We start from the raw sequence: 72,089 nt of genomic DNA, 5'->3' as shown, positions 1-72,089 counted from the left end.
GACGAATGGTAAGGTTCGTTGACGAATTTTCTTAAGGACACGTCAATGAGATGATGTGGCTCGTCGACGAATCCCGCAGTATAAATAGCCCTAAACTGATTTTAATCGCAAAATTTCACCTGAAACCCTCTCTCTCTCTCTCTCTCTCTCCCCTATGGCTCCTCCACCTTCTTCCTTCAATTTCAGCCCCGCCAGATGCTGGATCGACGATCTGAAGCCACCACGACACTCCTGGCGAAGTTTTTTATAAGTTTGCTAGGGCGGATCATCGGTGGGATCGAATTGGAATTCATCCCAAATCCAAGGAAATTTCTTTTATTCAATTTTTGGCTTCCTGACAGTTGTAGGAAATGATGTAGGCCAAGAAATATTGATGTTTTGTTATGAAATTTATGGTTTTCAAGGTGTTAAGTGGAGAACCATGTGAGTGTTGGACCCGTTATAATAGGGGATTTTTAGCAGAAAATAGGAAAGGGAAATATGCTATGCTAGGTTATATGAATATGTTTTCAGTATGAAATTATAAATGTTCCACCAAAGTATTGTTTACAGTAGAGATTTATACAGTTTATCAAATGTGATTAATATGTTCTAAAATTACTATGTGGCTTGAGAATATAGATATAGTATAAAAGCATGCTTAACAATATTTTTTCAAAGATGTATTTTACAGAATATATAGATAGTGAATGTATTTTACAGCAATTACAAAAATACCATGATTATATAGTTTTACAGTACCATGACATACAGATTCATAGTTAATTACAGAAACACAGTTGATATAGAGATACAGTTTTCCACAGTGTCATGGTTTATACAGTTATTACAAAATCATGGTAAAACAGATAGTTATATATAGAAGTGTATTACATAGTATCAGACCCTGTTGGACCATACAGTTATAGAGCACGGTACCGTAGCTACATACAGTTTATAGAGTGCAACCAGCTATTCAGATAATACGTGGTATAAAGGTCGATCGCATAGAGCCCATGAGTGGACAAGCTCCCCATCGGATATGGGTTGAGAAGGGCTGATCAGACTATGTAGTATAGTGATTTATTCCTAGTTGGCCAGTCTGGGTAACTCCCGCCTACGAACCACACAACCCTGTCATGAGGGGTTAAATCATGACACACAATTATCCACAAGGAAGTTTACAGTTATTATTATGTTTATACAGCTTTGTAGAAACAGAAAATATATACATATATTAGCATTATTTTGAATAGAAACCTAAAGTACAGAAATGTTAAGCAACAGGAAAAAGATAAAGACTATATTTCTAGTATTGTGCTTTACAGATTGAGTGATACATGATTATATGAAAACAGATTTGCATAATATTGTAGCTCATTTGTCACACACTATTAATAGCATATTTCTTCTTACTGAGCTGTGGCTCATCCCAGTGTTGAATTATTTTTTCAAATGAGCCAGTTGGGCAAGCGGACCAGGCTCGCAGATAGAAAGGTCACAGTACTGCCCTGTCAAAAAGAGTGAGTATATTTTTGAGAGTATTTTTGTATAGCCCTCGCCGGTTGAGGATATTGGAGGAACAGTCAAATATGTGTATTTTGGGAAACCTATTAGCACTCTGGTATTGTATATAATTATATATGGATATGTTTATTTGATTTCCGCTTCTTGCTGCTTAGGTTAATGATTGGGTTCAATCCAATATGGTATCAAAGCATGTTAAATATCATAGTAGTATAAAAAAAATAAAAAAATAAACCCAGTTAAATAGCAAGTTGTTACATGTTATGTAGATAGAGTCCTCGGACTATGCTTATTTCCTTTTTAGAATGGATCCTGGTTGCAGCAACATGAATGTTGGAGGTAGTGGCAACATAAGGGCTGTCAGCATAAGTGGTAGTGATTTTAAACAGATGTTGCATAGTACAGGTCAACAGGTCATGGCAGGTAATGTAAGGAACTTTAGGGGACCAGTTGAATTGGGCTACTCTATCGAGCAATTTACCCGTATGACTCCCTCGACTTTTACTAGAAGAGTCAATGCAATCGGTGCAAAGGAATGGATCCAAGAGATGGGCGGTATTTTTGGAATTCTTCGCTGTGCAAACGAATAGAAGGTTTTTTATGCTATTTTAAAGATGACTAGGGAAGCCAAGCATTGGTGGATGTCAGTGAAGTTACTCGAGGAACGAAAGTGAGTTTCGACAACCCTTACATGGAATCGTTTTAAAGAAATTTTCTATAAGCAATACATTTCCTCTTCTACCTAGGATGCTCAGGTGGAGAAGTTTATGGAATTGAATCATAGGAAGAGGCCTATGCCTCCTGGGTTTCAGGCGGGGCCCGGCCGAGGCCTATGGAGGGGAGGTGGACCTTGTGGTGGTCAGAGACAAGAGACAAGGAAATGTGAGGTCCAGGGCGACCAGACCTATCCTATTTTCCTGACATGTTGGAGAAGACATAGGGGAGAATGTCGAGCAGAAAATAAGGTCTGCTACCGATGTGGTAGACTGGGTCATATAGCACGAATCTATCGTGTGTAGTATAATACAGCTTCCATTTCCAAACAGCTTCGGGGTAATACCCAGACGCCCCATGGAGGTCAGAAGCGAAATACTGAGCAGACGTTGGTTTACCCCTCAACATCAGAAGGAGCTAAGGCTTTCAGAGACGTTGTGATAGGTACTCTTATTATTTTATCATATAAGCTATTGTTTTTAATTTGACTCTGGTACTACCCATTCGTTCGTATTATTGTGATATATTTAATTATTTAGGATTGAGACAAGGTTGTTAGATGTTGAGTTGTTAGTAATTACGCCGACTGGACTAGCAATAAGTTGTAGAAGGGTACTTATTATTATTATCATTATTATTTAGTGGGCATTTAGGAGGAAATATCACTAGCCGACCTTGTAGTGTTAGACATATGGGGGTTCGATGTGATATTGAGCATGAACTAGCTGGCAGCTAATTATGCTAGCATTGACTGCTATTAAAGAGAAGTAATCTTCAAACCCCTAAGTGAGTAGGAATTCAGATTCGTAAGATCACGTGTGTGTACCCCACCACAGTTGGTGTTGGTTATTTAAGAGGGAAGGCTGCTACAAAGTGGTGGCCAAAGGTATGTCATATATATTCAGAAGATGCTGAAGGACGAATTGAAATAAGCTGATATTTTGATAGTCAGAGAATTACCAGATGTTTTTAGAGGAATTACTCGATGTACCACAAGATTGAGAAATTAATTTGATGTGGATTTACTGTTAGGATCAGCACCAATATCTATAGTGCCCTACAGAATGGCCCCAGATGAGCTAAAAGAGTTGAAGGATCAGTTGTAAGATCTGTTGGTTAAAAAGGTTTATCAGACCTAGTGTATCACCTTGGGGAGCTCCAGCTTTATTTGTGAAAAGAAAGATGGGTTTATAAAGATGTGCATAGATTTCAAGCAAATGAATAATGTAACAATTAAGAACAAGTATCCTCTACCCCATATAGATGATTTATTTGATCAACTCCAGGGGGCTCAGGTCTATTCCAAGATCGACCTCAGATCAGGTTATCACCAGGTGAAAGTTAAAGCAGAAGACGTTCCAAAAACAGCTTTCAGGATCAGATATGGACATTATGAATTTCTAGTTATGCCATTTGGTCTAACGAATGCTCCTACTTTATTCATGGATTTGATAAATAGAATCTTTCACCAGTTTTTGGACTAGTTGGTTATGGTTTTCATTGATGACATACTAGTCTACTCGAGGAGTTTTGAGGAGCCTGAGACGCACTTAAGGTTGGTACTTTAGATGCTTAGGGAAAAGAAATTATATGTCAAGTTTAGTAAATATGAATTTTGGTTAGAGAAAGTTGTGTTTCTAGGGTATCTTATATCAGTAGATGGAATCTTAGTAGATCCTAGCAAGATTGAGGCAGTGATGAATTGGGTCAGGCTGAGGAATGTTCAGAAAATCAGGAGTTTCTTGGGACTGGCAAGATATTACCATTGATTTGTAGAAGGCTTCTCAGCAATATCAGGCCTCTGATACGACTAACAGAAAGAAGGCTAGTTTTAAATAGGAAACTTAATTTAATTCTTTCAATGAATTCTTGATTTCTTGTTGATTTAGCAATCACACAATAAAAGCTTAATTCTCTTTATCTAATCCACAACCACAAAACAAGGTTCAATCAAACAACCAATTGAGTTAACTGCAGCACTATTTAGATTGATGAATGCTTGCAAGATTCAGCATTTTTTAAGCAAAGAATTAGAATGTAAGCTTTAACCACAACTTAGAAATATAAACACACTCCAGTTAATATCAAACTTTAAACCATTTAACCACAATATATTTAATCAATATATTAGATTCAATTTTCAACTTTTGTTGTCAGCCCCGACTATAAATTTGAATAAAGCCCAGTATATATGAAATTGTTTCTTCAATGCAATCCACAACTGAAATCCCAAACAACTCAGAATTTAAATAACCTCTTAGTTAATTTTTCTTCGAGTGTTAACCAACCAACGTACTTCCTTTTGAAGTTTCCGCAAAAATTTCATCAACCAACGTACTCCCTTTCAGTTTTCGCTATCCCAAACCAAAATTGAACCTTAAGTTTATTTAACTTCCAAATTATGTAGTTTGTATGATTACCAATTAAACCATCCACGGAATTTAAATGTGCTGAAAATAAAGATAGTGGGAAAGAGAGAGTGAGACCGGGACTTTTATGAGGTTCGGCTTATACCCAGCCTACATCCTCACCTTTGGCAAACCACCAAAGGATTACTAAACCTATTCCTTTATCGGGCGGAACAACACCTTTACACACTCCTTCAGTAGGTTAGAGCTCGCTTCTCCAAACGATGTACCCTCATTCGGTCACTCCTTCAAATAGGCTAGAGCCCGCCTCTCTAAGTAATATCCCTTTGCTTAACCAATTATCCAAACAATCCTTGAAACCGTCAATCTACAAGATACAATTCAAAAATATGTACAAAGAATGCTCTCACAAAGAACTAGTTAGTACAACTTCAGCACAATATACTTGAATGTAGAAATATCAAAATGAAATAGAAGGAAGCTCAAGTGTAGAATTTACCAATATCCTTCTTAGATGAGGATTAGCAATAGGAATTCAGAGGAGAAAGGATTAACACTTTAGAATATCTTAACAAAAGAGTTTTGCAATGAGTGAGCAAGAGAACTTTGTAAGAAAAAAAGTGCTTTCAGCTTCTCAATCAAAATTTCAATTCTTTGTGTATGTTGATTTGCAAAACTATGTATTTATAAGCTTTCAAAAGGGTTTTCATGTTGCCCAAGTTTACTTGGAGTATTTCTCAAGTTTTTAGAAAATTTGGAGCACAAACAACAGATATTTAAAAATTAAAACTTTTAAAAATTTTGCCTTAACAGTGTTCAAATGACTGAACCTTTGAGTTCATTTTTCTGAAGTTCCTTAGCCCTCGAAAAATTTGAACTGGATACAAGGTCATACGACCTAGGTTGAGGGTCAGACGTCTAAAGTCTTAGGTTCAGACGACTAAGGTTAGACTTTGGTCTTCTGAGGTGCTTCTGCCAGTTTTCGTCTTTCACCAAAAATTCTTCAAACAACTGAACATATTCTTCAGACATCTGAAGTAATTCTTCAGACGACCGAACTTGAAGTTCAGTCTTTCGAAGTTGCGACTTCAGGCTTCTGAACAGAACTTCAGTCTTTTGAACAGATTGTTTTTTTATTTTTAATTTGACTCTTTTAAGCTTCATTGGATTCTTATGAGCACTTTGACTTTACTTTTACATATGTGATCCTTGTGAGTTCTGAAATATCACTACTGAACCAAAAATGTTAAGTTTCACTTGTTTGTTAACATCAAAATAAGATTTTAAGGCTTATAAGGCCAACAGTCACTAATATTCTGAAACAAAAATTTTTATTTAATTTTAAATAAGGGAAGTATTAATGACGATTCTCAAATCCGTCACTAATAATGGACCAATAGTGACGAATTTATAAATTCGTCACTAATACTTTGAAACAAAAATTTTTATTTATTTTTAAATATATGATGTATCTGTGACGGTTCTCAAATCCATCACTAATAATGGGTCAATAGTGACGAATGTATAAATTCGTCACTAATATTCTGAAACAAAAATTTTTATTTATTTTTAAATAAGGGAAGTATTAATGACGGTTCTCAAATCCGTCACTAATAATGGGTCAATAGTGACGAATTTATATATTCGTCACTAATACTGTGAAACAAAAAATTTTTATTTATTTTTAAAATAATAGTAGTGACGGTTATTTAATTGTCACTATTGAATATCTTTTAGTGATAGATTTAATTCGTCACTAATAGCATAGAAATTGTTGCAAATATTTTCCTAGGATAATTTCTGCGTGAAAAATGATTTCGAGTGATTTTTTTTCGATTTTTAGTGACGGATTCAATTTCGTCACTAATAGTTTCGTATTAGTGATGATTACTAAAACCGTCACTAATAGTTCCATATTAGTGACGATTGCTAAAACCGTCACTAATACCCACTTTTAGTGACGAAATTGAATATGTCCCTAAAAACCAATTTTTTTGTAATGGCTGTCATTTCTCTCCATCAGTAAGCATATTCTTCTCTATATTTTGCAAAGTAAATTTTTTGAGAGTCATCTCAATTACATACCTATACTGTAGACATACATTTGTCCATTATCTCACTATCGCAACATCCCAGAGAAAATGTCCAGAATGGTAAGTAATAATAATATTGAAAATTTGAGGGAGTCGCTACTAATCTGTTATTTATCTTGATGTGGTTAGTTCACCTAATTACTACTTGTTGATTAATCCAAGGAACCGGTAGTCTCAAATTATTTTTACCAGAGTTAAGATTGAGAGTTCAATTATGCAAGGGCAATATACTAGCACCCCTTACACACCCATTCTACAAACGGTACCTAATTAATCATGAATTATCCATAAATTGAATCTAATGGTATTTTATTCACTCATTTTAAAATAACAAACAAACAAATAAATAAATAAAATATAAAGGAAGATGGAAATCATGATAGTGCGATTTAGGAATGTCTAATAAAGACCTCTAAACAAGGAGATCTTATTAAATAAACCCCCTTCGGAACTAATATAAAATTTTAAGAAAAAGAGTTCTAAAACATTTCCAGATTTTTTCAAATTTTTTTAAGAAATTTTTTGAAAATTTCTAACATTTTTCTAAAATTTTCTGGGATTTTTAAAAAAAAAAAATTCTCATTTTTGGTATTTTATTTTTTCCATTTTTTTAAAATTTGCGTCAAAATGACTCAAATAATTTTTATTTATTTTTCCTGATTTGAAATTTTCTTTTTTATAATATTTCTAATTTGTTATTATTATTATTTTCTAATTTTCAAAAAGTTAAAAATCAATTAAAAATTAAAAAAAAAAACAAAACAAAACTAGTGGTTTAGAAATCAGAACGGTTCTATCGGTCTGAATTAGACCGATCTGAATTAGAGTCAACTCAGTTGGGCTTAGTTACTGATTCTGGCCTTTGTTCCTTGAGTAACTTCGCATAAATTTACTAGTGTTTGGCCTCCCCGGTTATGTTAAAAACGGCATATAGAACCTTGTGCTCATCTGTGCAGCGAAGGACTCCTAGTAGCTCTTCCATCTCCTACATCGAATTTTTTGCCATGATTGGATCAACTTATCTCTCAAAAGTTGGGGGGTTCATGCGGGTGAACTGATCAATGGTGCAACTCGAGTTAGTGGGTTGGCAGTTCTGTCTCCTAGAGCTCTGCATAATCACTGCCATCACCTGCTGGGCTAACTCACGTAACACTGGAGTAGAGTTAATGTCTTCTTCATTGGAAGCCCCCATATTACTACTTCCTCCAACATTCATATTGTTATCTTTGGGATTTATTCTGAAGAAAAAACAAAAAAAATTTAGAATTTTAAATTAAGACGTATCAAATAATAGGCTAAAAATATCCTAACCTACCCATTCCTACCCTCATCACAATTCATACCTATACTTTGATAAAATTATTTGCTAAAGTCTATAAAATCTATCGTCCTAAACTTTGATACCACAACTGTGGTAACCCAAAAATTTGCTCTAATACTAACTATAGTAACCTAAATTTTATACAACGGAAGACTTCAAATATATTTCTACTAGAGTACTAAATAACCTTATTAAAATAATAACTCCAATATCAAATTTGATTTATCCTTAGAAATTCAAATATATAAAGAATAAAAAATTTAATATTTAATCTAAATTGCGTTTTCTAACTCCACCTACGCTTCCGCTATGCTACTTTGATTTCAACTATGCTCCTCAAGATATCTGAAATATAAGATAATAATGGGCTGAGACACCTCTCAGTAAGGACTAGATTATTATCAGTGTGTGGTTGTCATGAGCTTTACAATATAAAAATATATTCAATAATTCTACCTTAATAAAAATCACATTTGTAAACCGTAGGTCACATATATAAATAAATGTACGTACTTTTCTCAAAAACAACATTTAGGCCTATTAAATGGTCAAAGTCACATAAACAAACAAATATGTATAAAAGAACAACTTCTGGTCGATGCGTATCCTGTTTAACCCCCATGACGGGTTGTGTGGTCCAAAGACTGGACTTGACATTGGTTGGCCGACCAAAGTTAAGTCAAAAGTTTATGTCTGTAAGATCAATTTGTCTACCACATCCTGGTCCAAAAACAGGCGGGTACAACCTACTCATGCCAAACTGACTATCCACCACCAACACTTCCATAAAGGTGTGGTTGCACTAATATTCCTTTGTAACTATGGTACCAAGCATCCACCACATTCGACCCATCAAAATTCTCAAAACATATAATTGAAATTTACGCAATATCATAGTATAATACTCAGCAATTTCCCAACAAAAATTCAAAATAAAAAAAAAAAACTCATCACTTTTCCCAATGTAAAATTTGTACATAATATCATCATTATTCCTAATTAATCAGGTAATAGACTTAACATCGAAAAAATCATAAATTTGCTCAATTATGCAATAAAACAACATAACTCATGTCACACGATTTATATAATAATTATAATTTCATAAATTACCTAAGGAATTCTCATAAGTATATACTTGGTAAATTTAAATAAAAGTGCAGGTATGATTAATTCCTCATATTTAAATTTAATCCTCAATATATTTAAAAATCTATATATGATCAAATTATCGCAGTATAATTTAATTCGGACATATGAATATAATTAAATTTACGTAATCAACTAAAATCAGTCATATTTCTAAAATAAAATCTGAACGTGGATTTATTTATTTCATGTACTCAATTTAAATCGGACATATTTTAAATAATATAAATCTAATTAAATTCTCATACTCAAATTTAATCGGAAATATTTTTAAAATAAATTTAACATAATCTAATCCACTTACCCAAACCCTGGAGTAGTGCCTACGGTGTGTGGATGACGAAATCTTTCCGGTTAAATCCTTGGAGAGCGGAGTTGAGATTTGGGAATGATGTTCGTTTTTCAATTCAGCCAAGAAATGTAAGAAAAATTAAAATAGGGAAAGAGAGTGAAGAGAGAGATTGATGAGAGAGAGAGAGAGAGACAAAAAGAATTCAACCAAAAGGGGGGTTTTGAATTTGAAGATTAGTTTTAGGAATGTTTAACATATATATATATATATATATATATATATCATATTAATTAATTAATTAAATTTATTTATTTTAGGATCTATTTCAAAGATTGACGCCGTACTTATTTGGTCTCTCTCTCTCGTGGAAGATGACTCATTGGGACCTAGTCTAACTTTGTGGGATGACAATGACAATAATATTGACTTTAAAAGAGGTGGAGTATATCGGCAACAATAATATTGACTTAAATTAAAATAAAAAACTAAGTCAGCCGACCAACTTGTGAAGAAATGGGAGGAGGAATTTTTTGTTGTTGCTCCAATAATTTTAATGTATTGTCCTATCCTCATCTCTGTGTTTCTACCCCATTTTTCTATTGCTCTGCACCAATCATCTAGATGGAGCCACAAATGTTTTCGATCTTAATGAGTTCATAAATAAAAATTTTAAAAAATAATTATGAAGATATCATATGTATATATATATATATATATATATATATGATTCAAATTTAAAAATATATTATTATTTTTTAAGTTTTCAAATGTAAATTTTAAAAATTTTAAAAATTATATTTTATTTTTAATTATTTAGAACAAGCATAAAAAATGAAAGTTATTTTTAACAACTAAATATATTATCCTTAACTTCTTTGTTTAAAATAAATATTACTTTTTTTTATTTCGAATTAAGTTTAGGTTTCCAACAAAAGCGTTAGATCGGTTTGAGAAATATTTAACCTAAAATTGGATATAGTTTGGATTAGTTTGATGCTTGAGAAGATTGGGTTATTAAGTTTGACAAATTAATTTATTTTATCATGCGAAGCAAATAACATAAAGTGATATTGAAATTTTGCAGAACATATGCAAATAACTTAACCCTTCATTTGATCTAAAGATTAACCCTCAATCTTCTCTCCCTTTATTTTTATTATTTTTTTCACCATTATATTGAAGTTGAGTTGGGTTGGTTGGTTTGCACTCTCAACCCATCATTCGACTCTGACATATTTGCCTTGTGTGGAATTACAATCCACAACTTAACCTAAACATTTTTATAACTATTCTTTGTATGCAACTCCAATCTGGTATGTTAGGTTGAATGGCTCACCCCTAGGGATTGTTATCATTCCCCCCCCCCCCCTTAGATTTTCGTTCATTTGAAAGATCGCCTAATTTGGGTCATGCAATGGGCAAAGAAAGACTTTAAGAACGTTTCATTCATGTAAGATTTAAAATTTATTTCTTGTATGTATTAAATGTTATATTAGTGTTTGCATTGGTTAAAATGATTTAAGAACCACATCCATACATAATTCTTATTCGGGTCATGCTAAATGTTTGTATTTATAATTAGCTGGCTTCAAATCTACTGTGGAAGGGTTGTTCCTTACAAATGTTTTTCATTGTCAATATTTTTGGCACACACAACTTCTAATTTTTTTTATAGTAAAAATGACTTAAAAATTATATATTATTAGATTGATTATTATTTTTCTTTTAATTTTTATTATTATGTTATTTTAATCAAATAATAAAAATGAATAGTTATAAAGATATTTTAAGAATTCAATTAACCATTATGAAATAAAACTATCAAGCAGTTAGGGAAATCCCTTTACATTCATTGTAGCTATCAATATCACACTCAGCATTAAATTGGAACTTAGAAATAAGTGCAAAATATATATTTGTAAACTTTGAAAATCCCACTCTACATAATGTGTGGAAATAAAAATGTTATGATTTTTTTTGCGGTATTTAGGTATTGTTTGGAGCTTGAGAAATGCAAATAAAAAGGAAAGAAAATATATATAAAAAAATCAACTTTTCTACACTTAAAAAAATGAAAAGGTACACAAAACATATACCCTATGAGAGAACATAATATCATTAATCATGTTTTTATTTTAATGTCATTAATTGTTGATTTTAAAACTTTTTAATCATATTTAAATGAATTTTTATTCCTAATTAGATTCGAGATGAAGGAAAAATACAAAGGAAAGTCAATTTTTTTATTTAATTTTTTTTTCTTTATTTTTATTAACCTTTAGTGTCACACCCCGAACCTGTCAACTGGGGCTCGGGGCATGACAAAGTGGTATTAGAGCCTTAAGTTATAGATTCTGCACTCTTTAGGATGACTATTACCAGAGTACATGTATGAATGGTGATAAGGACAAGAACGAATAGATTAGGATACTCGTAAGAAATTTTGAGTTTTGTTTCGTAACTTGGAGGCAGAAATCTCTTGACGGACTTCTGTGATTTTATGAATCAATCAATGATTTCAGAAAACCACAGTATGTCCATTGAAGGTGATGTTTCCGAGTAGAATGATTGGAACTTGAAAGTAGAACTCGAAAGTTTGGATGGTTGATGTATAGGAATAAGTCTCTGGAAGAGAAGTTTGATAATTTGAGAGTTATGATTTGATGATTAAGGCTAATTGGGTGCTTGATGATTAATTGAGGATTTGAATATTAAACTGGTTTCCTTGTTTTATAGTTGTGCCAGTTGTATTAAGATGTGAAAATTCTAAATTTGCCTCTGTCCTATATATAGAATGGATTCTAGAGGTAAAAATGTGGATGCTGGAAGGGAGAACGTGTTAGGGGCTTCCCGTGGGAATTATATTGAAATCTCCAAAATGCTGCGAGGTTTAGCTCGGCAAGTCAAAGAAGAGATTAGGCAGGACCCCGAGGGATCGAGCTGCCCACCTGTGAATCAGGGTTGTCCGATTGATCAATTCACGTGCCTGAAACCTTCTGCTTTTTCGGGTGGCGCTAACCCAATCATGGCTGAGACACAGGTGCAGGAGATGGAGAAAATACTGACAATGCTAGATTGCACTGAGAAACAAAAGGTTCTTTTCACCACCTTCAAGCTGAGAGGAGAGGCCGAGTGATGGTGGTAAGCAGTGAAGCTACTAGAAGAGGAGCGGGCAACACCCACAGTGATGACCTGGGGACATTTCCAGGAGATCTTCTATGGCAGGTATTTTCCCGCCACCACCAAGAATGCAAAGGCAGAGGAAATTTTCCACTTGACTCAGCAGCATCTCACCGTCCAGCAGTACACTGCTAGGTTCATGGAGCTTTCTCACTTCACCCCCTTCATGGTCCCAGATGAATATTAGAAGGCAAGAAGGTTTGAAAGAGGGCTGAAACAAAGAATCCATAAGCATGTGGCATGTTTGCAGATATAGTACTTCTCAGAACTGGTGGATAAAGCCACCGTGGTAGAGTCGAGTCTGTAGAAAAGTGTAGAGGTGTCAAAGCGGAGGAAGAAACCTATGTCTCCCAGTTCCCATGCAGATGTCAGATAGGGTTCTGGGAAGGGAGATAGAGATATCGGGGGTCAGAGGCTAGGTAAGAGTGATCAAGGCTATCAGGGTAACACAACACCCTCTTACTATGCGAGGTATAAATAGAAGCATTAGGGAGAATGCTGAAGTAGGGGTCCTATGGGTTACTGGTGCGACAAGTACGACCACATGGCTAGAGGTTGTCGTGAGCTGCTAGGTCAAAACCAGCGACCACCGAACAACGCACCAGCTCCATATTAGAATCATAGGAACAATACGGTGCCACGCGGCAGACCAACGCATGTCTACCCACTTGGCCCAGCTAAGACGGATACTACTTGAGGCGTAGGTAATGAGTTTATGTTAGGATGAGCAATAATTTCATGTGACATGCACAAATGTTCACTTGTTAGAGTATATTGAAACGTGTGAAATGTGGTTGGTAATAAACTTCTAAGTTTGGGACATATGATTAATTAACGAATTTCGAGGATGAAATTTTGTACAGGGGGATAATGTAATAACCCAAACCCAGAAAATAAAATAAAAATAAATAAAATAAAACGGAGAAATAAATAAAGAGAAAGAAAGAAAATTTAGAGGGCAGCACAGCAAGGGCTTGTCGACGAGTGTCCTGTGCTCGTCAACGAGGAGACCCTGAGAGTAGGGAAAATTCATGCTTTTAAACGATTCTTCAACGAACCAGATGTTCTCGTAGATGAGTGTTCTTCTTCAGTTCGTCGACGAACCTTTTAGACACGTCGATGAACGATAGCTTATAAATAGGCCTTGGATCATTTTTATCCGCAAAAAAAAAAAAAATCCTCTTCACTCTCTCTCTAGGGTTTTGGCCCTTCCACCTTCTCTCTTCGACTCTAGTCTAGATTCAGCTCGATTCAACAATTGGAAACCACTACGGGGTTCTTAAGGTGATTCTCTCCAAAATAATCGGAGCTGAATCTTGATTTGGAGTTCTTGGGCACCATCCCAAAACTAGGGTAAGAGAGTTATTTTTAAAAATTATTAGCTATTTGATTTGTATGGGCCTAGGAAATGTTAAATGATAAACATTTTGGGGGTCGAACTGATTAAGTTAGGATTTGTGGATCATAGGGTTCTGTTTTCCATTCATTTAGGCAAAGTTTCAAGGATCATATAAGGGGAATAAAATTATACCATCTTTTTGATAAGTTAAACCGGATAATTTCGAGTATTTGAATCATATATTTATGGTGTGATTTTCTGAACAGTTTAGGCATTTAAAAATAATGTTTTTTGATCATAAATCAGATTTGGGAAAAAATGTGTGGCGTGAGAATAACCTTTCATAATTAATGGGTTGTAAATGCTGTTTAGTTGTGAATATTGTTTGGTTGTGAATAATGTCTGGTTGTGTACATAAATGTGTGTGTGAAAGCTTCGTGTGAAGTACACAGCAGCCCTATGTGGGCCACATACTGGGTAGTACGCATTTGCGTTATGTGGGCTACATACTTGGTAGTACACAGTAGCCCTATGTGGACCAAGTATTGGGTAGTACGTAGTAGCCTTATCTGGGCCACGTACTGAATAGTACACAGTAACCGTATATGGGCCCCATATTAGGTTGTACATAGTAGCCTTGTGTATGCCAGGTACTGAGAGGTATGCAGTTGCCCTGTGTGAGCCACGTACTGAGATCAATGGAATGTATTGTATCCAATGGGGATGTGTTGTGATGTATGTGTATACGTGGATCTCTAGGGTATGATTAATATTGGATGTGTGAATTATATGTGTGGTATCCTGTGTGGATGCGTAGCTTATATTGTATCTTGTGTGGATGAACTGTGGTGTATATATTTGCAGACTATGTGGGATGATTGACGTGAATGTGTGTGTATATTGGTATGTGAACTTAAATGCATAAATATTTATAACAAAGTAAAACTCTCTATCTGAGGGCTTACCAAGTAAAGTGAGTGTCCTTATCAGTATCAGTTGTAGTCACACCCAGATTAAAGGGTACAGTTACAAACGATATCAAAGGAAAGGAGCGTTACTTATATAGGAGTGTAATCTCCCCAATTTTCTAGAACTTTCGCTATAAATATTGGTTGTAGGTGAGACTGAGGACGTGTGTTATTAAGAGCTATAATCTTAATTATTAAGAGCTACAATTTTTATACACCAGAACTCATCTACCACATATTGTTATGATTTATTTCTTCCTTACTGAGAGGTGTCTCACCCCGGCATATTATTATCTTTTTCAGGTCCCTTAGGTGATCGAGTTTAGAAAGCTCTTGGGGCAAGGTATAGAATTTTGGTAATATTGAGCGGTTAAAAGAACAGTTTATGTTTTAGAATTTTCCAGTTATGTAATATGTGAATGGATACTCCTTTTTGAGTTGTATATAGTACTCAGGTATTTTAGTTGGAGTATGTTTAATTATTTTTCGCTGCATGAATGGTATTAGAGATGCATGTGAATTGTCTCATCACACCTCAGGCCCCACCTAGTGAGTTCAGGGTGTGACATTTAGTCCAAATGAAGCTGATATACCCAAAATATCCTTACTCAAAAGGAAGAACGGTTACGAAACCACCATTAATCCTCCTTACATAACCAATGGGCTAACTTTAATACACACATTGATGAGAGGGAATGGTTACAAAAATATACTTAAAACCTCCACATAAATGCCCATAAAACCTCTGTAACTCCCACAAGCACAATAATGTCCATCAATGCCAGATTGATGGAGGGTCAACCTCCACCACTATAAAAAGGGGCTTAAAGAAGAGGTAAGGATCTCACTTATTCTCATTAGTCCGTTACTTAGGCATCAGAGTGATCCTCCGGGGTACACCCTAGGGCCTCCAAGTCATTTTTGCTTGACCTTTTTTAGGTAGTCATGATCAAGGAACAATCCACAAAGGTTGTTCGATTTTCAGGCAGCAATAGAAGCTCATGGAACAAAATACATAAGATTTGGGATTTTGAAAGTGCGATTGCCAGAGCAGTCACCTTCGAGATCGCTCCACTGGTCTCCCACATTTCCCAATATTCTATACCCTTGTGCTACTAATGCTTGTCGAATTCCAGACTTATACATGATAACACTTTGTTTCTTGGATATACAACTATTCCTGAGAATATATGAAAAAAATTAATTAGAAATAGTTCTTGCATATAAGTTTTGAAACCAATCAATCACAAGTTTAAAATTTAAAATTGCACAAACATAAACAAATAAAATAAAATAAGTGTAATTTATTCAAATTAACTCATGTAATTATTAAATTAAGACCTTGGCATACCTCATAATTAGGCGCTCATAGCCAATAAATCCTTGATTATGCAAATTAGAAAGAGTGGGTTGGGCAAGAGTGAGTTCATCTCTGCCAGTCACTAGGAAAACCTTATACCCACTCTCAACCAATTCTTTGAACAATTTAAGCACTGCAGGAATCGCTGGGCATTCTCCCTTCATTGCCCATGCCACAAAAGTCTCTCCATCAAATGGGTCACACCTACATTTGGAATTTTAAAAACATGTGCAAAATTAATTAAATAAATAGTTTTATATATATATATATATATATATATATATATATATATAGTTGCTTTTTCTTATTTGCTTATGGAGAAAATTAAAAGAACAAATAAAATATATAGTAAAATAATTAGTTTCATATATATATATATATATATATATATATATATATATATTCATGAATAATTAGATCCCTAGATATACAATTTCCATTCTATATATTAATTCCCACCTTAATCTATTTTGTGAACCAAGGTAATCTTAATGTTGAGCCTTTTGGAGATGAAATGGTTAGGACTACAATCGATAGCCTTTACTCATAGACTTAGTCAAAGACTCAAATTTCAAGTGGCAATAAAGGTGCAAATTTCTTTTTTTTTTTACTTAAAAAAGGTTAACAATAAGGGCTCGTGATGACATGGATCAAGACGGCAGGGTCCTATGGGGTGATGTAGTACTAGTGTGGGAGTGACAACTTGCTACCTAGGCCCATGTCATCACAGACCCGTGTTGTATAATACAATTGTTTTTTTTTTTTCAGTAGTTTGTGGCATCCAACCCATGACTGCTACAGGCACGAGAACAAACTATTCTGCAACCCCTCTAGCTCAACAAGTCTATTCCTTTCTAAAGTTCGAGAGAATTCTTCTGCTTGGATGAATTGAACCCTCGTCTCTGAAATGGAGAGCTAGGGGGCCAAAGAACTGAGTCAACTCAAAGTCAGGTTCAATTCACATCCTACTTAGTTTGACTCTCTTTTGATCTCTTCATTTTTCACTCTTTCTCGGGTCCTAAAAAATTTTTAATTTGACAAACATAACCCTAGTTCTCTACCTTGAATACATTAAGAAAGCACAAGAGTTGTAACTTCATTTGTACTCAAAAATCATTATTTTGGGTATACATAATCAAGTGAAGGATGTTAATATAATCACACCACTCCATTTTTACGTTAATAAGTGATCATTTTAATAAGCTCTTTTTAAATTATATTATCAAAAATTAATTTATCAATAAAATTGAGCGCAGTAAATTTACTTGACTCGAGTCAATCAAGCTCAATTATATATATACCAAAAGAAGTTTGAACCAGTCTATACGTATATACATAAAATTAATTAAGCTTACCCGAAGCGGCGGGACTGGTAGTAGGGGAGATTGGAGATGCACGTGTCGTCGACGTCCAAGACCCAGGCATCCATGCCGTCAACCGACACCACCACCCCATTCGCATACTGCTTTATTTCCTCCACCACCCACTCCACATCCCTCTCGTACCGTCGTCCCTGCTGGTCATCTTCGGCGGCGCCTCCACTTGTGTAGTACCTCTGGATGTGGGGCATGCAGCGATGCGGCACCGTCCGCCATGCACGCACGCTGTTGGACTCCACCCCCTCCCTCCACCACCTCCAGTACCTCTCCCCAACTTCTAATTCTTTCTCTTCATAACATTCCTCATCAATCTCCCCCGTTAATGAATGCTCAATTTCACCTCTCAAATTAGATTTTTCTTTAAGCCCGAATCGATCGTTGATGCATGAGATCATTGCAGAGGAATTAAAGAGATAAGAACTAAGAATGGGCATGTGGTTGGATAGGGGAGAGATGAAGAGGGCTTGAGGTTTCCTAGCTAATCTTTTGGACTAATATACACAATACGCAAAACAGTGGGTAGTAGGTAGAACCTTCCTTACATTATTTTTGTTTTTCTTTTGATAAAAAATAAGAAAGAGAGGACAAATCCTAAAACCAGCTAAGTAAGAATAGTTCATGCAGATTCCTAGAAGGTCATGCAATGACAAAGTGTGGAATACAAATAGTTGTTGGAACAAATCATAATATATCAAGAGAAATGAGATGGTGGCAAGTTAATCATCCTTCATTCTATATAAATTTCCTTCCTTATTAATACGTAGAAGTTTAACCACCCAATTATGATTCTATCATTTTATTTTTCTTTTAATTATTAGGCTAAGGGCATTATTAAGGGACTAATTATTATTTAATTATTGTAAAGTTAGAAATGTTAAATATTGGACATTCTGAAGTTGAATTAGGATTATTGAATTCAGGTAAGCGTCGCGGGTGTAATTTTGGCATCTTGCGGGCATAGTTCAGGAAAACTAAGGTAATTTGATTATTTTGGAATTTAACAATTTGTTTAGTTTATTGGGAGCCTAGGAAATATTTTTAACAGAAAATTTTCTTTATTCCTTTCACCTTCCTTTCCTAGTAAACATTTCAACATCATATCTTTTCATTACTCCGATACAACTCCCAAAGGAAAGAAAAAAAAAAAAATCTTTCCGCTTATATCACTCGCAGTAGGAGAGATAAAATGTAAATAAGAAGATCTAAACCTTAACTCTTATTTATTTCATATGGAAAAAATAAAAAACATAATTTAATTTAAGTAAACTTATTCATCTCCTTCCCATTTTTCCTCTTCCAAATCACCTACATTGGCACTTAAATTGGAAAGATTTGTAGGCAATAAACTATAAATTAGACATTTTTTTTATTTTCCATAATGATTTTTATTTTCGTTATTGTGTCACATATTTTTTCATTTTTTACTTTTCCTTTCAAACAATGAGGTGGTGCAATATGTCTTAGAACCTGTATATGTTTTTTTATTACTTGTTTTATATGATTGTATTATCTATAGATGGTATAATTTGTTTCGGTCTACAAAGAATTCGCATCAAGTTTAGAACGCGTAATAGGAAATAATCATTTCCTCCGCTTCCTCACGTTTTTCAATATTCAAATATAATATCTTCAATTTCAAACATGTTAACCATTGGAATGCTCCCTAATAAAAAAGAATGAGCAATATTTAAGCCCTAAATATATCATTTGCACTCTACGAAATAATATATTCGCTCATATTTTTAATTAAATAATATTATTTTGTGTAAATATGTAAGGCCAAAGTTCCTACATATGTAAGGCCAAAGTTCAAATCACATAAAAAGAAATGGGGAGGTTTAAGAATAGATGTGTTTGCTTATTTTTTTTTCAAAAAAAAATGACTTCACAAATCAAATGTAATTATATTATTTGATTTGTCTTAAGAAATAGAAAGCCGTACTTATTTGCTCTCTCTCTCTCTCTGTCTCTCTCTCTCGTGGAAGATGACTCATTGGGACCTAGTCTAACTTTGTGGGATGACAATGACAATAATATTGACTTTAAAAGAGGTGGAGTATATCGGCCACAATAATATTGACTTAAATTAAAATAAAAAACTAAGTTAGTGGACCAACTTGTGATGAAATGGGAGGAGGAATTTTTTGTTGCTGCTCCAATAATTTTAATGTATTGTCCTATCCTCATCTCTGTATTTCTACCCCATTTTTCTATTGCTCTGCACCAATCATCTAGATGGAGCCTGGCGGTTAGGAAAGCTGTGAAAATTATTGTTTATAAAAAATATAACAAATGTTTTGGATCTTAATGATTAAAAATAGTTCATAAATAAAAATTTTAAAAAATACTTATTTATATATCATATGTATATATATATATATATATATATATATATATATATATATATATCAAATTTAAAAATATATTATTATTTTTTAAGTTTTCAAATGTAAATTTTAAAAATTTTAGAAGTTAGATTTTATTTTTAATTATTTAGAACAAGCATAAAAAATTAAAGATATTTTTAACAATTAAATATATTATCCTTAACTTCTTTGTTTAAAATAAATATTACTTTTTTTGATTTCGAGTTAAGTTTAGGTTTCCAACAAAAGTGTTAGATCGGTTTGAGAAATATTTAATCTAAAATTGGATATAGTTTGGAATAGTTTGATGCTTGAGAAGATTGGGTTATTAAGTTGACAAATTAATTTATTTTATCATGCGAAGCAAATAACATAAAGTGATATTGAAACTTTGCAGAACATATGCAAATAACTTAACCCTTCATTTGGACTAAAGATTAACCCTCAATCTTCTCTCCCTTTATTTTTATTATTTTTTTTCACCATTACATTGAAGTTGAGTTGGGTTGGTTGGTTTGCACTCTCAACCCATCATTCAACTCTGACATATTTGGCTTGTGTGGAATTACAATCCACAACTTAACCTAAACATTTTCATAACTATTCTTGGTATGCAACTCCAATCAAGTATGTTAGGTTGAGTGGTTCACCCCTAGGGATTGCTATCATTTTTCCCCCCTTAGATTTTCGGTTCATTTGAAAGATCGCCTAATCTGGGTCATGCAATGGGCAAAGAAAGACTTTAAGAACGGTTCATTCATGTAAGATTCAAAATTTATTTCTTGTATGTATTAAATGTAATATTAGTGTTTGCATCGGTTAAAATGATCTAGGAACCACATCCATACATAATTCTTATTCGGGTCGTGCTAAATGTTCGTATTTATAATTAGCTAGCTTCAAATCTAATGTGGAAGGGTTGTTCCTTACAAATGTTTTTCATTGTCAATATTTTTGGCACGCACAACTTCTATTTTTTTTATAATAAAAATGACTTAAAAATTATATATTATTAGATTGATTATTATTTTTATTTTTATTTTTATTATTATGTTATTTTAATCAAATAATAAAAATGAATAGTTATAAGGATATTTTAAGAATTCAACAAACCATTATGAAATAAAACTATCTAGCAGCTAGGGGAATCCCTATCACACTGAGCATTAAATTGGAACTTAGAAATAACTGCAAAATATATATTTGTAAACTTTGAATATCACACTCTAAATAATGTGTGGAAATGAAAATGTTATGATTTTTTTTTTTTTTTTTTTTGCAGTATTTCGGTGTTGTTTGGAGTTTGAGAAACACAAATAAAAAGGAAAGAAAATATAGATAAAAAAATCAACTTTTCTAGTTCGACACTTAAAAAAATGAAAAAGTACATAAAATATATAGCCTATGAGAGAACATAATGTCATTAATCATTGTTTTTATTTTAATGTCATTAATTGTTGATTTTAAAACTTTTTAATCATATTTAAATGAATTTTTATTCCTAATTAGATTTGAGATGAAGGAAAAAATACAAAGGAACGTCAATTTTTTTATTTAATTTGTTTTCTTTATTTTTGTTAACCTTTTGTTTCGTAACTTGGAGGTAAAAATCTCTTGATGGACTTCTGTGATTTTATGAATCAGTCAACGATTTTAGAAAATCACGGTAAGTCCATTGAAGGTGATGTTTCCGAGTAGAGTGACTAAAACTTGAAAGTAGAACTCCAAAGTTCGGATCGTTGATGTATGGGACTAAGTCTCTGGAAGAGAATTTTGATAATTTGAGTGTTGTGATTTGATGATTGAGGTTAATTGGGTGTTTGATGATTAATTGAGGATTTGAATATTAAACTGGTTTGTTTGCTTTATAACTATGCCAGTTGTATTAAGATGTGAAAATTGTAAATTTACCTCTGTCCTATATATAAAATGGATTCTAGAGGTAAAGATGTGGATGTTGGAGGGGAGCACGAGTTAAGGGCTTCCAACGGGAATGATACTGAAATCTCCAAAATGCTGCGAGGTTTAGCTCAGTAGGTCAGGGAAGAGATTAGGCAGGACCCTGAGAGATCGAACTACCCACCCGTGAATCAGGGCTATCCAATTAATCAATTCACCCGCTTGAAACCTTCTGCTTTTTCGGGTGGGACTGACCCAATCATGGTTGAGACATAGGTGTAAGAGATGGAGAAAATACTGACAGTGCTAGATTGCACTGAGAAACAAAAGGTTCTTTTCGTCACCTTCAAGCTAACAGGAGAGGTCGACTGATGGCGGCAAGCGGTGAATCTGCTGGAAGAGTAGCGGGCAGTATCCACAGTGATGACCTGGGGACATTTCAAGAAGATCTTCTACGATAGGTATTTCCCCGCCACGACCAAGAATGTGAAGGCGGAGAAAATTTTCAACTTGACACGGCGACATCTCACCGTCTAGCAGTACGCTGCTAGGTTCATTAAGCTTTCTCGCTTCGTCCCCTTCATGGTCCCAGATGAATATTAGAAGGCAAGAAGGTTTGAAAGAGGGCTAAAACAAAGAATCCACGAGCATGTGACATGTTTGTAGATATAGGACTTCTTAGAACTGGTGGATAAAGTCAGCATAGCAGAGTCGAGTCTGCAGAGAAGTGTAGAGGTGTCAGAGTGGAGGAAGAGACCCATGTCTCCTAGTTCCCATGCAGATGTCAGACAGGGTTCTGGGAGGGGAGACAGAGATACTGGGGGTCAGAGGCCAGGTAGGAGTGATCAAGGCTATCAAGGTAACTCAACACCCCCTTACTATGCGAGGTATAATCAGAGGCATTGGGGAGAATGCCGGGGTAGGGGTCCTATGTGTTACTGGTGCAACAAGTACAACCACATAGCTTGAGATTGTCATGAGTCGCTGGGTCAAAACCAGGGACCACCGAACAATGCACCCGCTCCATATCAGAATCAGAGGAACAATACGGTGCCCCGCGGTGGACCAACGCGTGTCTACACACTTGGCCCAGCTGAGACAGATACTAATAGTGGCGCAAGTAATGAGATTATGTTAGGATGAGCAATAATTTCATGTGACGCAAATGTTCACTTGTTAGAGTATCTCTGAAATGTGTGAAATGTGGTTAGTATTAAACTTCTAAGTTTGGAAAAAATGATTAATTAACAAATTTCAAGGACTAAATTTTGTAAGGGGAGATAATGTAATAACCCGAACCCAGAATAAAAGAAAAATAAATAAAATAAAATGAAGAAATAAATAAAGAGAAAGAAACAAAATTTGGGGGGTAGCACAATAGGGCCTCGTCGACGAGTGCCCTGTGCCCGTCGACAAGGAGATCCCGAGAGCAGGGAAAATTTAGGTTTTTAAATGATTCGTCAACGAACCAGATGTTCACATCGATAAGTGTTCTTCTTTGGTTCGTTGCCAAACTTTTTAGACTCGTCGATGAACGACAGCTTATAAATAGGCCTTGGATCATTTTTATCTGTGAAAAAAAAAATTCCTCTCTTCACTCTCTCTCTAGGGTTTCGGCCCTCCCACCTTCTCTCTTCGATTCTAGTCCGGATTCAGCTCGATTCAACGATTGGAAACCAATACGAGGTTCCTAGGGTGATTCTCTCCAAGATAATCAGAGCTGAATCTTGATTTAGAGTTCTTGGGCACCATCCCAAAACTAAAGTAAGAGAGTTATTTTTAAGAATTATTAGCTATTTGATTTGTATGGACCTAGGAAATGTTAAATAATAAATATTTTGGGGGTCGAACTGATTAAGTTAGGATTTGTGGATCATAGGGTTCTTTTTTCTGTTCATTTAGACAAAGCTTCAAGGATCAAATAAGGGGAATAAAATTATACCAGTTTTTTGATAAGTCAAACCGGATAATTTCGAGTATTTGAATCATATATTTATAGTATGATTTTTCGAACGGTTTAGGCATTTGGAAATAATGTTTTTTTATCATAAATCAGATTTGGGAAAAAACTATGTGGCATGAGAATAACCTTTCATAATTAGCGGGTTGTAAATACTGTTTAATTGTGAATACTGCTTGGTTGTGAATAATGTCTGGTTGTGTACATAAATGTGTGACAATCGATTAATAATGGGATTTAAATAATAAAGAGGAAAGGAAATGAAAACAATAATAGAAGGAGGAAGTCGACTTCGTCGACGACATTGCACTTTGAAAGAAATAATCGAGGGAAATTACCAGGGCCTTATCGACGAACACAGGGGATTCGTCCACGAGGAAATACCAAGAAAGGTTTTGAGCAGACTGAATTTCATCGACGAGGAGTGGGTTTCATCGACGAAATTACTAAAAGACTCATCAATGAGATGATGTGGCTCCTCAACGAATTCAATCCTATAAATATCGAAAACCCGGATTTAAATGTAGGAAAATTTCATCCTCTCTCTCTCCTTATAGTTTCTCTCTCTTCTCCCTTCGATTTTGGGTTGGATTTTCGCCGGTTCGACGATCTGAAGTGACCACGACGCTCTTGGAGAAGTTCTTTCTAAATCTTTCAGAGCGGATCGTTGGTGAAAGTAAGTTGGAAATCATCCCTGAGTTGAAGGCTTTTTATGCCGAATTTGGTCATACGGTAGTTATAGGAAATGATATACACGTAAAAATACTGAAGTTTAATACTTTGAGTTTTCATTTTCAGCGTATTGAGCAGGAAATCCTACGAGTGTTAAACTAGGATATTTTGGGGGCTTTCTCAGTAGCCAAGTAAGGGAATAAACTAAAACAGTTATTTTTCACGCAAATTACTATTATTTATAAGCAAATTCATTTTCAGAAAAACATGTATTATATATGAATATTATTAAGTAAATGTATATTTTGGAAAATACTGCGGTGTACAGGAATTACGATTTTTTATGGAACGTATGATTTAATTCAGCATTGTGTGGCATGAGTATTATTTTTCATGAAAAGTATTATGTTATGGCAATTTTACGAATAAACATATTTTCAAAAATTACGTAATAATGCAATATATGATGATTTTGAAATACATGATAATTGATTTATTTTCAGAATGATATGTATGAAATGTTCGGCATGAGGCCGTATTTATGAAATGTTTGGCACGAGACCGTATTTATGAAATGTTCGGCATGAGGCCGTATTTATGAAATGTTCGGTATGAGGCTGTAATTATGAAATGTTCGGCGCGAGGCCGTATTTATGAATTATGAAAAATGCTATAATATCATGTATTATATGTTATCAGAATCCGGATGTTAGTTTAGTTTAGTTCAGGAGCACGGTATCGTAGCTATATATATAGATAAGATATCTATGTTCAGACTTATACTAACCACCCCACGAGGGGGTAGGAGATGGATAGTCGATGTGGCTTTCAGTGTAAAGTTGTAGACGTCCACCTGGTAGTCCGAACAAGGTTGTGGCAGGCCCATTATACTTATAGACATTTTTGACTCAGCAGTAGTCAGTCAACCATTGTCGGGTCCTGCCTTCGGACTGCACAACCCGTCATTGGGGTAATACATGACATTAACTAGCTATTCGTCCTAGGTATATTTTCAGTATTATCATATATAACAGACGATTTATGAATTATATGAGTTACTCGAGAAAAATATGAAAGTATATGATGATTCAGTATGTTATGACGAATGTTTACAAATATATGAAATGTATTGTATATGTATAACTGCATTATATATTCATGTTGCCACACAGCTGCATTTAGTTTATTTTCCCTTACTGAGAAGTGCCTCACCCCTAAACGTTAAATGATTTTCAGGAAACCCAGAGAGACCGGCGGGTTAAGGCCGCCACTGAGTGAGTTGAGCTTCCCTACTAGAAGGGTAAGCATTGTACTAGGATCAGGAGATTTTTGTTGTATGATACTAGGTTTATTTTAGGAATTTTTGGAGATTGTATATAAACACAGTATTATGGAATTATAGTAGACTCTGGTATTATGTATTCTATGGCTTTGAGAATGTGATTTATATTTACCGCTACTTAGGTTTCCGCTATGATTGACAAGTGTCCCCGTTACCCAAGGGTTCGGGTTGACTTTTCTATTTATTATATTTCATTTTATATTAAGATTTAAGCAAGTTGTTACATTTTGGTATCAGAGCCTAGGATACTAGGTTCTGTAGACTCTAGAGTGCAGCAGTGATAATACCAGAGTATAGGATAAGGGTATTTGAGGTCTGGTTTTGTAGTCTAGATGCAGAACTTCCATGGTGGTTTGAGTGATTTTCGTGAGGTGACGATTTCAGGAAAGTCATGGTAAACTATCGTTGGGTTGGGTATCTAGGTTGCAGGATTGAACCTTGCATTAAGATCAGGGGAGATGAATTAATTAGAAGAATATATTATATGAGTTGGATGATATGTATAGTGAATGGGGTTCTGAGTTAAGTTTATTTTTTTTCAGGATGGACCCTGGTGGCAGTAGTGCCCACGCTAGTGGGAGTGAGGGTGCTGGACCCTCAGGCGCTGCGAGCAGTGATTCAGATGCCATTTTACATAGTGTAGCACTGTGATGACCTGCTCAATTTACACACTTATTTTTTTTTTTATAAAATCAACATCATACATTCCATCTTATCAAGTCACCATTGACCTGGACCCGTGGGTACCAGGGATATATCAGAATATATACAAAAGAAACCTAAGCAGCAGAAAGCATATAATCATGTACATCCCATCATAACATGCATTACAACATACCAGAGTCACTATACCACTGTATTCCTTTATATATATACATGCCAAAAATCATATCTAGGGACATTTTCCACAAAATCTTACTGTCCCTACAAAACTTACCATTTAAAGAGGGTAGATAAACAACTCAGCTCAGCGGGGCTTTTCCCGCTTTCCTATCTGGGGCCCTCGAAAAGTTTATAAAATTTAGGGGTGAGACACCTCTCAATAAGGGAAATAAACTAATACCAGTGTGTGGCAACATGAGTATTCTGTGTTCTACATATATCATATATAACATATTCAGTACTGTTTATCAAATTTAGGAAAACATATGTATATTAAAACATGGCAGAACATACTGCATTTCATAAGCATATCTCATCTCATATCATAATAATAATAATAACATAAAAACATTCCTGGTAGGTTAGCTGGCTGTTGTCATGTATTACCCCCACATGACTGGGTTGTGTTACCCGAAGGCTGGACCTGACAATGGTTGGCCGACCACTGTCAAGTCAAACAGTAGTCTGTAGGTCCGATGGGTCTGCTAGACCTAGTCCGTACACCAGGGGCGATCACAGCACACTTCTTTAATAACCACATCGACCATCCAATCTCACACCACTCCGTACGGTGGCATTAACACAAATATCATGATCACGAAGACCATGGACATATAGCAACGGTACCGTGCAAGTGCTAGCCTACACCAAGCCAACCAGGTTATGATATTTTATACATATACTAAAATCGTGATACATGAATATCTCATATCATTAATTATCAAATCAATCATATCATTTGCACATATACGTATATCATGAAAATCATCGGCCCATACGCCGGTATTACACATTTTATCATAACTCGGCCCGTACGCCAACAAATCATAGCACAGCCCGTATGCTGACAATCACATCACATAGCACAGCCCGTACGTTGAAAAATCATAGCACAGCCCGTACACTGGCAAATCACATCCACATAGCACACCCCGTACGCCGGCAAATCATAGCACGGCCCGTACACTGGCAAATCACATCTACATAGCACGGCCCGTACGCCAGCAAATCATATAAAATCTCGACCCATACGCTGGTTTTTCCATCATAAAAATTCATATCATCCACATTCCCAAAAAACAGTATTTCACAATATTTTTACTCATGCCACACAAATGGATTTTCACATATTCAACATACGATCATTTTCACAGTATTTTACAAATATAAATCATATATGTATAAATATATTTATTTTTCCTGAAACCAGATGCTATATATGCATATACATGCATTTTCTCAAAATGAAACTAGTTTAGTTTATCCCCTTACCTGATTCCTAGAAAGCCCCTAATAAAACTGCCCTGCACCCGCAGGGTTCCTAACTCAACACCCTGAAAATGAAAACTCCTAGTATTAAAGTTCAGTATTTTCGTACGTACAACATTTTCTATAACTACCACTAAGTCAAATTTGGTTTAAAAGTCTTACCTCAACTTTGCGATGATTGTTCCCAATTCAACACCCTTGGAAATGAAAACTTCCAGTATTAAAGTTCAGTATTTCTAAGTGTAAACACTTTTCTCAACTGTCACAAATCCAAATATTGAGTAAAAAGCCTTATCCTGGATTTGGAATGGTTTCCACCTAGCTTTCACCGACGATCTGCTCCAGCAGATTTGGAGAGAACTTCCCCAGGAGCGTCGTGGTGACTTCAGATTCTCGATCCAGCGTAAATTTGGCCCGAAATCAATGAAAGAAAGAGGGAGAACAGAAGAGGAGAGAGAGAGAGGATAAATTCCTTAATCCTTAAGTAAAATCCGGATTTTCCCATATTTATAGAATAAGGGATTTCATCGACGAGCCGCGTCATTCGTCGACGAATCTTTCATTAATTTCGTCGATGAAATTCAGTCAGCTCAAAACCCCCCTCTCGGTATTTCTTCATCGACGAATCCCTGTATTCGTCGATGAATTTTCCTAAGCCTTCGTCAACGAATCCCCTGTATTCGTCGACGAAGCTCTGCTGATTCCCTTTCTGTTATCCCTTCCAAAGTTCAATGTCGTCGATGAACACAAAGCGTTCGTCGACGAATTCGACTACTTCCTTCTATTTTCGGCTTCCATTTCCCTTTCTTTATTATTTAAATACCATTTTTATTCGGGTCGTTACAGGCACAACAAGTTATGGCAAAAATTGTTAAGAGTTCAAAGGAACAGGGTGGTCCATCGGCAGGCCACGGTAGCTCGATGAACCTCCCCACACTGCAAATATTTTCTTTATTAAGATGAGTCCTCCGGCTTTCTCAAGAGGGACAGATCCTGCAATTGTTGAAAACTGGGTGTAGGAGATAAAGAAAATATTTGCAGTGTTGTAGTGTTTAAAGGAGCAGAGGGTGTTGTTTGCCACATATAAACTGACTGGAGAAGCTGGGAGATGGTGGTCGGCGTTGAGATTATTAGAGCAGTAGAGGACTGTACCTATGGAGATGATGTGGGAGCAGTTTAAAGAAATATTCTTCGACAGGTATTTTCCAGCCTCATCCGGGGAGGCTAAGATTGAGGAGTTCCTGAATCTGAAGCAGAGACAACTGTCAGTGCAGTAATACGTGGGGAGGTTCATCGAGCTATCTCGCTTCACCCCGTACATCATTCTAAATGAAGTAAAGAAGGTACGACTGTTTGAAAGAGGTCTAAGGAGGGAAATATATAAGCAAGTATTGATTCTGAAGTTGCAGGATTTTGCAAAGCTGGTTGATAGGGCCACTATAGCAGAGATTGGAGAGCGGTTGGAGGCTGAGGAGCAGAGACAGAAGAAGAGATCCATACCTTCTGGTTCCCAGCAAGGGATTGGACGTGGTTTATGGAAGAGAGGTGGTTGCTATAGAGATAAGAGGAAGGATACCGGGAATCGTGGTTTTCAGGGTGTACAGCCACCTCCAGTTTGCCCAACTTGTGGGAAGAGGCACCTAAGGGAGTGTCATGCCGGGCGAGGTGTTTTCTATCGATGTGGGGAGCCACGGCATGTGATGAGATATTGCCAGGCTCAGATTGGTGCTGCTCTTGCTCTTAAAACTTCTCGAGGAGGCTACCAGGTGTCACGTGGAGGCTAATAGAGGAATATGGCCCCAACCAAGGTTTTTGCCTTGGTGTCGGGCGATGCTGAGGCGGCCGGCGACATAGTGACAGTTACTGTTAATATGTTTTCATGTAAAGTTATTACACTTTTTTATTCTAGTGCCACACACTCGTTTGTGTCCTTGGGGTATGTTAAATTATGTGGGGTTGAAACACAATCATTAGATGTTGGTTTAGTAGTGGCTACACCGACCGGGTTAACGGTCAGATGCAATAGGATGCTCCGTGGTTGTCTAGTTGATGTTCAAGGGAGAATTTTATCTACTGATTTGGTGGTGCTGGATATGCACGTGTTTGACATCATCTTTGGTATGGATTGGTTGGCAGCTAATTCTGCTATTATAGACTGTCGTGCAAGAGAAGTGATATTCAGACCTCCAGGGAGATTAGAATTTAGATTTACAAGTCACAAGTGCAATCCTTGGCTCAGATGGTCTCAGCTGCTCAGGCGAGGCGACTACTCTTGAGTGGTTGTCAGGGGTTCGTGGCCTTCGTAAAGGAAGCAACAGGGAATGAAGTGAAGTTCACCGGTATGCCAGTGGTAAAGGAGTTTGCAGATGTGTTTCTAGATGAATTACCAGGTCTGCCATCTGATCGTGAGGTAGATTTCCCTATTGATCTACTTCTAGGTACAACGCCGATTTCTAAAGCACTGTATCGAATGGCATCGACAGAGTTGGTAGAATTGAAAGATTAGTTGCAGGATTTGCTTGATAAGGGCTTCATACGACCTAGTGTATCTCCGTGGGGAGCTCCAGTATTGTTCGTGAAGAAGAAGGACAGGTCTGTGAGAATGTGCATAGACTACAGGGAGATTAATAAAGTGACCATCAAGAACAAGTATCCTTTACCCCGTATCGATGACTTATTCGATCAGCTCCAGGGTACATGGGTATACTCTAAGATCGATCTCAGGTCAGGCTACCATCAGGTAAAGGTGAGAGCAGAGGATGTATCGAAGTTGGCTTTCAAGACCAGGTATGGGCATTACGAGTTCCTTGTTATGCCATTTGGTTTGACGAATGCTTCTGCGATATTTATGGATTTGATGAATAGGATTTTTCATCCATATTTAGATCAGTTTGTGGTTGTTTATATTGATGATGTACCCATTATTTGAGGAGCTATGAAGAGCACGAGATACATTTGAGGTAGGTATTGCAGATGCTTAGGGAGAAGAAGATGTATGCAAAATTCAGTAAATGTGAATTATAGCTCGAGAAAGTGTTGTTTTTGGGGGATGTTATCTCAAAATACAGAATTTCTATAGATCCTAGTAAGATTAAGGCGCTAGTGAATTGGGCTAGACCGAGGAACGTCCGCGAGATCAGGAATTTCTTGGGGTTAGCTGGTTATTATCATCATTTCGTTGAGGGGTTCTCAACTTTATCAGGGCCTCTGACGCGACTGACTAGAAAGAATACCAGATTTGAGTGGGACACAAAGTTTAGCAGAGTTTTCAGGAATTGAAGCAGAGGCTAGTCACAGCGCCAGTACTGATCATCCTGTCTGGGGGTGAGGGTTATATAATCTATAGTGATGCGTCCTTAAAGGGACTTGGCTGTGTACTGATGCAGCATGGCAGGGTGGTGACATATGCGTCCAGACAGTTGAAAGAATATAAAAAGAACTACCTTACCCATGATCTTGAGTTGGCTACAGTGGTACACGCATTGAAATTTTGGAGGCATTACCTGTACAGCGAGTAATGTGAGATCTTCTCTGATCACAAGAGCTTAAAGTATTTCTTCATCTAGAAGGAATTGAATATGAGGCAAAGAAGATGGTTAGAGTTGATTAAGGATTTTAACTGTACTATTAGTTACCACCTAGGGAAAGCAAACGTGGTAGCTGATGCACTGAGCAGGAAGTCTAGGGTATCAGCATTGACGGCTATGGAGATCCAGTGCCCGATCATGATGGATCTAGAGAGACTCGACATTGAACTGATAGAGAGTAATACTCTAGTATGTATTGCCAGCCTAGTGGTACAACCTACTCTGCAGGAAGGAATTAAAGACGCCCAGAAAGAAGATCCAAAATTGGTAAGGGTAATGGACAGAGTGCAGAGTGGTCAGGGAGAGGAATTCTGCATTTCAGATAATAGAGTTTTTCGGTTCCATTCCAGACTGTGTGTTCCTGCTAATGCTAACATTAGGAGGACTATTTTAGAGGAGGCTCACAGATCTTTGTATACGATTCATCCCGGCTATACGAAAATGTACAGGGATCTGCGAGAGTTTTACTGGTGGATTGGTATGAAGAGAGAGATTGTCGAGTATGTAGCCCAATGCTTGATGTGTTAGTAGGTAAATGCTGAGCACCAGAGGCTAGCGAGTCAGTTGTAGCAGTTATTTATCCCATAATAGAAGTGGAATCATATTTCCATGGACTTCGTTTCAGGGCTGCCATCAACATCACATGGCCAGAATGTGATTTGGGTGATAGTAGACTGATTGACTAAGTCCGCCCATTTTCTCCCTATCAAGATCAGCTATCCCCTCAGCCGATTGGCAGAGATTTACGTCCAGGGGATAGTTTGTTCTTATGGGGTGTTAGTATCCATAGTGTCAGATCGAGACCCGCGTTTCATGTCACGGTTCTGGAAAGGCTTGTAGAAAGCTTTAGGGTCTCAACTATCGTTTAGCACGACATTTCATCCTCAGTCAGACGGGCAGACTGAGAGGACGATACAGATACTAGAAGATATGCTCCAAGCATGTGTCTTAGATTTTGGGGGTAGTTGGACTCAGTTCATGTCGCTGGTAGAATTCGCGTATAATAACAGTTATCAATCCAGTATTGGCATGGCGCCGTTTGAGGCTTTATACGGCAGAAGATGCCGATCTCCTTTGTATTGGGATGAGATGGGTGAGCAGCGAGTTGTGGGGCCAGAGTTGGTACAACAGGCATACGATAAAGTTCGACTCACCAGGGACAGAATCAGTGCAGCTCAGAGCCGACAAAAGAGTTATGCCAATAATCACCGCAAGAATTTGGAATTCGACGTTGGTGATCAGTGTTTCTGAAGATAGCTCCATTGAAAGGAGTTATGAGATTTGGAAAGAAGGGTAAACTTAGCTCTAGATTCATCGGTCCAATTGAGATTTTAGAAAAAGTGGGGCTGGTGGTCTACAGGTTAGCTTTGCCACCTACACTATCCAGGACACACGACGTATTCCATGTATCTATGTTGAGGAAATACGTCTCGGATCCTTCTCATATTATCAGCTCTAGTGAGTTAGAACTCAATGATTCGCTAGTCTATGAGGAAGTACCAGTGCAGATTCTAGACCGAAAGGAATAGGAACTACGTAATAAGAAGATTCCTCTAGTAAAAGTTCTATGGAGGAATCATGGGATAGAAGAGGCTTCTTGGGAGCTTGAGGAGCAAATCAGACTGAAATATCCGCAACTATTCCCAGAAGTTTAAATGTAATTAGGAAATGTAAGTAAATATGTAGTTTTCTTTTGCAGGTACATGTAATACTTTAATTAGTAAGTGGTATTTTAGTTTTGGGGGAATTTTCTTTTGGTATATGTAATCTCCCAGGGCTTGAAATGTAACCACAGTATTCCTCCGCCATAAGTGAGGGTAAGTAACAAAATAAGTAAACCATTTTGCCTAATAAAGGATGATGAATTATATGAATAGTAAATTTCAAGGACGAAATTTTATAAGGAGAGGAGAATGTGACAACCCGATTAATAATGGGATTTAAATAATAAAGAGGAAAGGAAATGGAAATAGTAATAGAAGGAGGAAGTCGACTTCGTCGACGAATGTTTCGACGACATTGCACTTTGGAAGAAATAACCGAGGGAAATTACCAGGGCCTCATCGACGAACACAGGGGATTCGTCGACGAGGGTATAAGAGGACCTCGTCAATGAAGGCAAGATTTGTCGACGAGGAAATACCGAGAAAAGTTTTGAGCAAACTGAATTTCGTCGACGAGGAGAGGGTTTCGTCGACGAAATTATTAAAAGACTCGTCGACAAATTCAATCCTATAAATATCGAAAACCCGAATTTAAATGTAAAAATTTAGGAAAATTTCACCCTCTTTCTCTCTCTCCCTACGGTTTCTCTCTCTTCTCTCTTCGATTTTGGGCCGAATTTCCGCCAATTCGACGATCTGAAGCAGCCACGACGCTCCTAGGGAAGTTCTTTCCAAATCTACCGGAGCAGATCATTGGTGAAAGCAAGTTGGAAATCATCCTTGAGTTGAGGTAAGGTTTTTTATGCCAAATTTGGTCCTATGATAGTTATAGGAAATGATATACACGTGAAAATACTGAAGTTTAGTACTTGGAGTTTTCATTTTCAGGGTATTGAGTAGAAAATTCTACGGGTGTTAGACCAGGATATTTGGGGCTTTCTCTGTAGCCAGGTAAGGAAATAAACTAAAGTAATTATTTTTCACGCAAATTACTATTATTTATGAGCAAATTGATTTTCAGAAAAACATGTATTATATATGAATATTATTGAGTAAATATATATTTGGGAAAATACTGCGGTATACAGGAATTACGATTTTAGATGGAACATATGATTTAATTCAGCATTGTGTGGCATAAGTATTATTTTTCATGAAAATTATTATGTTACGGCAATTTTATGAATAAACATGTTTTCAAAAATTACGTAATAATGCAGTATATGATGATTTTGAAATACATGATAATTGATTTATTTTCAGAATGATATGTATGAAATGTTCGGCACGAGATTGTATTTATGAAATGTTCGGCACGAGGCCTTATTTATGAAATGTTCGGCACGAGATTGTAATTATGAAATGTCCGGCGCGAAGCCGTATTTATGAAATAATGAAAAATGCTATAATATCATGTAGTATATGTTATCAGAACCCCGATGTTAATTTAGTTCAGTTCAGGAGCACGGTACCGTAGCTATATATATATCAGATATCTATGTTCAAACTTGTGCTAACCACCCCACGAGGGGGTGGGAGATGGATAGTCGATGTGGCTTTCAATGTAGAGTTGTAGACGTCCACCTGGCAGTTCAGACCATGGTGTGGCGGGTCTATCGTACTTACAGACATTTTTGACTCGGTAGTGTCAGCCAACCATTGTCAAGTCCCGCCTTCAAGCTGCACAACCTGTCATGGGGGGTAATACATGACATCAACTAGCTATTCGTCCTGGATATATTTTCAGTATTATCAGATATAACAGACAATTTATGAATGATATGAGTTAATAGAGAAAAATATGAAAGTATACGATGATTCAGTATGTTATGATGAATGTTTACAGATATATGAAATGTATTGTATTTGTATAACTGCATTATATATTCATGTTGTCACACAGCTGCATTTAGTTTATTTTCCCTTATTGAGAAGTGTCTCACCCCCGAACATTAAATGATTTTCAAGAAACCCAAAGAGACCGACAGGTCAGGACCGCCGCTGAGTGAGTTAAGCTTCCTTACTAGAAGGGAGCGTTGTACTAGGATCAGGAGATTTTTGTTGTATGATACTAGGTTTATTTTGGGCATTTTTGGATATTGTATATAAATACAGTATTATGGAATTATAGTAGACTCTGGTATTATGTATTTTATGGCTTTAAGAATGTGATTTATATTTATTGCTGCTTAGGTTTCCGCTGTGATTGACAGGTGTCCCTGTTATCCACGGATTTAGGTTGACTTTTCTATTTATTATATTTCATTTTATATTAAGATTTAAGCAGGTCGTTACATAAATGTGCGTGTGAGGTTTGTTGTGAAAGCTTCATGTGAAGTACGCAGTAGCCCTATGTGGGCCACATACTGGGTAGTACGCAATTACTTTATGTGGACCACGTACTGAGTAGTACGCAATAGCCCTATGTGGACCAGGTAATAGGTAGTACACAGTAGCCCTATGTGAGCCACGTACTGGATAGTACGCAGTAGCCCTATATGGGCCACGTATTGGGTTGTATGCAGTAGCCCTGTGTAGGCCACGTACTAAAAGGTATGCAGTTGCCTTGTGTGAGTCACGTACTGAGATCAATGGAATGTAATGTATTCGGCAGGGATGTGTTGTGATATATGTGCATACGTAGATCTTTGTGGTATGATTAATATTGGATGTGTGAAGTATACGTGTGGTATCCTGAGTGGATGTGTAGCTTAAATTGTATCTTGTGTGGATGAACTGTGATGTATGTATTTGCAGACTATGTGGGATGATTGATGTGAATGTGTGTGTATACTGGTATGTAAACTTAAATGTATAAATATTTATGACAAATTAAAACTCTCTATCTGAGGGCTTACCGAGTAAAGTAAGTGCCCTTATCAGTTGTAGTCACACCCAAATTAAAGGGTACGGTTACAAACGATATCATAGCAAAGGGGTGTTGCATGTATAAGAGTGTAATCTCCCCAATCCTTGGGAACTTTCGCTACAAATATTGGTTATACGTGAGACTGCAGACTGTGTGTGTGTATCCTTTTAGTTAATTTTGATTATTAAAGAGTTATAATTTTTATACACTAGAACTCATCTATTACACACTGTTATAATTTATTACTTCCTTACTGAGAGGTGTCTCACCTCGGCGTATTATTATCTTTTTCAGGTCCTTTAGGTGATCGAGCTTAGAGAGCTCTTGGGGTAGGGTTTATAATTTTGGTAATATTAAGGGGTTAAAAGAACAGTTTATGTTTTAGATTTTTCTGGTTATGTAATATGTGAATGGATACTCCTTTTTGGGTTGTATATAGTACTCAGGTATTTTAGTTGGAGTATGTTTAATTATTTTTCGCTGCGTGAATGGTATTAGAGATGCATGTGAATTGTCTCATCACACCTCAGGCCCCACCTAGCAAGTTCAAGGCGTGACATTTAGTCCAAATGAATATGATATACCCAAAATATCCTTACTCAAAAGGAAGAACGGTTACGAAACCACCATTAAACCTCCTTAGATAACCAATGAGCTAATTTTAAATACACACATTGATGAGAGGGAATGGTTACAAAAATATACTTAAAACCTCCACATAAATGCCCATAAAACCTCTGTAACTCCCACAAGCACAATTATGTCCATCAATGCCGGATTGATGGAGGGTCAACCTCCACCACTATAAAAGGGGGCTTAAAGAAGAGGTAAGGATCTCACTCATTCTCATTAGTCCTTTACTTAGGCATCGGAGTGATCTTCCGGGGTACACCCGAGGGCCTCCAAGTCATTTTTACTTGACCTTTTTTAGGTAGTCATGATCAAGGAACGATCCACGAAGGTTGCTCGATTTTTAGGCAGCAACAGAAGCTTATGGAACAAAATACATAAGATTTGGGATTTTGAAAGTGCAATTGCCAGAGCAGTCACCTTCGAGATCACTCCATTGGTCTCCCACATTTCCCAATATTCTATACCCTTGTGCTACTAACGCTTGTCGAATTCCAGACTTGTACATGATAACACTTTGTTTCTTGGATGTACAACTATTCCTGAGAATATGTGAAAAAAATTAATTAGAAATAGTTCTTGCATATAAGTTTTGAAACCAATCAATCACAAGTTTAAAATTTAAAATTGCACAAATATAAACAAATAAAATAAAATAAGTGTAATTTATTCAAATTAACTCATGTAATTATTAAATTAAGAACTTGGCATACCTCATAATTAGGCGCTCATAGCCAATAAATCCTTGATTATGCAAATTAGAAAGAGTGGGTTGGGCAAGAGTGAGTTCATCTCTGCCAGTCACTAGGAAAACCTTATACCCACTTTCAACCAATTGTTTGAACAATTTAAGCACTGCAGGAATAGCTGGGCATTCCCCTTTCATTGCCCATGCCACAAAAGTCTCTGCATCAAATGGGTCACACCTACATTTGGAATTTTAAAAACAAGTACAAAATTAATTAAATATATAGTTTTAAATATATATATATATATATATATATATATATTTGCCTTTTCTTGTTTTCTTATGGAGAAAATTAAAAGAACAAATAAAATATATAGTAAAATAATTAGTAAACAAGATTGTTGATGATTAAAGTTATAGTGAAAATTTTTATAGTATGTTTTATCGCTTAAATAAATTTGACTTCAAAATGCAAAAAATATTGGATTTTATGGATCAAAAAAGGATAAATTATTAATTAAGCATATTAAGGACAATAAGGGAAAAAGATATCTGCCTTCTAAAAATTACAATAAGAACGTTCATAGTCGTTGCTAATGGTGTTTTGAATGAAGACAAAATATATATGGTCCCTGGTGGAGTGCTAATGACAAAATTGTTACGTGTTATAGAAACTTCACGTTACGTATATGTTATGTAACATCTAACATTCCTATCAATAAAAAAGTCACAATAATATAAAGATTTGATAACTTGTTAAAGGAAAACAAGTTGTCACAATATAAAGAAAATGACATTCAATACAAATTTTTTTTATTAATCTGTATTTTCAATGGGTTGATACAACTCTAGTAGGAGTGATTATGTTAAATTTATTAAGGAAATGTCTATTTTTATCGTGTTCCATGCATGTTTCATAAGATAAATATATGTATTCATGAATAATTAGATCCCTATAAATACAATTTCCATTCTATATATTAATTCCCACTTTAATCTATTTTGTGAACCAAGGTAATCTTAATGCTGAGCCTTTTGGAGATGAAACGGTTAGGGCTACAATCGATAGCCTTTACTCGTAGACTCAGTCAAAGGCTCAAATTTCAAGTGGCAATAAAGGTGCAAATTTCTTTTCTTTTTTTAATTAAAAAAGGTTAACAATAAGGACCCGTGATGACATGGATCAAGACGGCAGGATCCTATAGGGTGATGCAGTACTAGTGTGGAAGTGACAACTTGCTATCTAGGCCCATGTCATCACAGACCCATGTTGTATAACACGATTGTTTTTTTTTCTTTAGGAGTTTGTGGCATCCAACCCATGACTGCTACAGGCACGAGAACAAACTATTCTGCAACCCCTCTAGCTCAACAAGTCTATCCCTTTCTAAAGTTCAGAAGAATTCTTCTGCTTGGACGAATTGATCCCTCGTCTTTGAAATGGAGAGCTAGGAGGCCAAAGAACTGAGTCAACTCAAAGTCAGGTTTAATTCACATCCTACTTAGTTTGACTCTCTTTTGATCTCTTCATTTTACACTCTTTCTCGGGTCCTAAAAAATTTTTAATTTGACAAACATAACCCTAGTTCTCTACCTCGATTACATTAAGAAAGCACAAGAGTTGTAACTTCATTTGCACTCAAAAATCATTATTTCCACCACTCCATTTTTATGTTAATAAGTGATCATTTTAATAACCTCTCTTTTAAATTATATTATCAAAAATTAATTTATCAATAAAATTGAGCGCAGTCAATTTACTTGACTCGAGTCGATCAAGCTCAATTATATATATACCAAAAGAAGTTTGAACCAGTCTATACGTATATACATAAAATTAATCAAGCTTACCCGAAGCGGCGGGACTGGTAGTAGGGGAGATTGGAGATGCACGTGTCGTCGACGTCCAAGACCCAGGCATCCATGCCGTCATCCGACACCACGACCCCATTCGCATACTCCTTTATTTCCTCCACCACCAAGTCCACATCCCTCTCGTACCGTCGTCCCTGCTGGTCATCTTCGGCGGCGCCTCCACTTGTGTAGTACCTCTGGATGTGGGGCATGCAGCGATGCGGCACCGTCCGCCATGCACGCACGCTGTTGGACTCCACCCCCTCCCTCCACCACCTCCAGTACTTCTCCCCAACTTCTAATTCTTTCTCCTCATAACATTCCTCATCAATCTCCCCCGTTAATGAATGCTCAATTTCACCTCTCAAATTAGATTTTTCTTTAAAACCGAATCGATCGTTGATGCAGGAGATCATTGCAGAGGAATTAAAGAGATAAGAACTAAGAATGGGCATGTGATTGGATAGGGGAGAGATGAAGAGGGCTTGAGGTTTCCTAGCTAATCTTTTGGACTAATATACACGATACGCAAAACAGTGGGTTGTTGGTAGAACCTTCCTTGCATTAGTTTTGTTTTTCTTTTGAACATTAGTTCGGAGTTTTTCCGGTTTTATTATTAAAAATAAATAAAATATAAAATAACACTCTGATTGGGAAAAATTTTTTCAAAATAATGCTCACGTAATTTCGCAGTTTCATGTTACGAGATTTAAACTGATGGGCCGCTGGAAAGACGACGCGTGGTAAGGAGAGAATCAATTCTCGCAGCTTCAAGTTATGAGATTTAAAGAGAGCGGCCAGGAACAAATCCTAAAAGGTCATGCAATGACAAAGTATGGAATACAAATAGTTGTTGGAACAAATTATAATATATCAAGAGAAATGACATGATGGCAAGTTAATCATCCTTCATTCTATATTAATTTCCTTCCTTATAAATAAGTTGAAGTTTAACCACCCAATTATGATTCGATCATTTTTTTTTTTTCTTTTTGGACATGCTTAATGTGGTTAAACAAAGTAAAGATTTGTACTCTTCTTAGATACCTTTTTACGAATCATCTGCAAAGGTCCTTTTTAGATACCTTGATAATCTATTTCTATGGTCTAAATCCTACACTCTTCTCGTGAACCTGTATAGAGAAAAATTCCAATGCATTTTGTCCTATTTAGGAGGGTAATAGGGGGCTTCTTCGGATTGAGTGTAAGCTTCTCTACAGTTTCGTATGGTTTGCTGTAGGCTTGCTTTTTCTACTACAGATTGGGGACAGTCTTAGCTTATTGGCGAGAAGCCCACTATTTGTGCTGCTGCTACCACGGTCACATTTCAGATTCTTTTTTTGGGCTACTGCTAATTGTTTGGGAGACATGTTAAGTGTTTGAAGAAGATTGTTTTTTACAGTTGTTGTTTCCTTCAATTTTCCCCAACTTATTTTGCCGCTTTTGTTGCATTGGGATGTAATCATTCCAATCTTTTTCCTGTTGTATTGTTTCGGACTTGAGGTTTGCTCCTTAATGAATATTCATTGCATTATCATTTCAAAAAAAAAAAACTACCTAGTTAGCTTATTTAGTTTATAAATTATGTTTTATAAGGTTGAATTAATTTAAATTTGAAGGCGATGGCTGGCTAAGAATGTCAGTACATGTGAATAGAAAATATGTTCATGAATGCACCTATATGAAATGTCAGTACATGTGAATAGAAAATATGTTCATGAATGCACCTATATGAAATGGTGAATTTTATATAAAAATGAGTGGCTTGTTTAGTCATGGAGAATAGTTTTTATTTTTATTTTTATTTTTATTTTCTAATATATTACAAAAAAAATTAACTTATTTTTAAAATTTGTTACATTTGTATAAAACATTTCAAAAATAATAAAAAGGTTTTGATAGTATTCATTTGCGAAAAATAAATTTATCTTCTATCACCAAATTTTCAAATACTTACAAAAAAAAATAATCTATTTTCCATTTCTCTAGGTTTATATAAGAAATTCAAAAGACATCATTTTATTATTTTTCAGGCTTTGAATTTTTTGTATAATCTCAAAAAAAAAAAAAAAAACAAGGTGCAATTTTTTAAAATTATTTAGAAAGTTTATAATGAAAACTAAACTCTCACTTTAAAAAAAAAAAAAAAATAGATCCTTTATTCTTTTTTTAATACAAATTTTGTAAAATTTTAAAATAACTTGAAATTTTTATAATTTTAAAAAAAATAAAAAATATTTTTTTCACAACTAAGTCAATCGATAATGTTAGGAGCTGTTTGATATTGTAGTTTCAAATCGACTATTAAATCGCATTTGTTTATGTTGTTAGTTTTCTATTTTTATTTTCGATTTTTAACTACTTGTGAAAAAATAAAAATTCAAATTTTATGATTTTCAATTGTTCTAACAACCTATTGTCAAAAATTTTAATATTCAAAAATAGTTGTTTTGGATTAAATAATTTATTTTATATACTTTTAAATTAAAACTAAAATAAAATAATCATGTAAATTTAAATATAATTAAAACAAAAATATACTTAAATTTCAAAAGCTAATAATAAAGTCAATTACAAAATATTTTTACTATTTTTCAGTTGTCATGTCCAATAAATTTTTTTTGTTATGAAGTAAAACTTGAGAGCGTAACAACTAAGTAAAACAATTATGATAATTTTATTTTTATTATAGCATTTTTTAAATATGTATTATTTTTAAATTTTATTATTTAATTATATTTTTATGATATTATTTTTTTTAAAGATGAAAATAAATATTTCGATTAAATCTTTAATTTTTTTAGTTTTATAAATATTGATCAAATAAATTCTTGGCTTCTGATTTTTAATTTTTAATTTTTTAATTTTATTTTTATTATTAATTTTCATTTCTATGATTTTTTATATTGATATCAACTGTTCCTTATCCTCAATGCGTTTATTTTTATTTGAAGGGAGAAAAATTCCATCCATGCATGTTTCATACTCATCATGTTTCACGGAAAGTTGTGCACTGGGCCTGTGAAAAGTCGTCGCCGGCCAGTCGGCAGCTGCGTGGCTTGACCGGAATTGCCGGCGCACTACGCGCAGAGTCGTCCTCCTAGAATTTTCTTTTTCCTTTTTTTATTTTATTTTATTTTCTTGGAATCACGTAATAATGATATGTGACACCCAATTTGTTCGAGAATTATATAACAAAATTAGATAAAATTTTAATTTCATAAAAAAAAATATAGGAAAATAAACTTTTTACATTGAAAAGAACAAAAAAAAAAATGAAAAAAAAAAAAAACTCAAATTCTCTTATTGTACATGCACAAAAAAAAACAATTAGGAAATCAATAATAAAGTTATATTGATTGTTTCTTAATTTGATTGATCCGATTTTCAAAATTTATTTTTTTGATCAAGTTAAAATGCTCCCAACCTATAAATGGAAGTTTTTTTAGAAGGATAATGTTGAATATTAAACTTGATGGCCACCAACTCTAGCCAATTTTGTTGAATTGTTGAGCTGCAGTTGGCAGTCACCTCCACCAATCAATTCACTTCTATTGAAATTGATCTTCACTTACCATCCCATTCATGGCTATATATAGAGAGTTGTGTGTGTGTAATAGATGTGGTGTAGAAGAGGGAGAGTAACCAGTGAAAGATGTTAAACACCCCAATTTTAATCAGGCAACCTTGAGAGGGCCCTGCATAATGAAACCGACCTTAGAGTCTGAGCACAAGTCATCGGAAGCCCCGATGGTGTTCCATCGAGTCTTTTTCAAAAAGTTGAGTCCCGTTTAGAATTCTAGTCATTTCAAAATAATCTTGTTATTTCAAGTTGAGTCCCGGTATTTTAGGAAAAAATTTTGAATCCCTCTAGTATATTTGATTTCCAAAGGTTGTAAAATAAACTATATTAAATTGAGCCCTTCTGATTTCAAAGTCAATTCCTCGAATAGGGTTTAATTTTAATTGTTCAGTTGAGTTTCAAAAATCAGGTCTTTTTATTTCTTTTCTTTTTTTTTTTTGAATTTCTTAATTTTAGAAATCATGTTGGCTCAGTTTTCTTAGTATATATTCTTTTAGTTACAAAATTAATCTCTTTTAAATTTTAGTTGAGGTCCCGTAATTTCAAAATAAAAGTGGTATTTTCAAAATTGGGTCCCTTTTAATCTCAAAACTTGGTTCTTCTAAACCTTGAGTCAAAATTAAACACTATTTTGTTGAAAATTGAGTTTTAAATTTTTAATTTGTAAAATTAGGTCTTTCAAACGTTAATCTTAACGTCATATTTTAATTACCAGATCTTTCTTAGGGGCATAACTGTCTAATTTTGACACTGAGATTTCAGTTAGCCGTGAAAATGCATGAAGTCACAAATTTCATTAAAAGAGGATGGGCATGTGCCCAAAGGTTTGGTACATAAAGGGTCTGCAAGCTACTGCAGGTACATGGCGAGAAAGCACATACAGAAAATGGAACATGCAGAAGGTTTGCAATATAAAATACAAAAAAAATAAAAAGTACAAAATACAAGTGATACAAAGAATGGGTGCGGTACAAAGGGTACGGGGGTACATACAAAAAGGAAAATGCAGGAAATAGAATAAGAAATACATGCAAGCTTAGAGGTGTACAAAGAATGGTTGCATGCAGTGAAGTATGGGGGTACATACACTCAGGAAATTACACACAAGTACATGAAAAATAAAAGCCTTCCAGTCATAAATAATAATAAAATTCACATGTGCAGAAAAGGAATGAAATTGGTTAGGGAATTATTCCCTGCCAGGTTTATTAAAGGGGATTCTGTTAGCAAATTTTGGCATAAATCACCCCCAAGCCTCCTTATATATAGGGAGGCTCGCATTGTAGCTAACACACGATCAAAAAAACTTAGCAATGCCTTGCAGAAATTGGGAAAGGAGAAAATTAGAGACTCTGAAGGAATTAGGGGAGAGCATCAATAGAAAGGTTATGTAGAAACTATATAGAGATTGAGCAGAGAAGGGAGGAGGCAAAGAATTAAAGAAGGGAACCCTGTAGGAATTGATAGCAAAAGCAAAATTAGAGAAGCATAAGCAGAGGAGCAAAGGAGTGGACGAACAGAGGAGCAGAAAGCTGATTTAGAATACCAAACACCAAACAAACCCAAAGGAGAAGGAGAGAAGACCGGAGGAGAGGAGGGTTCAAGGTAAAATAAGTATATAAGTAAATGCTTATTCTTTTTGAATTATGAACAATGTTATGTGAACTGTGAATGCAGGTACCCCCTTTTCTGAGTCTCAGTTTACAAGCCAAACCCTTGACCTGAATCCGAATTCAGGTTCGAACCCGTTTTGAGAAACCACCCACACTTGGACTAAGATGTGAATCCCACGATCGAACCCTCTAACCCAAATCAGGGTTCGTGTTGACTCTATGAGTCTGATCCTATTTTGATTATGACAAAACCAATGTTTCTCACTTGTGCACTGAGCTTCTTGAACAAGTTTATCCTTACCATGCACTGTTGGTAGGAACTTAAGCAAGTCATACGGACTATGAAGATCAAGCTTCATTTATGGAGTCTGAAGAATTGAAAGAATGCAAACTTATCTTCTATTGTATTTGCATTCATTTTTATATTGGTCTATAATAATTTATATCGGTCTTTTATAATCTCTACATGTCATGCATGTAGGTAATTGTAAGCTTAACATGACCGTAAATTGACCATAGGGACCGAATGACCTTAAGGCACCCTTCGGTCTACAGATGTCAGGTTTTTTGGCTTAATTGAAAAGCCTAGACCGTAGACTGACCCTAGGTCTCTATATAAATGCACAAAATAATCCTCATTATTGTAGCGACCTAAAGAAATTATAGTATTTAAATAAGGGGGGCAAAGGAAATTGAAACAGTGCCTCATCGACGAACACAGGGGATTCGTTGACGACAGCACATGAAGGGCTCGTCGATGGGGATGTGTCTCATCAATGAGAGGATACCGAGAGGATGTTCTAGCAATTCTAAATTTTGTCGACGAGGGGAGAGTTCATTGACGAACTGCCTTCGTGACCTCGTCGATAAGGTGACGTGGCTCGTCGACGAAGGCTAGTGTATAAATAGCACTAAACTCGATTTTTCAGCATAATTTCATGCGTAATACCCTCCTCTCTCTCCCTTTTCAGTTTCACACCCCTTCTCTCTTAATTTTTGGGTCCGTTCTTCACCGAATCAACAATCCGAGGCCACCACGACACTCTTGGAAAGTTCTCCGCATATCTGCTGGAGTGGATCATCGATAGGGCGAGTTTAGAATTCATCCCAGATTCAAGGTAATACTTTTTATTCAGAATTTGGCTTTACCATAGTTATAGAAATGTTATATACGAAGAAATACTAAAGTTTAGTTTTGGAAGATGTTGTTTTTAGGGTATTAAAGGGGAACCCTGTGGGTGCTGGGTTGATTGTTTTAGAGGCTTTTTCAGGAATCAGGTAAGGGAATAAACTAAACTAGTTTTTTTTATAAAAATATATGTATAATTTTACGACATTTAATTTCAGGAAAATAAATATATATATTAGCATTATGTTTTGGAAAATACTGTTGTAAATGACGATATGTTTAAAATATGTGTAACACCCATTTTGTGTGGCATAAGTAGTATTTATTATGAATTACTATTTCTAGGAAAATGTTGAAATGATACAAAGCATTTTAAAATGATATAACGGCGTATGGGCTGAAATTTTTTAAATGATATATTGGCATACGGGCCGAGAGCTTTGACATGATATACCAGTGTACAGGCCGAGGGTTTTATATGATATGTTAGCATATGGACCAAGCTATGAATATGATATGACGACGTATAGGCTAAGAATTTTATTTGGTTTATAATACGGCGTATGAGCCGTGAATGGTAAAATATAAAATACAAGTGTACGGGCCGATGATTTTCACGTTATATATGCAAAATGTTATGATGATATTAACATGTTAATTATTATTACGAAATAGCATGTATCACTGTTTGAATATATGTTATATGTTATTAGAACCTGGTTGGCTTGGTTTAGGCTTACACGTGCATGATACCGTAGCAATGTGTTCATGATCATCATGATATTAGTGTTATAGCTGTGGTATAGGGCAGCATGAGGATGGATAATCAATGTGTTTTATTGAAGTGTTGGCACCCCTGGTGTACAAACCAAGTTTGGCACACCCATCGTACTTATAGACTGTACTTTTGACTTGACAGTGGTCGACCAATCATTATCAGGTCCCGCCTTTGGGCCACACAACCCAGTCATGTGGGGGTAGTACATGACAATAGCAAGCTAACCTTCCAAGGTATTTTTGTATTATCTATATATGAGATGAATTATGTTTGTAGAAATCTAGTATGTTTTACCATGTGATGATTATATATGTTTTCCCAGATATGATACAGATAGTATACTAAATATGTTAATGTATGATTTATGTATAACACGGAAAAAATCATGCTGTCACACACTGATATTAGTTTATTTTCCCTTACTAAGAGGTGTCTCATCCGGAATTATATGAACATTTCAGGAACCCCTGATAGGAGAGCGGATAAAGCTCCGCTGAGATAGTTATAGCTGATATGCCCTTTCTAAAGGGTAAATATTTTGGTTGGGTTGGATGGATTTTGTGGGAAATGACCCTATGACTCTTTTGAGTTGTACATATAATTACAGTGGATGTAGTAACTCTGGTATTGTGATGAATGGTGTTGTGTATATGGTATTATAAGCTGTTTATGATTTATGTTTCCTGCTACTTAGGCTTACATACTGTATTTTTGGTGTATCCCTGGTACCCACGGGTTTAGGTTGATTATGACCTTTTGGGTTTATTATATTATGATATGGAAAAAAATATATATGTGGAAATTAAGCAGGTCGTTACAATTTGGTATCAGAGCTTAGGTTGCTAGGTTCTGTAGACTTTAGAGTGCAACGAAAACGATACTAGAGTGTAGGAAAAGAATTTGAGGTGTTGTTCTACACTCTAGAGGCAAGACTTCCCTAGTGGTAGGAAAAGAATTTAAGGTGTTGTTCTACAGTCTAGAGGCAAGACTTCCCTGGTGGTTTCTGTGTTTTTCCTAGGGTGACGATTTTAGGAAAATCATAGTAAACTATTGTCGAGTTTTGTTCCTAGAATGTAGGACTAGGGTTAAGAATAAGCTAACAATGTTAAGATAAGAAGTTAGGTTAGGCGGGTAAATTATAAGGATAGGATTTCTAAGTTTCGTTTGTTGTCTTTCAAGATGGATATAGGAGGAGGTAGTGCCCATGCGAGCTGCAGTGATGGGACAGGGCCCTCGGGTGCAGGTGGGACTGACTCTGACGCAGTACTATGTAGCGTAGCTCAACAGGTTATGGCTGAGATCTCTAGGAGCTCTAGAGAGCAGGGTGCTCCACCTGCAGGCCATAGGTGTACCATAGAGAAGTTTACAAAGATGAATCTTTTGACATTTTCAGGAGGAGTCCATCTTGCAGCCACCGAGAATTGGATGCAAGAGATCGAGAAAGTCCTAGTCGTGTTGTAGTGTACTAAAGAACAAAGAGTTCTCTTCGCCACCTATAAATTGACGGGGGAGGCCGAGAGGTGGTGGACTACTGTGAGACTTCTGGAGCAGTAGAGGACGACACCGATAACCATGTCTTGGGATCGGTTAAAAGAGTTGTTCTTCGATAGATATTTTTCAGCTACTGTTAGGGAGGCTAAAGTGGAAGAGTTCCTGAGTCTGAAGCAGGGACAGTTATCAGTCCAGCAGTATGCAGCACGATTTACAGAGCTCTCTCGCTTCTATCTGTATATTGTTCCTAATGAGGTAAAAAAGGTGAGACAGTTTGAAAGAGGTTTGAGGCGAAGCATATTCAAGTAGGTGGTAGTGCTAAAGATCTAGGATTTTGCTGAGTTAGTCAACAAAGCAGCCTTGGTAGAAGTCGGTCAGCATATGGATGCAGAGGATCAGGGACAGAAGAAGAAATCTGCATCTTCGGGCTACCGATAGGGTCCTAGGCAGGGTCATTGAAGGAGAGGAAACCATGACAGACGACGGAGGCAGGAGATTGGAGGTCGTGAGGTTCAGGCAGTGTAGGGTCCTTGTGGGAGGACACACTAGGGAGAGTGTCGAGTAGGTGGAGCTGTTTGCTATCATTGCGGTACACAGGGACATCTGATGCGAGATTGCTCTACACCACCAGATGCAGCCCCTGCTCCCAGACCATACCAAAGAGGCTATCAGGTGCCACGTGGGGGCCAACAAAGGAATATAACTCCAGCCAAAGTGTTCGCTCTGATGTCGGGTGATGCTGAGACAACCGATGACATGGTGATAGGTATGGTTAGCATGCTTTCTTTTAAAATTATTTCATTGTTTGATTTAGGAGCCACACATTCGTTCGTAACTATGGGGTGTATTAAATTGTGTGGGGGTAGAAACACAGTTATTAAATACCGAACTGCTAGTGTTTACACCGAATGGGTCGGTAGTGAGGTGTAGTAGGGTACTCTAGGATTGCCCAATTGATATTCAAGAGGAAATTCTGTCTGTCGATCTAATAGTGCTAGACATGCATGGGCCGGGTTCGATGTAATTTTCAGCATGAATTGGCTAGCAGCTAATTTTGCCAGTATAGACTGTCATTCATGAGAAGTGATATTCAGACCTCCAAGAATAGCAGAATTCAAGTTCGTAGGATCGCGAGTGCAATCTTCGCCCCGGTTAGTTTCAGCTGTTTAGACGTTGAGACTACTATTGAGTGGTTGTCAAGGGTTCGTGGCTTTTGTGAAGGAGATGTTAGAGAATGAATTGAAACTCACAAGCACGCCAGTAGTAAAGGAGTTTACAGATGTTTTTTCAGATGAGTTACCATGGTTGCCACCCAATTGTGATGTAGATTTTCCTATCGATCTACTTCTAGGTACAAAACCAATTTCTAAAGCACCTTACCTAATGGTGCCAGCAGAATTGGCGGAATTAAATAATCAGCTATAAGATTTGCTTGATAAGGGTTTTATACGACCTAGTGTATCTTCATAGGAAGCTCCAGTATTATTTGTGAAGAAAAAGGATGGGTCTATGAGGATGTATATAGATTATAGGGAGATTAATAAAGTGACAATCAAGAACAAGTATCCTTTATCCCGTATAGATGATTTGTTTAACCAGCTCCAGGATACATGGGTATATTCTAAGACCGACCTCATATCAGGCTATCATTAGGTGAAAGTGAAAGCAAAAGGAGTCTCGAAGATGGCCTCCAGGTATGGGCATTACGAATTTCTTATTATGTCGTTTGGTTTGATGAATGCTTATGCGGTATTTATGGACTTGATTAATAGAGTCTTCCACCAATCCTTAGACCAGTTCATTGTTGTTTTTATTGATGATGTACTGGTTTATTCGAGGAGTTATGAGGAGCATGAATGCACTTGAGGCAGGTTTCATAAACGCTCAAGGAAAAGAAGTTGTACGCCAAGTTTAGAAAATGTGAATTCTGGCTTGAGAAGGTTGTGTTTTTTAGGCATGTTATTTTAGGAGATGGTATTTCTGTGGATCCTAATAAGATTGAGGTGGTAATGAATTGGGCAAGACTAAGGAACGTCTAAGAGATCAGGAGTTTCTTAGGGTTAATTGGGTATTATTGTCATTTCGTCGAGGGATTCTCAGCGTTATCAGGGCCTCTGACACGATTGACCAGGAAGAATACTAGATTTGAATAGGATGATAGCTGTGAGCAGAGTTTTAAAGAGTTGAAGTAGAGGTTTATTACAGCGCTAGTGCTGATCATCCCGTTAGGGGGTAAAGGTTATGTTATTTATAGTGATGCATCCTTGAAGGGGCTTGGCTGTGTATTGATGCAGCATGACAGGGTGGTAGCATATGCTTCTAGGCAGTTGAAAGAATATGAAAAGAATTACCCTACCCATGATTTTTAATTGGCTGCAATAGCACACGCATTGAAGATTTAGAGGCATTACTTGTATGGCGAGCGGTGTGAGATTTTCTCCGATCATAAGAGTTTAAAGTACTTTTTCACTCAGAAGGAACTAAATATGATGCAGAGAAGGTTGCTAGAGCTTATTAAATATTTTGACAACACTATCAGTTATCACCCAGGGAAAGCAAACGTGGTAGCTGATGCGTTGAGTAGGAAGTCTAGGAAATTAGTGTTGGCGGCTATGGAGATCCAGAATCCGATCATGATGGATCTAAAGAGACTCAGCATCGAATTAGTCGAGAGTGACCCTTAGGTATGTATCGTCTATTTAGTAATGCAACCTACTTGCAGGAAAGGATTAAAGCTGCTCAGAAGGAAGACCCAGAATTAGCGGAGGTGATGGACAGAGTGCAGAGTGGTCAGGGGGAGGAATTTAGTATTGCAGATGACGAAGTTTTGTGGTTCTGTTCCAGATTATGTGTTCCTACCAATACTGAAATCAAGAAGACTATTTTAGAGGAGGCTCACAAGTCTTTGTACACAGTTCATCTCGGTAGTACTAAAATGTATAGGGATTTGCGAGAGTCATACTGGTGGAGTGGTATAAAGAAAGAAATTGTCAAGTATATAGCCTAGTGTTTGACGTACCAGCGGGTAAAATCTGAGCACCAAAGGCCGGCAGGGCAGTTGCAGTCATTATTTATCCCAAAGTGGAAGTGGGATCATATATCTATGAATTTTGTATCAGGATTTTCGACGGCGTTGCACAGCCAAAATGTCATTTGGGTGATTGTTGACCATTTGACTAAAACTGCCCATTTCTTACCTATCAAGATCAGCTACTCTCTTAACCGTTTGGCGGAGATTTACATTCAGGAGATAGTTTGTTCTCACGGGGTGCCAGTATCTATTGTGTCAGATCGAGACCCGCATTTCACGTCATGTTTTTGGAAGAGTTTACAAGAAGCTCTAGGGTTTTAGTTGTCTTTTAACACAACATTCCATCCTCAGTCAAACGAGCAGATTGAGAAGACGATACAAATATTAGAAGATATGCTTTGAGCATGCGTATTAGATTTTGGGGGTAGTTGGACTCAGTTCATGGCACTGGTAGAATTTGCGTATAATAACAGTTATCAAACCGGCATTGGTATGGCACCATTTGAAGCACTGTTTAGTAGGAGATGTCGTTCTCCTTTATTTTAGGATGAGATGGGTGAGCGGCGAGTTGTGGGGCCAAAGCTAGTACAGCAAGCATGTGATAAAGTTCAACTCATCAGAGATAAAATCAGTGCAGTTCAGAGCCGACAGAAGAATTATGCTGATAACCACCGTAGAAAGTTGGAGTTTGATATTGGTGATTATGTATATTTGAAAATAGCTCCATTGAAAGGGGTTATAAGATTCGGGAGGAAAAGTAAGCTTAGCCCTAGATTTATTGGCCCATTTGAGATTTTAGATAAAGTGGGGTCGGTTGCCTACAGGTTAGTTTTACCACCTATGTTATCCAGGATGCATGACGTATTCCACGTTTCTATGTTGAGAAAATACGTCCTAGACCCTTCTCATATTATCAGCTATGGTGAATTAGAGCTCAGCGATTCATAAGTTTATAAGGAGGTATTAGTACAGATTCTAGAAGGGAAAGTACAGGAATTACGTAATAAGAAGATTCCTCTGGTAAAAATTTTGTGGAGAAATCATGCGGTAAAAGAGGCTTCTTAGGAATCCAAGGAACAGATAAGGCAGAAGTATCCATAATTATTCCAAGAAGTTTAACCGAGTAAAATATAAGTAGTTAGGTAATATTTTTGTTGCAGGAACATGCAATAATTTAATTAGTAAGTAGTATTTTAGTTTTGAAAGAATTTTATTTTGTATATGTAATCTCCTAGGACTCGAAATGTAACCACAGTATTCCTCCGCCATAAGTCAGGGTAAGTATAAAATAAGTAGACCGTTTTTCTTTTAAGGGATGATGAATCACATGAATAACAAATTTCGAGGACAAAATTTTATGAGGGGAGAATGTAGCGACCCAGAGAAATTATAGTATTTAAATAAAGGGAAAAAGGAAATTGAAACAGGGGCTCATCAACAAACACAGGAGATTCGTTGACGAGAGCACATGATGGGCTCGTCAACGGGGATGTGTCTCGTCGACAAGAGGATACTAAGAGGATGTTTTGGAAATTATGAATTTCGTTGATGAGGGAAGAGTTCGTCGATGAACTGCCTTCGTGGCCTCGTTAACGAGGTGACGTAGCTCGTCGATGAAGGTCAATGTATAAATAGCACTAAACTAAATTTTCAACAGAATTTCATGCATAATATCCTCCTCTCTCTCCCTTTTCGGTTTCACACCCCTTCTCTCGTAATTTATGAGTCCTTTCTTCGCCGAATCGATGATCCGAAACCACCACAACACTCCTGGGAAGTTCTCTACATATCTGCTGGAGTGGATCGTTGGTGGGACGAGTTTGGAATTCATTCCAAATTCAAGGTTAGACTTTTTATTCAGAATTTGGCTTTACCATAGTTATAGGAAATGTTATATATGAAGAAATATTAAAGTTTAGTTCTGAGAGATGTTATTTTCAGGGTGTTGAAGGGGAACCCTGCGAGTACTGGGTTGATTGTTTTAGGGGCTTTTTCAGGAATCAGGTAAGGGGTTAAACTAAGCTAATTATTTTTACAAAAATATATGTATAATCTTACAGCATTTAATTTCATAAATATATATATATCAGCATTATGTTTGGGAAAATACTGTTGTAAATGACGATATGTTTAAAATATGTGTAACATCCATTTTGTGTGGCATGAGTAGTATTTATTATGAATTACTATTTCTGGGAAAATGCTAAAATGATACAAAGCATTTTAAAATGATATAATGGCGTACAGGTTGAGGATTTTTAAATGATATATCGACATACGAGTCGAGAGCTTTAATTTGATATACTAGCGTACGGGCCGAGGGTTTTATGTGATATGCTAGCATACAGGCCAAGCTATGAATATGATATGACAGCGTAAGGGCTGCGAATTTTATCTGATTTATAGTACGGCGTACGGGCTGTGAATGGTAAAATATGAAATGTCGGTGTATAGGATGATGATTTTCATGTTATATATGCAAAATGTTATGATGATATTAACATGTTAATTATTATTATGAAATAGCATGTATTACTATTTGAATATATGTTATATGTTATTAGAACCTGATTAGCTTGGTTTAGGCTTACACGTGTACGATACCGTAGTTATGTGTAACGTTCTGCTTAATTTAACATAAAATGAAACATAATAAATAAAATAGTCAACCTGAACCCGTGGGTAGCGAGGATACATGTTAGTCATAGCGGAAGCCTAAGCAGCAGTAAGTATAAAATTACAACCATCCAACCATAAAATTCATAATACCAGAGTCTACTTACACCAAAACAAAATCTTACCCTCCTAGTGGGATAACTCAATAAGCTCAACGGCGGCCACGACCCACCGGTCTCTCAAGGTCTCCTGAAAAATTAATTAGGTTCGAGGGTGAGACACTTTTCAGTAGGGAAAAATAAACTAAATACAGTTGTGTGGCAATATGAACATTTAAGGCAATTATACATATACAGTACATTTTATATTTCTGTAAAAGTTCATCATATCGTACTAAATAATCATATACTTCCATATTTGCTAATAAATCATATCGTACATAAAACATTTGTTATAACTGATAATACTAAAAACATACTCAGGATGAATAGTTAGCTGATGTCACGTATTACCCCCCATGACAGGTTGTGCAGCCCGAAGGCGGGACCTGACAATGGCTGGCCGACCACTACCGAGTCAAAAATGTCTGTAAGTATGATGGCCCTGCCACACCCTAGTCTGGACTGCCAAGTGAACGTCCACACTCTATTGAAAGTCACATCAACTATCCATCTCCCACCCCTTTGTGGGGTGCTTAGCACCAATATGATCATAGATATCTAATCTATAAGTTACGATACCGAACTCCTAAACTGAACTAAACTTACATCCGGGTTCTGATATCATATAATACATGATATTATAGCATTTTTCATCATTTCATAAATACGGCCTCGTGCCAAACATTTCATAAATATCATTTGGAAAATAATTCAATTATCGTGCATTTTCAACATTATTTGTACTGTAACATTTCATATTCCTGAAAACATGCTGCATTCGTAATAAAGTCCTATCGTAATACATTTCACATAAAGTAATATTCATGTCACACCTTTGCTGTATAAAGCCATACATTGAATTCTAAAAATCATAATTTCTGGCATCTAATACATATATATATATATACATTTCAACATAATAGCAGTATTTTCCCAAAAGTGCATTTCCTTTGTAATATAAATATATAATACATACTTTCCTGAAAATAAATTTATTCATTCTTAATAATAATTTGCATGAAAAATAACTGTTTTACTTTATTCCCTTACCTGACTACTAAGAAAGCTCCTAAAAATCTCGGTCTAACACCCGTAGGGTTTCCTGATCAAAACCCTAAAAACAACAACCCCCAGAACCGAACATTAGTATTTCTTAATAAATAACCTTTCTTATAACTACGTAAAGACCAAATTTGGTATAAAAAGCCTTACCTCAACTTAGGGATGATTTTCAACGGAGTTCTACCAACGATCTACTCCGGAAAATATGTAGAGAACTTCTCTAGAAGCGTCGTGGTGGTCTCAGATCGTCAATCCGGCAAGCGACGGAGCCGGAATCGAAGAGAGAGGAGAGAGAAACCGAAGGGGGAGAGAGAGAGAGTGAGAGACTTCTTAATTTTTGACGTTTAAATTAGGATTTTTACTATTTATAGGGTTAGATTCGTGGACGATACATGTCACCACATCGACGAGTCCTGAAGAAAGTTCATCGACGAAACTGCACCTTCGTCAATGAATTTCAAACTCCCCCAAAACCCTCTCTTGGTATCTTCTCATCGACGAATCTTGGCTTCGTCGACGAGGCCCTCTTATATCCTCGTCGACGAATCCACTGTGTTCGTTAACGAGGACCTGATGATTTCCCTCGATTAATACTCCCAAAGTGCAATGTTCGTCGACAAAGTTAACTGCCTCCTTCTGCTACTGTTTCCATTTCCCTTCTTCTTTATTATTTAAATACCATTTTTATTATTCGGGTCCTTACATTCTCCCCTCCTTATAAAATTTCGTCCTTGAAATTTACTATCTGTATTTTCTTCTATCATCCCATAAAGGTAACATGGTCTACTTATTTTATTACTTACCCTCACTTATGGCGGAGGAATATCGTGGTTACATTTCAAGTCCTGGGAGATTATATATACCAAAAGAAAATTCCTCCAAAACTAAAATACCACTTACCAATTAAAGAATTACATATACCTGCAAAAGAAATATTACATATTTACTCACATTTCTTAATCACATCTGATCTTCCTAGAACAGTTGCGGGTATTTTTGTCTAATCTTCTCATAGAGTTCCCAAAAAGCCTCTTCTATTGCGTGATTCCTCCATAGTTCATGTTCCTTTCTGTCTAGAATCTTAAGGACGCATCACTGAAAATAATATAACCCTTACCCCCAGACGGGATGATCAGTACTAACACTGTGACTAGCCTCTACTTCAGTTCCTGAAAACTCTATTTACAGCTGTCGTCCCATTCAAATTTGGCATTTTTCCTAATCAATCGTGTCAGAGGCCCTGATAAAGCTAAGAACCCCTCGACAAAACGATGGTAATATCCTGCCAACCCCAAGAAATTCCTGATCTCTTGTACGTTCCTCGGTCTAATACAATTCACTACCGCCTAAATTTTACTGGGATCTACAAAAATTCCGTCTCCTGTGATTATATGCCCCAAAAACACAACTTTCTCAAGCCAAAAGTCACATGTACTGAATTTTGCATACAACTTCTTCTCCCTTAGCATCTGCAAAATTTGCGTCAAATGTATTTCATGCTCCTTATAGCTCCTCGAATAGACCAGTACATCATCAATAAAAATAACTACAAACTGATCTAAATATGGATGAAAAATCCTATTCATCAAATCATAAATATCGCAGAAGCGTTCGTCAGACCAAATGGCATAACAAGAAACTCATAATGCCCATATCTGGTCCCGAAGGCCGTCTTCGATACATCTTTTGCTCTCACCTTTACCTGATGGTAGTCTGACCTGAGATCGATCTTGGAATACACCTGTGTACCCTGGAGCTAGTCAAACAAATCATCGATACGGGGTAGAGGATACGTGTTCTTGATGGTCACTTTATTAATCTCTCTGTAATCTATACACATCCTCATAGACCTGTCCTTCTTCTTCACAAACAGTACTGGAGCTCCCCACGGAGATACACTAGGTCATATGAAGCCCTTATCAAGAAAATCATGCAACTGATCTTTCATTTCTGCCAACTCTGCTGGCACCATTCAGTATGGTGCTTTAGAGATCGGCGTTGTACTTGAAAGTAGATCAATAGGGAAATCTACCTCACGATCAGGCAGCAAACCTGGTAAATCATCTGGAAACACATCTGTAAATTCTTTCACCACAGGCGTATTAATAAGCTTTAATTCATTTTTTGATTTTTCTTTCATAAAAGCCACAAATCCCTAACAGCCACTCTGGAGCAGTCTCCTCGCCTAAACAACTGAGATTATCTGAGGTAAAGATTGCACTCGTGACCCTGTAAATCTAAATTCTGGTTTCCCTAAAGGTCTGAATATCACTTCTCTTGCATGATAATCTATAATAGCAGAATTAGCTGCTAGCCAATCCATGCCGAAGATGATATTAAACTCGTGCATATCCAGCACCACCAAATCAGCAGATAAAATTCTCCACTGAACATCAACTGGACAACCATGGAGCATCCTACTACATCTCACCATTGACCCAGTCGGTGTAACCACTAATAACCCAACATCTAGTGATTGCATTTCAACCCCACACAATTTAACACATCCCAAGAACACAAACGAGTGTGTGGCACCAGAATCAAAATGTGCAATAACTTTAAATGAAAACATATTAACCGTACCTGTCACCACATTGCATGCCACCTCAGCATCACCCAGCGTCAAAGCGAAAACCTTAGCTAGGGCCATATTCCTCTGCTGGCCTCCACGTGGCGCCTGGTAGCCTCCTCAAGTAGGTCTTGTAGTAGGAGCAGGAGCAGGAGCTGCACCAATCTGAGCCTGGCAATCCCACATCACATGCCCTGACTCCCCACACCGGTAAGAAACACCCTATCCAGCACAACACTCCCCCAGGTGTCTCTTCCCACAAGATGGGCAAGCTGGAGATGGCTGCACACCCTGGAAACTGCGATTCCCAATCTCTTGTCTCCGGTTTCTATAATGGCCACCTCTCTTCCATGAAGTACGGATGACTCCCTGCTGGGAATTGGAAGGTGCGGATCTCTTCTTCTACCTCTGCTCCTCAGCCTCCAACTGCTCCCCAATCTTCGCTGTAGTGGCTCTATCCACTAACTTAGCAAAATCCTGCAACTTCAATATCGATACCTGCTTATAAATTTCTCTCCTCAAGCCTCTCTCAAATTGTCATACCTTCTTTACTTCATCTGGTATAATGTATGGGGCGAAGCGAGATAATTCGATAAACCTTGCTGCATACTATTGTATGGTCTGCTGTCCCTACTTCAGATTCAGGAACTCCTCAATCTTCGCTTCCCTGAACGAGGCCGGAAAATACCTGTTGAAGAATGTCTCCTTAAACCGCTCCCATGTCATCTCTACAGGTACTATCCTCTACTACTCTAATAATCTCACCGCCGACCACCATCTCTCAGCCTCCCCAGTCAGTCTGTAAGTGGCAAACAGTACCCTATGCTCCTCTGAACACTGCAGCACTGCAAATATTTTCTTTATCTCCTACACCCAGTTTTTCGCGACTGCAAGATCTGTTCCCCCTGAGAAAGCTGGAGGATTCATCTTTATGAATTTCTCGATCATTATACCGTGGCCTACTGATGGACCACCCTATTCCTTCTAACTCCTGAAAATTTTTGCCATAAACTGCTGTGCCACGCTGTGTAAGACAGCATCCAAATCACTACTCGTAACGCCTGAGGGTCCAGCACCCTCACTCCCACTGGTGTGGGCACTACTGCCACCAAGGTCCTTCCTGAAAATAAATAACTTAACTCAGAACCCCTTCACTATACATATCACTCAACTCATATAATATATTCTTCTAATTAATTCATCTCTCCTAATCTTAATTTAAGGTTCAATCCAGCAACCTAGATACCCAACCCGATGATAGTTTACCATGACTTTCCTGAAATTGTCTCCCCAGGAAAATCACACAACTTTAGACTACAAAATCAGACCTCAAATCCCCATATCCTATACTCTGGTATTATTACTGCTTCACTCTAGAGTTTACAAAACCTAGTATCCTAGACTCTGATACCAAACTGTAACGTCCTGCTTAATTTAACATAAAATGAAACATAATAAATAAAATAGTCAACCCGAACCCGTGGGTAACGAGGACACCTGTTAATCACAGTGAAAGTTTAAGCAGCAGTAAGTATAAAATTACAACCATCCAACCATAAAATTCATAATACTAGAGTCTACTTACACCAAAACAATATATATATATATATATATATATTCAATCTCCCATAACATTCCAAATATAACTAGGATCTCACAACAAAATAATCCTGATCCTAGTACAAAATCTTACCCTCCTAGTGGGGTAACTCAATAAGCTCAACTGCGGCCACAACCCACCGGTCTCTCAGGGTCTCCTAAAAAATTAATTAGGTTCGAGGGTGAGACACTTCTCAGTAAAGGAAAATAAACTAAATACAGTTGTGTGGCAACATGAACATTTAAGGAATTTATACATATACAATACATTTCATATTTCTATAAATGTTCTCATATCATACTGAATAATCATATACTTCCATATTTGTTAATAAACCATATCGTACATAAAACATCTGTTATAACTGATAATACTGAAAACATACCCAGGATGAATAGTTAGCTAATGACATGTATTACCCCCCATGACAGGTTATTCAGCCCGAAGGCGGGACCCGACAATGGCTAGCCGATCACAACCGAATCAAAATTGTCTGTAAGTACAATAGGCCTGCCACACCCTGGTCCGGACAGGCAGGTGGACGTCCACACTCTACTGAAAGCTACATCAACTCCCCCTCATGGGGTGCTTAGCACCAATCTGATCATAGATATTTGATCTATAAGCTACGATACTAAGCTTCTGAACTGAACTAAACTAACATCCGAGTTCTGATAACATATAATACATGATATTATAGCATTTTTCATCTTTTCATAAATACGGTCTCGCGCCGAAAATCATTTCATAAATACGGCCTTGCGTTGAACATTTCATAAATACAACCTCGCGCCGAATTCATTTCATATATATATATATATATATATATATATATCATTCTAAAAATAATTCAATTATCATGCATTTTCAATATCATTTGTACTGTAACATTTCATATTCTTGAAAACATGCTTCATTCATAACAAAGTCCTATAGTAATACATTTCACTTAAAGTAATATTCATGTCACACATTTGCTGTATAAAGCCATACATTAAATTCTAAAAATCATAATTTCTGACATCTCATACATATATATATATATATATATATATATATATATACATTTCAACATAATAGTAGTATTTTCCCACATATTCATTTCCTTTGTAATATACATATATAATACATGCTTTCTTGAAAATAAATTTACTCATGCATAATAATAATTTGCATGGAAAATAACTGCTTTAGTTTATTCCCTTACCTGACTACTGAGAAAACCCCTAAAAATGTCGGTCTAACACCCGTAGGGTTTCCTGATCAAAGCCCTAAATATGACAACCCCCAGAACCAAACATCAGTATTTTTTCGTAAATAACCTTTCCTATAACTACGGAAAGACCAAATTTGGCATAAAAAGTCTTACCTCAACTTAGGGATGATTTTCAACGAAGTTTCACTGACGATCCGCTCCGACAGATATGCAGAGAATTTCTCTAGGAGCGTCGTGGTGGCCTCAAATCGTCGATCCGGCAAGTGACGGAGCCGGAATCGAAGAGAGAGGAGAAAGAAACTGAAGGGGGAGAGAGTGAGTGGGAGACTTCTTAATTTTTTTACTTTTAAATCCGGATTTATACTATTTATAGGGTTATATTCATCGATAAGACACGTTACCTCGTCGACGAGTGCTGAAGAAAGTTCGTCGACAAACTTGCACCTTCGTCGACGAATTTCAAACTCTCCCAAAACCCTCTCTCGGTATCTTCTCGTTGACGAAATTTGGCTTCATCGACGAGGCCCTCTTATACCCTCGTCGACGAATCCCCTATGTTCATCAACGAGGACCTGATGATTTCCCTCGATTAATACTCCCAAAGTGCAATGTCGTCGACGAACGCTTGCTGCCTCCTTCTGCTACTATTTCCATTTCCCTTCCTCTATATTATTTAAATACCATTTTTATTATTCAGGTCCTTACACTATATGTTCATGATCATTATGATATTAGTGTTATCGCTGTTGTGTGGAGCAACGTGAGGATGGATAGTTGATGTGGTTTATTGAAGTGTTGGTACCCTTGGCGTGCGAACCAGGTCTGGCAGACTCATCGTACTTACAGATTGTACTTTTGACTTCGCAGTGGTCGGCCAACCATTGTCAGGTCTCACATTCGAGCCACACAACCCAGTCATGTGAGGGTAATACATAACAACATCCAGCTAACCTTCTAGGGTATTTTCGTATTATTGATATATAAGATGAATTATGTTTGTAGAAATCTAATATGTTCTACCATGTGTTGATTATATATGTTTTCCCATATATGAGATAGACAGTATACTAAATATGTTTATGTATGATTTATGTATAATACGAAAAAATTCATGTTACCACACACTGGTATTAGTTTATTTTCCCTTATTGAGAGGTGTCTCACCCCAAATTATATGAACATTTCAAGAGCCCCTGATAGGAGAGCGGATAAAGCTCCGCTAAGATAGTTACAGCTGATCTATCCTTTCTAAAGGGTAAGTATTTTGGTTGGGTCAGATGGATTTTGTGGGAAATGACCCTAGGACTCTTTTGGGTTGTACATATAATTACAGTGGATGTTGTAACTCTTGTATTATGATGAATGGTGTTGTGTATATGGTATTACAAGTTGTTTATGATTTATGTTTCTTGCTGCTTAGGCTTCCATACTGTATTTCTAGTGTATCTCTGGTACCCATGGGTTCAGGTTGATTATAACCTACTGGATTTATTATATTATGATATGGAAAAAAAAATTATGTAGAAATTAAGCAGGTCGTTACAATTATCACTTGCACTATCAGGGGAGTGAATTGAAACTAATTGGACTAAAATAGGCAAATCTATGAGAAGTCGGGCGATCGAACCTGTTGTGTTCAAACACATCGGGTACCCGAACCGTGAAAAAGTCAACATGTTGACTTGGTTTTGGGCGATCGAACCAAAATGAATGCACCATCCATGGGCAACGGAACCGCTGAAGTGACCGTTCTCACCAACTCAACCAACCAAACTTTACATTCAAAATGGCCTTGGGCGATCAAACACTTGAGTTCAGTTAACCAAATGATAGACTAGGTGATCGAAACACGAACAGAATGATTTTCGCCTTAGTTCAACCAACCGAACATACACTCGGGCACCCGAACGTCCAAAAGAGACTTTTTTTACTGAGTCTATATGGGTGACCAAACCAAGATTCAGCCACCTGAAAACTCTCGGGTTGTTTTTTTTTTTACCGAGGTTAAAATGCTTAAACAGGGTTAAAATTTCTAAATTATTTTAAAACATTTCTAATAATACCCTACATGTCCAAAACGGTTATATTTTGATCAACTTCTATATATAGGGTCTTATTTGCACAAATTAGCAAGAGATTGAGAAAATCATCAGTGCAAAAATGCTCTTAAACTCAAAAGTTCATTTTAGCCCATACTACTCAAAATACTCTCATACATCCATTCCTTTGATTCATCCTAACTTTGTGAGAGCTTTTAGTGTGCTATTGCTATATTATTAATTGCTTAATACTCTCAACATTGTGCTTGTACTTAAAATTGTTTAATATATCATGTCTGCAATTTCATACATACTTAGACTGCCCCTAAGTTGTGTAATCCTGCTGCTAGATTAGTTGAACCTAAGAGGAAAATTTTTAATCTCCAATTCACCCCCCCCCCTCCCCACACCTTGGGATTGCACCAAAGTCAACATCTAACCATACTAAAAGGTTAGTGACAACTCCATTACATCATTTTTTTTCTCTACGAAAATATTTTGAAAACCACCTTATTCAATTCGCGTTCAGGAGCATCGCGACAATTTCGTTCAATACTGAATAACAAATTAAACGAATAAATATTCTCAAGGTGAAATTTGGGAATAATTATTGTTTATTATCTATTAAACGTCATGGATTTATAAAAAGTTATATCGTCATTTGCTTTATGATAATACCATATTTTTTACACAAACTACGATAAAAAAATTTTTAATTTCTATTCTTAGGGATAGACGCTCTCTGAACCAAACATAACATTAGTGTTAAATTGTTTCATAGTTTATAATAAGCATTATAGTTTATTCAGAAACTCTAGTGTTCAAATTGCAGCAAATGAGTTTCATATGTAGTGGGACAAGCTCTAATAAAAAAATAAATAAATAAATAAAAAGGACATGTAAAAGCTTTTGACACTTGAAAAATCTTGGCATTTTTAAAGTTAGATACTTAGGATTATTTATTTATTTCAATATTTTCTAACCCAAGTATCTAAATTAAACATATGAGATCTAAACAGTTAAAATGGAGTGGATGAATTATGGCACGTCGGTGAGGTTGAACTAGAGATATGGGAGCTAGTGGTACCTAAAAAGTCTCATTTGTAATTAATTACGCTAGCTTTTTATTCGAAATATTTCTTATCTTATTGTTAATTTTTTTAGACATTATTTGTTAATTGAATATTAATATTAATCTTATTGCCTACTAATTCATTTGCAAAGTCTATATGACTTTCATGATTTGAGGGTGAATTAATTTAATTTGAGAGGAAGTTATTCTTGACGGAGTGTTTATATATGTGCTTTGTGGGTCTTTGTAAAGTAGGTCAGAGAGCATAACATCTAGATGCTCTTATATTTTATCTCTTTCCAATAATGAAATTCTCCTGTTATCTTCACCCATCGATATAGGCTATAAGGCATTTTAAAGAAGCTTATTGATCTTGTTTTAAAAATATTTGCCCTTCCACTGTGAAAAAGGATCGAGCTATTAATAAGAAAAAAAAAATAACTTTGAACATTTGATAATAAAGTTGTAAGATGTTTAAGGAAACATTTATTTGGTCTGAATGACTTCTGAATAGAGGTTACATTTGAACTAATTCATTAAATAAGTGGATCGGTTTGACATATGAGCGTTTGGTGGCAGTTTTGAATATTCTTACAATTCCTCTGATAAAAATATGAAATGACAAAAAACTTAATACCAAGTCATTAAAATTAAAATAATAAATTTTATTTTTGTACAATAATTAATTATGTTATTTTTATTTAACATTATTATTTAAATATATGACAAGAAAATATTATTTATGTTAAATTAAGAACTTTAACTTATGTAATTGCTCATTAATTTATTGAATATTTATACTCTTAAGTCTTTAGATGGTTAAAATTAAAAAATAACACATATTTAAATATTAGATATCAAAGAGTTAAAATAATTCAGATTCCAGGTCAAGTTTAATTCAAAATAGTTTGCAACATCATATGAATTTACCAAGCACCCCCTAAAAGTATTTAAAATGTCTAAAATGAATACGTATTTTTAAGAAATATATATTTTAATAGTTTTTTTCTAAATGACTAAAATGGATTTATATTTTTTAAGAAATATACCTTAAGAGCCCAAGAGTGTTGAATGAAGCTGAATACGCACACAGAGAGAGAGAGAGAGAGAGAGAGAGAGAGAGAGATTCCTTAACTAAAATTCAATCTTCAATCCTCAATAGCTATGTTTATGGATAGAAAGGAGGAGGACGAAGATAAGTTAGCCAAAACTTGTTGAACCAAATAACAAGTTTTGATTGCCATGTCATCAAATTGCTTCACATACTCACATGTACGCTATGTAAAATTTGTTAAACGGAAAATTTGCTAGTCCATCTATCTAGCTAGATTTTATTAAAACTCGTCGAATGGTACTATGAGTTTTGGCAACTTGTCAATTTGGAGGAAAAAAAAAAAAAAAAGGGGGGGGGTTTAGTCTAAATGATTTTTAAATAATTTATAATAAAAATAATACTAATTTAGGAAATACTCGCTAAATGAAGTTGAAAATATACATGCTTAGGGGAAAAGGAAAAAAAAAAAAAAGAAGCTGGACATATTCCTTACCGAGAATTCAATCTTCCAAGGAATCCCTGACACATCTTGTCATCTTATATCAACCCAAAGACTTTAGAATCTTAATACGAAAAAAGTAACATATTATTAGATTTGACTTTAGTAAAAATAATAACAATGAATTTGTAGTTGTAGAAAGGAGAGACGATTGGCATCTCCCTTGATAGGGATGGAAACAACCTAGCTTAATTCGGGCTTATGTGTTACCGATACATACGGTTAAGGCTACCCACTTCGGCAAATCTTACCCCCCTTTTTTTTGCATCAATAGAGTTGGACTAATATTAACCTCAATTCTTTGAATTGGGAAGAGTTTTTGCCTTAAATTTTAGATTTGGGGGGGTGAAGGTCAAACCAAGTAAGTATTAGGACCGGAGGAGCTCATGAGTGGGCTTGATACACATGGGTGAACACCAATTTGACCCAAAAGCTTAAACTTATTAGGTCTTGGGTCCATCCATATATATAAGCACCCATCATCCACTCTAATTTTGCAATGTAGGATAAGCTCACAAGTGGAATTCTCAACAATCTCCCCTTCACTTGTGAGTTCCAACAGGTTCCCCCTCGAACGGAAATTATCTCCCTTATGGGAGTAAGTCTAATTCTCCAACAGTTGCTCAAGTGGGCCTTACCACTGACACCTTACGTGCGTCAAATTACATTCCACGTACCTCCGAACCAATCCTACCTCTCACGTCTTGACCCTATTCAAATCCATTCCTAACCTAGATGATCCTTATTGGCCTCGATCACACATTTGGTCTTCCAACTATTAGCACGTTAGGAGAATTAGTTTCACTTCTTGACTTTTACAATATTGCTCACCTAGAGTTACGAACCATCGGTTTTGATACCACTTATTAAGACCGGAGGAACCTATGAGTAGGCTTGATACATATGAGTGAACACCAATTTGATCCAAAAGCTTAAGCTTATTAGGTCTTGGGTTCATTCATGTATATAAGCACCCATCATCTACTCTAATTTTGTAATGTGGGATAAGCTCGCAAATGAAATTCTGAACCGTGAGTTGCTTAGACTCATTCAAATTATGCTTTGGTTGGGGAGTCATTGGTGGATTTGACAAGATGCATTGGTTAGAGGTGGTGGAGGATTGCATTTTTGCTGGGAGGTGCGAGGGTTAAGGCTTATGCATGCTTTTCACACACTTGCTTAGTGTTGTTTTTGTTTACATTTTTTTATATTTTATACTTTAGTTATTGATGATAACATGGTACAATGTAGATGAAGGCCCCTTTTATTTTATTAAATATACTGTAAATAATACATTACATATTATCGTTTTATTTTATTTGGAAGGATGTGTTTAATTTGAAAAATATAAGTCATATACAGATTTTACAATAGTACCTATATATTTTAAAAAATGAAATGGACCAACTATTAGTAGGTGCATATAAAAGTTACCAAACAGTTTTTATTTTTTGAAAAAAAAAATTAAATTAGATGAATCTGGCTGTTTCAAACTTGACTAAGTTTTTCAAATTTAGTTTTCCGGTGCTTAAAAATATTCAATTTGATTTCAGTATCACACACGTTAACTCGGCTGAGAAACCAAATTATAATTTTTTTAAAATTTTTAAATTTTATTCGTGTGTTAAAAAAAAAAAAAAACTTAATGCAGGTTCTTTGAATTTATACAGAAAAATATTCGTCTAACTTCTTTTTATTCCTACTCTCTGAAAGTCATGCTATAATTTTGTGAAGGGAGGGCTTCATTAAGAAAAAAGAATCGACCCATTCCCACAAAACAACAGGTTTCATTTTTTATTTTTATTTTTTGTTTTTACTTACTTAGTTTTCATTTAGTTACCAAATATGTTGATAATTTAAACAAGGAGTTTTTTTTCCTAATTTATCATTTTTAAAAAATATATATATTAAATAATATCTTTTTTGGGAAAATAATTCCCGAAATAACTCTGACGCAATCTCGCTACTTGAAGTAGCGAGATTTGTCACGTGTCATTTTGAAAATTATTTTCTTAAAAAATATATTTTTAAAAAAAATAATAAATCGAAAAATAAATTCTTCTTCATAATAAACTCTTCTGCATAATAAATCAGGAAATAAATTCTTTTAATACATATATTTTTTAAAAATGATAAATCAGGAAATAAATTCTTCTGCGTAATAAATTATTCTGCATAATAAATCAAAAAATAAATTTTTCTGCGTAATAAATCAGAAAATAAATTCTTTTAATATATTTTTTAAAAAATAATAAATCGGGAAATAAATTCTTCTACGTAATAAATTCTTCTGCGTAATAAATCGGAAAATAAATTCTTTTATGGTAGCGAGATTTGTCACGTGTCATTCGAAAATTATTTTCCCAAAACAAATATTTTTTAAAAAATAATAATAAATTAGGAAATAAATGAATGAAATTGAGTTTTAAACTTTGATAATAGATAATGATTATAAGATAATTCAAATATTAAGATCAATTATAATAATATAAAATTAAAATAATATATTATTTTAATAGAAAACTAAATATAAATACAACCTTATTATTAATAAAAAAAATGCATAGGAAAATCATATTTGGAATTTACTATTTCATTAAACATTACCATTAAAACATATAATATAAATAATATTTTGGTGTAACTTTTTTATGTGTTTTTATTAAGATTAATTGTCATCTATATGAAGTTCAATGATTAGTTTTAACAATAATATCACAATTTAGTACATTATCTTATATTATTTGTTCAGTATAATTAACAACTATTGATAAATTTATATGAATAATATAATATTTATAAAAATTGCATGTTGTATGAAAAACTTCAATAATATTATGATCATATACACATGATATAAATTTATTTGCGACTGAAAAATAATAACTTATTTATAAACAAAAATGTAAAACGGTATATATATATTTCTATAATTTTGATAAATATCAATTAAAATTAATTTTATGATTCTCATGGAAAAAAATTATATTATATAGTATATATTTATCAAATTTTAAGAATAATTTCAATCATTTTTACCCATAACTGATTGTTGGGGTACTAAATTCTTCTAATGGTATTTTTGGAATAATACATGGCAAATCTCGCTACCATTTATTTCTCGATTTGTTACACAGAAGAATTTATTTTTTGATTTATTATTTTTTAAAAAATATATTAAAATAATTTATTTCCTAATTTATTACGCAGAAGAATTTATTAAGTAGAAAACTTTATTTCTCGATTTATCATTTTTAAAAAAATATATTAAATAATATTTTTTTTGGAAAAAAATTCCTAAAATGACACGTAGAATCTCGTTATTTCAAGTAGCGAGATTTATTAGCAAGATTACGTATGAGTCATTTCAAGAATTATTTTTTCCAGAAAGATATTATTTAATATTTTTTTAAAAAAAAAATGGAGAAAAAACTCTTTAAACAAGCGGCCCGAGCGCAGTGTTGACATGTACACCCTTAGAATATTTAAATGATTTATCCGAAAAATCCTTCTCATGGCTAACAGAAGAAAATTGTTCTTACATATCTTTTAGGAAATCTATTGCATTAGAGCATTGAAGTATAAAAACCGATAGTCTTACTTAGGCGTGACATTATGAGCATCAAACTTAAGTGATTAGACCGCTCCCACTGCTCATAATGTATCTTTTCATGTGGAGCACTTGATTTTGTGGAAATGGGTTCACATCAAGTGTCAAATCCAAGTCAACACGTCCCAAGGCAAATAGAACATTTTCTTTCCAATTATGAAAGTTGTCACTACTCAACATTGGATTATTAGAAGAATCACCGGGCAAAGCTGCAGATAGTTACAAAGAATGCACTTTAATTCTAAGAGACCAATTTAATTTAGTAGTAAAGTCTACCCTCACATGGGTAAAGGTCACATCATGCATAGAATTTACCAAATATTTTAATAATAAAATTGGCAAGTAAAAATATTAAGAATAAACTTTTGTTCATACCAATCATTTACCATCTTATATTACAAAAATAATAATAAAATAATAATCTTCTTGTTTTATAAAAAAAAAAAACTTTATATCACTTAAATGTATCTTATGAGAGTTATATTCCTTATTTTATTAGACCTTACGTAATCATTAACATGTCTTAAGATTCTATGTAACTCCTAAGTCATTTGAAATTACGATCTCTTCATGGCATGAAACTGTTTGTTACATATATCACAAAAATAAATCGTGTACACTAATATCATGACCTTTCTTATAACAACTTTCTATAAATAAATTTCTCATGTATGTTAAAGAAACGAGTTCACCCATAGGTCTCAACATTGGTAACCATATGTTTGCAGGAATCCATAATTAGCATAGCAAACAAAATATGAAAACAGGCCAAAACAAAATTTATACCATTTTCATCTTGCATAAAAAATAAGTAATTTCATTTTTAATGTGATCAAATAGGCCAATCATGAACAAGTTCTTAGTTTAATTGCTTTTCTTAAATCACATGGTAAAAGAGAAGAGCCATCAAATACCTTCAAAAAATTTGCAATTAAAGTACTTTAAAAAAAACAATAAAAATATTATATACTTCAACTTTTGGAATTACACAAGAATAATGTTAACAATCCTAATTGCACACATCATATATTTCACGTTCGAGCATTGCAATGAAAAGAGAATAAGAAATTATCAGTGTCAAGACATCCTGAATGGGGATCTGTACCACCCCACTTGGATGGCAAGATTGAATCAAACATAAAAAGGGTCAAAGGCAAAATTCAATAAAATTGCCACTATCATATTTCATCTTAGCTGAAGTTAACACCGAATTAATTATAACCCTAGGTCCATTGAACAGGTTTGTGTCTTTAGCTAGGGTTCATCCAACAAACAATACATGATTAATATAGAATTACTTCAAATATAACTAATCAATAATCGAATTCTTCATATCTGATTCTATTTATTTTATTTCGAATAAGGGTGAAAATTAAGTATGAAAAACAAATAAACAAAGAATGATAGCACACATGCGCATTTAGTAAGTCTAATAGGACAACCAAAGAGAGTGATTTTTTAAAATTTTCTATTTTTTCACACTTTTTTATATTTTTTTTGGGATTTCTAAGGATTTTTAAATAAATTTTAAGGATTTTCTAAAACCTTTCTCTAATTTAAGATGTTTATTTTTGTTAATTTTTTTTTATCTTTTTGGATTTTTGTATTTTAAAGGATTTTCTGTAATTTTTTTTCATTTTTTGAGATTTTTCCTAGGATAATTTCGTTGATTGTTATTGTATTTTTTAAAGGATTTTAAAGTATTTTCTTTATTTTCTTTAGTTATTCTAATTTTTATTTTATATATATATATATATATATATTCCTTTATTTTTTTCATTATTTAGATTTTTTTCATAAATAAGGAGGACATGTGGCAAATGCCAAACATGCCATGTGGCTGTCCCAGAAGATGCAACGTGGCCATATTTAAAATTATTTTATACCATAATTTTTTAATTGAGAGCCAAGTGGCAGAGGCACTTAGAAAACTAATTTTTATAGACTCCCCTCTACTTGTGGAGTTGGCTTTGGGAGGAAAATTGGTACCAACAAGAGGGCTTGTGAGTGTTCGAGTCACATATGTGAAAGGAGTGGATGTAACATGCGTGGGCTGTGACCTAGTGTAGGCTGTAACTGAGGTTGGGCCAATAGAGTGGGTTTGCTTAGTGGTGAATTTGGGCTTACGTTTTAGGAGAGGAGCCCACATGGGCCTCATATAGAAGGATAGGCCTATAGTGGGCCTCGACCAATAAACAAAGCCCAAATTTGCTTTAGATGAACACATAGGCCTTGAATTAAAAAAAATTGAAAAAAACAAAAAACAAAAACTTGACTTAGGCTTGCTTACCTACTAACCCTGTTCTTTATTTTAGCTTTAATTGAATGATTCGCTGTTTTTAGGATCGTTTGGAACCACTTATATAGAAATGCTTTTCAGAAAAAGTGTTGATTGAAAAAATGTCAAAAGTTATAAGCCATGTTTTTTGTGTTTGACATAAGTGATATTTGGATACTTACTTTTATTATATATGATGATTTTTAAACATATTTTAAATTACAAATATTAACATTTTTTTAATTAATAATTTCACTAATAGTTATTTTAATTATTTATAATTAAAATTTAAATATTTACTATAAAAAATAATATAAAATTAATATTTTTGATTAATAATAATCTTATCATTAATTATATTTATAACATATTACTATCATATGAAATTATGATAAAAATAGTATTGTTAATTAAATTTAAAATATTAATTTATTTAATGTTATTTTAAATCAATAAGTAATTCTTATTCGATTCGGAATTGAATTATAATAACTAATATATATTTTTAATATATTTTAAATAAAAATATAATATTTATTTAATTAAAAATTTAAATGATAATTTCATTAATTTTATAATTAAAATTTAAATATTTTCTATCAACTAAAATAGTATAATATTATTTATTAATTAACTATACTCTTGTTATTAATGTATGTTTATAAAATATGATTATCATATTAATTTATGTTAGAAATAATATTAATGACTTAATTAAAAATTTTAGTTTATTTAATGTTAATATAAATTTATAGATGGTTCTTTTATTCATTCCAGATTTCAATAATATTTTATTAATAATTAATAAGTTACAATACATAATAAAATAATATATGATTAATTTTTAATTGATAATTATGTTAACTATTATTTTTAATTAAGATTTAAATATTTTTATCAAGTAAAAATAATATAATATTATTTTTTGATTAAAAATAATTATGTTCTTAATTATATATAACATATGATTATCATATTAATTTATATTAAAATAATATTATTAATTAAATTAGTATTTTTAATTTTAATATTAGTTTAAATTAATTGATGATTTTTCTTCTTCATTTTAGAATTGAATTATGTTTCATTGGTAATTATTCATTTTAGAATTGAATTATGTTTCATTGATAATTAATATATATGATTATATTTTAATATATTTTTTAAAATTATCAAATAACCACTACATTTCTTATATTTTCATAATTGACCCTGCCTATGAACATTGCCACTTATAAGTGACAAAAAAAAATACTATCTTATATTTATTATCAAAATTCACTTAAATAGTTCGATTCTAGAAAGTATCTATTACAATAAGTGTTAATTGTATTGC

General features: G+C 35.1%; 2 protein-coding genes and 1 pseudogene across 2 annotated transcripts; 1 reads left to right on the top strand and 2 right to left on the bottom strand.

Moving 5' to 3' along the window:
- Nucleotides 1-15,521: 15,521 nt before the first annotated feature.
- Nucleotides 15,522-18,396, bottom strand: LOC131159995 (acid phosphatase 1-like). Its single transcript, XM_058115261.1, has 3 exons — nucleotides 17,647-18,396; nucleotides 16,283-16,495; nucleotides 15,522-16,111 (listed from the first exon to the last, which is right to left on the bottom strand). The coding sequence occupies exons 1-3, from the start codon at nucleotides 18,102-18,104 to the stop codon at nucleotides 15,931-15,933; spliced, it is 852 nt and encodes a 283-aa protein (XP_057971244.1). The 5' UTR covers nucleotides 18,105-18,396; the 3' UTR covers nucleotides 15,522-15,930.
- Nucleotides 18,397-37,079: 18,683 nt separating this feature from the next.
- LOC131160083 (acid phosphatase 1-like) lies at nucleotides 37,080-39,774 on the bottom strand. Its single transcript, XM_058115412.1, has 3 exons — nucleotides 39,350-39,774; nucleotides 37,524-37,736; nucleotides 37,080-37,352 (listed from the first exon to the last, which is right to left on the bottom strand). Exons 1-3 carry the CDS (start codon nucleotides 39,766-39,768, stop codon nucleotides 37,172-37,174), a joined length of 813 nt encoding a protein of 270 aa, XP_057971395.1. The 5' UTR covers nucleotides 39,769-39,774; the 3' UTR covers nucleotides 37,080-37,171.
- Nucleotides 39,775-64,993: 25,219 nt separating this feature from the next.
- On the top strand, nucleotides 64,994-65,127 carry LOC131161158 (U6atac minor spliceosomal RNA; annotated as a pseudogene).
- The last annotated feature ends 6,962 nt before the right edge of the window (nucleotides 65,128-72,089 follow it).

This window comes from Malania oleifera, chromosome 7 (genome assembly GCF_029873635.1).
Source record: "Malania oleifera isolate guangnan ecotype guangnan chromosome 7, ASM2987363v1, whole genome shotgun sequence".
Taxonomy (NCBI): Eukaryota; Viridiplantae; Streptophyta; class Magnoliopsida; order Santalales; family Ximeniaceae; genus Malania; species Malania oleifera.
Note: the sequence above shows the minus strand (reverse complement) of the source record. Positions and strands in the feature narration are given on the sequence as shown.

Bases quoted from the DNA above. Each gene is read 5' to 3' on its own strand.
- LOC131160083 (XM_058115412.1), bottom strand. From the start codon at position 39,768: ATGATCTCCTGCATCAACGATCGATTCGGTTTTAAAGAAAAATCTAAT. The intron at 37,737-39,349 runs GTAAGCTTGATT...TTCCAAATGTAG, and splicing joins TACCAGTCCCGCCGCTTCGG to GTGTGACCCATTTGATGCAG. The intron at 37,353-37,523 runs GTATGCCAAGTT...ACATATTCTCAG, and splicing joins TATGAGCGCCTAATTATGAG to GAATAGTTGTACATCCAAGA.
- LOC131159995 (XM_058115261.1), bottom strand. From the start codon at position 18,104: ATGCCCATTCTTAGTTCTTATCTCTTTAATTCCTCTGCAATGATCTCA. The intron at 16,496-17,646 runs GTAAGCTTAATT...TTCCAAATGTAG, and splicing joins TACCAGTCCCGCCGCTTCGG to GTGTGACCCATTTGATGGAG. The intron at 16,112-16,282 runs GTATGCCAAGGT...ATATATTCTCAG, and splicing joins TATGAGCGCCTAATTATGAG to GAATAGTTGTATATCCAAGA.